General features: G+C 48.1%; 1 protein-coding gene and 1 long non-coding RNA gene across 2 annotated transcripts; one reads left to right on the top strand and one right to left on the bottom strand.

Moving 5' to 3' along the window:
* The first annotated feature begins 19614 nt into the window (after nt 1-19614).
* LOC309866882 lies at nt 19615-39557 on the top strand. The gene is made up of 4 exons (XR_014312857.1): nt 19615-19694; nt 20535-20619; nt 31863-31984; nt 38493-39557. It is a non-coding gene; the product is annotated as an uncharacterized lncRNA (long non-coding RNA).
* LARP6 (La ribonucleoprotein 6, translational regulator) lies at nt 39307-59649 on the bottom strand. The gene is made up of 3 exons (XM_082734929.1): nt 59381-59649; nt 44671-44881; nt 39307-40830 (listed from the first exon to the last, which is right to left on the bottom strand). Exons 1-3 carry the CDS (start codon nt 59578-59580, stop codon nt 39763-39765), a joined length of 1479 nt encoding a protein of 492 aa, XP_082591055.1. The 5' UTR covers nt 59581-59649; the 3' UTR covers nt 39307-39762.
* Nucleotides 59650-60948: the final 1299 nt, after the last annotated feature.

Below are 60948 nucleotides of genomic sequence, written 5' to 3'. Positions count from 1 at the left end.
GGTTTCAGTTCGAAGAACATGAATAGTCGCAAAAGTGAAGCATTTACAAAGTCATGGTGATTTCATGTGAACTTTCAGAATTATGTCTTTCCCATTTCGTTTCTGATTCAAGTCGGAAAAAGCATGGTTTAGAGAGCCAGGTGGAATGAAGACTCTAAGGTAGAATCAAGGTTTCAGACATGATCCCTATAGGGGTTTGGTTTTGTTTCGTTTCGGTTTTTTGTTTTCGATGTCCATATTCCTAGTATTGTAGGAGCACTGCATTCTAAATCAAAAACCAAAACACTCAAAAGTCTAGTCAATGCCATCCATGGGGCATCTGAGTGGCTCAGTGGGTTAAGCCTCTGCCTTCAGTTCGGGTCATAATCTCAGGGTTCCTGGGATCGAGCCCCGCATCAGGCTCTCTGCTCGGCAGGGAGCCTGCTTCCCCCTCTCTCTCTGCCTCCTGCTCTGGCTACTTGTGATCTCTCTCTGTCAAATAAATAAATAAAATCTTTTAAAAAAAAAAAAAAGTCTGGCCAATGCTGTCCAAAATTGAGATTTAGATAAACATGTCCTATAACCAGTGAAGTGGTAAAGAGCTTCACTGAAAACAGGGAGAATCAAGCAACACGACGAGATCTTGTGATTAAGAACATTCATTGTTCATTCACTAGATATTTACTGGGTGCCTCCTAAGTGCCAGGCACAGTTCGGACTCCTTGAAACTGATGATTGTTCCTAAAGGACAAAGATTCAGAAGTGAAAAATGCCGGTGTGGCTGGAACAGAATGGAATAAAGGACGACGGATAGAGATGGCCTGAAGGATGGAAGGTATAGCGGGGATCTCGATCAGGTAGTGCCTGTTGGATATTGTGAGGGCTTACAGCTCTTCGGAGGGATATGGGAAATCATACCACGGTTTTGCTGTAGTCTGGGCAAGAGACAATGGTGACCAGACCAGGGTAGTAGCAGCAGAGAAGTGATGCGATTCTGAATATACCTTTTTTTTTCTTTAAGATTTTATTTATTTGTCAAAGGGGCAGAGAGCACAAGCAGGGGGAGAAGCAGGCTCCCCACTGAGCAAGGATCCCCACCTGGGACTCGATTTTAGCGCCCTAGGATCATGACCTGAGTCAAAGGCAGATGCCCAGCCAACTGAGTCCCCACCCAGGCATCCCCAATTCTGGATATATTTTGAAGGTTGAACCAATAAAAATGCCCAATGGATTGAGATGACCTGTGAGAGAGTCAGTTATAATCTTCTCACCTGGAAGTTGTATATGGAGACGAGGGAGGCTGTGGGTGAAGCAGGTTATGAGGGTGGGGGATTAGGGAAGATTGAGAGTCCATGTTGGCCATGTTTAATATGAGATGTCTATTACATATCCAAGTGGCGATGGCAGGTAGGAGGCTGGTTAAGTCTGGAATCCAGGAGAAGCTCTGGAGAGGTAAACTTGATGGTCATCAGCACGTACTGTGAGACTATACCATGAGAAGGAAATGAAGATAAAGAAAAGAAGGCCAAGGACATGTCAATGCGAATACATTGGAGGAAGACAAGGAAGAAAGGAGACAGGTACAGGGAAGTGACATCCAGTGAAGAAGGAGAAAAATCAAAATGGCCCAGAATGGGGCATGATGCTAGAGCATCCAGGAAGAGGGCATGGTTCACCATGGCAATGCTTTTGACCAGTCACACCAGTAGGGACTGAACACTATCATTGGATTTAGCAAGTAGTGGATGGGGTGGTGGGTACAGAGGCCTGACTGCAGTGAATTTAGAAGGTAACAGGAGAAGAATTGGAAGCTATAATAATAGATAATCCCTGCAAGGGGGTTCAGTGCAGGGAGGAGTAAAGAAATAGGGAGTAGCTTGTGGAGCAAATAAGGTGAAGAGAAGTTTCTCTGAAATTGGAGAGATTAACAGGAAGTTTCCAAATAAATTTTAGATATATGGCTCCATGTACACAAATCAGGCTTACCACTTTTATAATTCTGTTCACATGTTTCTCTCCCACAATAAATTGTAAGTTTCTTAAAGATAGGGACTTGGGTGCCTGGGTGGCTCAGTTGGTTAGGCTCAGCTCATGATCCTGGAGTCCCAGGACAGAGTCCCGCATGGGATGGGGGGGGGGGTCCCCACTCAGCGGGGAGTCTACTTCTCTCTCTGACCCTCTCCCCTCTCACGTTCTCTCTCTCTCTCCTATTCTCTCTCAAAAAATAAATAAATAAAATCTTAAAAAAAAAAAAAAAGAAAAGATAGGGATCTTGTTTTAGTCAACTCTATGTGCCCATAGGCTAACCCAGTTTATTGGTTCACTATTGCTGTGAAAACAAATGACCACAAATTTAGTGGCTTAAAATAATATAGTTCTGGGGCGGGGGAGGTAATATAGCTCCGTAAATTTGAGGTCTGACACAGGTCTCACTGGACTAAAATCAAGGTGTCTGCAGTGTGTTCATTTCTTTGCTTTTCCCAGCTCTTGGAGGCTGCCCTCCTTCCTTGGCTGGTGGCCCATTCCTCCTTCTCCAAACCAACGTCGCTGCAACTCTCAGACCATTCTTCCACAGCCACATCTCCCTCTCACTCTGAAATCAACTGGGACATACTCTCTGATTTTAAGGAGACTTGTAACCACAATACACCCCCCAATTTCCCTCCCCCGCCAACTACCCAGGATAACATTTCCATCTGAAGACTCTTGATTTAATCACATCTGCAAAGGCCTTTAGCTATACAACGTACCATATTTATAGGTTCTGGGGATTAAGACATGATCATCCCTGGAAGTCATTATTCTGCCTATCAACATCAAGTGACTGACACATAGAATAGAAACCTTACACAGGGTTCCTTTTGACCTTTTTTCATACTGCATTAGAAAGGCCTACATTTCTCAAAAGCCTACCATCTCTTCAAGAACAGAAACTGTAGCACTTTGGCCCCTCACTTCCCAACAGTTAACACAGGCCAAAGAGTGGGTGCTTAATTAATATTTGGTGAATGAATGAATGAGATACCTATTCTTTCATGGGAGCTGCTATAGGGAAAGTCTCTTCTTTGGGCTTAGCAGATGATATCTGAACCTTTCCAGAGAAATAAGGCTCTGCTCTGGGAACAGGGTATTTATTTCCTCATCCTCTGTTACATCTGATCTAACAGGTTATGCGTGATCTAGCTCTGCAGAGACAACTTTTCTATATAAAATGGAAGATTCCCAAGACAAACTTTTCTGCACCTTGCTTTTTTATTGGACGAGGTCAGTCTTTTGGACAGCTGCTTAGGATGCCATAAAATAGAAATGCAAGGACTTAGGGTAGGCTTTTATAAATAGGGCCATAAGGAGGGGGACTCGAATGTGGTAGAATTTAAGGCACCTGAGGCAGAGAGAATATGACTGGTCCTGGGTGGGAAGGGACATGGAGGGAGCTGGAGAACAGGTGGGGCATTTGGAAGGCAGGTGTGTGTCACAGGTAAATCTTAAGGAACGCGATTTGGAGTGGGTTGCGACAACCACAAGGCAGCCAAAGAAATCTGAGAAGAGGGGAGGCCAGGAGAGCAGCAGGAATGGGCATCCAGGGCTCTTTCCAGCCTCGCCACCCACTCATACAGGTGCACCTTCCTCTGCTCCCTAAATACCTCCACCCCTTGGAGTAGACACGCCTCCTCTCCCTGTTCCCATCCTTCAGCGTGCACATTCCTGTACCTTTGCTCACAGTCTCCTGCTTCCTGGAATGCCCTGGAAACGATGGAGCACACCCTCCTGCCTGAGCCCTCACCTATCCAGGTTTCTGGGTCACCTCGCCTGACGGGTATCCCTGTCACCTCTCTGGACTTTCTCCAGTCATTGTCCAAATCCCCTTTTGTATTCGTTCCCTAGGACTGCTGTAACGAGGACCGCAAGCTTTGTGGCTAGAAACAAGAGAAATGTACCAGTTCTAGAGGCTGGAAGTTCAAAATCAAGGCGTCAGCAGGGCCAGGCTCCCTCTGAAACCTGTAAGGGAGGTTCCTTCCTTGCTTCTCTAGCTTCCAGCATTTGCTGGCCATTCTTAGCTCATCGATGCATCACTCCAGCCTCCGCTTTCCTTATCTCATGGCCATCTCCCTGGGACTCTCTACATTGTCTTCTCCTCATTTAAGGATACCGACCATATCAGATCAAGTGCCCACCTGCTCCAGTGTGACCTCCGGTGTGACCTCATCATGATTTATCTGACTGTACCTGCTGTGGATCTCTTTCCAAACATGGTCACAGTCACAAGCGCAGGGGTTGGGACTCGAACATATTTTGGGAAGTGGGGAGGCGGAGAGGCGTACAACATCCTCCTAGAAAACAATGGTCTGCGGAGACCCCCTCAGAGTGCACGAGATCATCCTTTGAGGAAAGAGAAGAAAATATTCCAATTCAATTTCTATGTGATTTTTCCTTAAAAAAGGAAGTAGGCGTTACTGATATTTAATATGTGGACTGATACTGGTGATTTCTCCTATATTCTATTTGTCAGAGTCCCAGGCCCTGAGGGAGTAGCAGACTCTCCCAAGGGCAGGAAGGCTGAGGGAAGTGCCCCTGCTTCTTGTGCGATTTCGGTATATCGCTACTTACCATCATTTATGTGATTCAAGATAACATCAGTGGGACTACTCTTACAAAACAGCATCTTTAGGTAGTAGAATCCTTACAATACTTGGTACTGACATATATGTGACCATGCTGTCACTCTAAAGTCCAACCAGGTGATGGAGTTGCACTTTATTTGACAAAATTAAAGATTTTCCAATTTTGCTAACCTTTTCTGTGATGACAGATAACAATGCATGGTATCTTACCCAGCAAATATTGTTGGGAAAAAATGCAAGTCTGGGAGTTGTAACTAGAAAACCATCGTAAAACTGGGTCTTGTGTGGAAGCATGTACCAGAGAGAGCCTCTCACCAGCTGATGGCCAAAGATGCATGGAGAAAGCTGACTCAGCCGGTTGTCAGGTGAAGAAAGTAGTTCCGATAAGGATCTTTACTTCATGCCTGACCCAGCGCCATTTGGGGGTTTGAAACCATATTGGTCACATGAACCAGGCACCCTGAAGCCAAGAAACTGGCATGAAAAGTGTTCTGAAGCCACTTTCTACCCCAGGCAGAAGCAAATTAAAACCATCTCAGAGGGGTGCTCCCTCCATGTAGATCTGGCCTGATTCTTTCTAATATAGTTTTTTAATTAGTAAAAAATTCGCATGGTTAAAAATTAGTCAAGAAGTTGTGGGAGTCCAAGCTAGAGGTTCTGGCCCATGGACTGGAGCATGGTGCAAGCTAGGAGGTGGATTTAAGGATTTGGGGACGATCAGCAATACCTTTTTTTTTTTTTTTAAGATTTTCTTTATTTATTCATTTGTCAGAAAGAAAGAGAGAGAGAGAGAGAGCACAAGCAGGCAGAAAGGCAGAGAGAGAAGCAGGCTCCCTGCTGAGCAAGGAGCCGGATGTGGGACTCGATTCCAAGACCCTGGGATCATGACCCAAGCTGAAGGCAGGGGCTTAACTCACTAAGCCATCCAGGCGCCCCATCAATACCTTTTGATGACTGGTGTGGATGTTTGTTGAGGAAAGGAAGAACGGAAAGATTCAGATGACTTCCTGGTTTTAACTTGCACACCTGGGTGAAATAAGGTTGCCTTTTAGTAAAGAGCAGACAGGAGTGGCAACAGCTCTGTGGGACAAGAAAGTGTGGTCAGCTTGGGATATGTTGAGCTAGAATTGCCTATTACGCATCCACATCCAGCAGCAAGAAGGATACTCCGGTCTGGAACTGAAGGGATAAATTCGGATATTGTCAGCAGGTGTAAATCGTGATCTGAGCCATCGGAATGGACAGGAAGGTCCAGGAAGTGTGTGGAGTGAGTCAAGCCTAGCAAGAACCTGGGGAGTGGCTGCTTTTTAGGGGATGAGTGGAGAAACACTGACCAGCCAAGAGAGTTAGAAGGAAAGTCAGCCAACTCTCGGGTCACAGAGGCCAAATGTCGGTAAATATTAAATGCAAGCGATAGTGACAGATGTCAACAGCCACTTTCCTTCTGCCGTCCTCGCAGAGAACACGGCTTGTCCAAACACTCAGATCACTTCTAAGCCACACCTCTGTCCAATTTGCGCTCATGAGAGAGCAAATAGACCCGAAGCACCCAGCGCAACAAGGCTGTGTTTGCACAGTTGATCGCAATTATTTGGGGCATTTATTTGCTCTCCTTTTTTGGTATTTCAATATTTCAATTAAACCATATGCAGAGCAAAAGTGATTTCACAGCAGTGAATCCTCTATCCTAGCAGAAGCTCACTCAACCCCTTGATATGAGAACCCTGGGTTTCTCTAAATTATGGGGAAGGTCTGTATAATGATGTTTCCTCCAGCGAGGCTATATGGGGTCCAGAGACCCGGAGGTCCCACAGGCCGATCTCCCTGGCATCAGTCTGTGTGTGATATTTGCTGATAACTGGTTGGTTCAGTTCAGACATTAGCAAATTTGGGGGCAGGGGACTTGTGGCCATATCTCGGCCTATTCCCTTTGCACTTCTGGGCAAATTTCGCCCATTGTGTGACCTTCTTCTTGAATCAGGATGCTATCACAGATCTTTCCTTGACATTTCCCTCCTGTGGATGTTTCTCCTTCCTATGACCTCTTATCTCATTTTGTCATCCACCTGGTTCTTCATGGCATTGGGCTTGAGACTAACTTCACTCTTGATCTTAATTCTTCTCTGAGTTTTTGGCTGTCATTTGTAAGAATATTGAATGGATCCCTGACAATTTGGACCCATTCCCTTGAAAGCTCTGATGTCCCTATCCTAGGCATAGTTATCACTAATACCTAATCACAACTTATACAATTGTATATAACACACAGACATATTTATAACCATATATAAACATATTTATGGCATGCTTAAAGTTTTAAGGTCAAAGGTCTTCCTACCCAGGACTGGTATTGTTGGGGTTTCTTTTTAAGATTTTTATTTATTTATTTGACAGAGAGAGAGAGAGATCACAAGCAGGCAAAGAGGCAGGCAGAGAGCGGGAGAAGACTCACATTCACTCACTCACTCTCTGAGCAGAGAGCCCCATGCAGGGCTCAATTCCAGAACCCTGAGATCATGACCAGAGATGAAGGCAGAGGCTTAACCCAGGCACAGCCCCCCCACCCCCAGGACTGGTTTTGGTTTTGGTTTTCCGAAGCAACCTGTTCATTATTGAGGAATGGGATGAGGATAGTATAGAATGGGTTAAGATCACGTCTAGGCTAGGTACAACACAAATGATTTACTTGTTTCATACATTTTAACACTAAAATGGAATGAATCCAAGAATCGTATATTATAGAATGATAATGTGCCAGTGATGGATTTGTTACTTTTCTTCTGCAAATCTGCCCTTCCTCACACAGCCTGTGCTACTGGAGCTGGACCCTGAAGCTATTTCTCTGACGGCATGATGTTACCCTTTGTCAGTAGAAGGTTCTGGAGGGACACCACCAGAGAGCAAGAGAAAGGGACTTCTCTCCTTGGTTCTGATGTGCCTTCTTCTCTTCTTACTCCTGTGGCTCTCCCGAGGCAGGGGGCAAAAGGTGGGGCACGTCCACCTCAAGCATGTTTCAGGCAGCCCCACAGGAAGCTTCCATGCAGTTCCACAAGCACCCTCGCTGGCCTCCCAGCAGGACCGACAGCACTCCCAGAGGCAGTTTCTCAACAGGTTCCTCCAGTGCCCCAGTGGGTGATGATTCCTGGCCTGCCCACCCAGCCCGGAACGCCTCAGAGAATTTCCATGCAAGTCACTGGATTAGGAAGCTACCTGGTCAGCCTCAGGGGTGGGGATGCTCCTGTTTGTCCCCTCCTCAGGGTCAGCCCCAGGCCGCTCCTTCTGTATGCTATTCCAATACTCTTCAGAGTTCACTTAAATCCCTCGGGAATTCATTCGTTCTGTGTTGTAAGTTAATAATTCTTTATATAGCACTTCCTCTGTTCCAGCTACTCTGTGGTTTGTCTCCTGACTGGATCCTGATAGAAGAAAGGGAACCATTGCGTAAGACCAAACCCCACCCCCCACCCCCACTTTATAGGTGATGAGATAGGGTCAGAGGTACAAAGAGGTGGACCAGAAAAGTCAGCGTCTTGCCCAAGTCACATAGCTAGCGAGCAACAGAATCAGAGGTGGGAGTCACACAGCGGTCAGTGCAGGTAGTGACCACACTATACCCACCCCACCCAATGGATGTGCGCTTAGTGAACCAAGTAATGAATTAATCGGCTGTGAGGGCAAGGCTTTGTTGGGGAAGGTCAGGGAAGAGAGCACCAAAGCCTAGAAGTCTTTGATAGTGATGAAAAGAATTATGAGTGAGATAAGAAAAGTACACAAGAGAGGCCAAGACCTCTTAGCAAAGAATTTGCCGGTTGCTTCACATCCGAGCAAGTTCAAGTGATAGCTTGACTTCAGTCCACAGATGGTCAGGGAGTTGGGGGATAATTTCTTCAGAGCATTTGCCCTCCAGATCCTGGAGTCTTAAACCTCCTTGGCCAGAAGGCATGTATGTCTGTCTATCCCAGTGCCCACCCACCGACTTTTGAGACCACCCACGGTGCCTAAATATTCACCAGATGGTGGCAGGTCCCCTGGCGAGGTCCTCACCTGATTGTTCTGTGGTATCCTGGGGGAGGCAGCTTTCTGTTGTGGGTGAAAGTTAATGGCAGTGAAGAGGGGCCCTCCAGAGCTCCCCCGTCTCCCACCCAGGCTCACGAGATCCCGACAATCCACAAAGCAATGGTTTAGGTTCTGTAATTAACTGTCTGTCTTTTACAAGGATGGTTTTGGCTTGGTGGGTGCCAATACACAGTCTCTTTGAAGCCTTGCCCTGGGCCCAGGAGTTGCTTCTGATTTCTAATTAGGACATGTTTAGAAAGCAAGAGAACAAGGGCCAGTCTAGCGTTGTGATTAGAATAAGGTGGTGGGAAGGGTAAACCTCAGACACACTTACCTTTGACAAGTTTGTTTGTTTTAAAGATTTTATTTATTTGTTGGACAGAGAGACAGAGAAAGAGCATAAGCAGAGGGAGAGGGAGAAGCTGGCTATTTGCTGGGCAGGGAGCCCGACACAGAGCTTGATCCCAAGATCCTGGGATCATGACCTGAGCCGAAGGCAGACACTTAACTGACTGAGCCACCCAGGTGCCCCTAGACACGTAGCTTTGACAAATGCAGTAAAAGGAAGGGAATTTGAGGGGTAGCAAGATAGAGTGGAAAGGACACTAACCTTGAAGTCCCGCTCCCAGAGGTCAAGTCTCATTTACGGTAGCAATTGGTTGTATGATCCTAGGCAGGTCACTTTGCTGTTGAAGCCTCAGTACTCTTGCTTATAAAAGGTTGACCTAAATGATTTATGGATCCCAGCAGTAACATTCTAAGCGATTATGGGATTCAGGGACTCCCAAAAGGAACTAGGAAAATTACCTCTCTTCTTCATCCACCGCCCCCTTTAAGAAATTGACTCCTGTGTGTTCAGAGTAAATGTGATTTTTTTTTTTTAAATGAGGGTTTCACCTTGTACCTCTGTAGGAAAAAAATAACCCAAACTACTTTTCTTCTGCAGAAATTCATTCAGTTCTCTGAGCACCTTCCAGGGCTGACGGAGGCAGCCAAGTCCTGGCTGTCTTTCACTTCCCACTCAAAGCTCTCCTCTACAGAGCTGTCCCGCTCACTGGCACACACCGACTCCTTCTCTTCTGTCTTCATTGCACTTAGTGTCTGTACAACTCCGAGCATAATTAATCCCATAACCTGTACAGATCAGCCATGAAAGCGCTACTTGCTCCCAGAGCCTTCATTCATTAATTCGTTAATCCATTTACAAAGACGTTTGCCATGTCTTTATAACTAGACTGTCAGATCTCAAGGCGAAGAAGTGGATCTTACACTTTGCATCTCCTAGAGTCAAGTCTAGTGTCCTGCATGTGGTTTGTGCTCAGTTAATGATGCCTGATTGATTGGTCTATTAGCATTATGGACGTACAAAGGCAGGTAAGAGGATATTCTTGTCCTCCAGAAGGATTCAGTCCAACTATGGGCTCTAGTCTAACCCGAAGACTTAAGTGACAATCATTCCTTGGTCTACGATTCTCTGTATGTAAATGAAATAAGCCATTGGTTCCCAAACTTTGGACCTTGGTTCCCTCATCATCTATGGGTTATTCTAAACATCATAAATCCTTGTATCTGTAAGATGATTCAGACACAACTCAGAAGGTGCGTACACTTATTTTTTAAATGTGTTTTTTTAAAGATTTTATTTATTTATTTGACAGACAGAGCTCACAAGTAGGCAGAGAGGCAGGCAGAGAGAGAGAGGAGGAAGCAGGCTCCCTGCTAAGCAGAGAGCCCTATGTAGGGCTCGATCCCAGAACCCTGGGATCATGACCTGAGCTGAAGGCAGAGGCTTTAACCCACTGAGCCACGCAGGCGCCCCTTATGTGTATTTTGACTGCAGGACTGCTGAGTGGCTCAGTCAGTTAAGTGTCTGCCTTCAGCTCAGGTCATGATCCCAGGGATCGAGTCCGGCATCGGGGTCCTTGCTTAGCGGGGAGACTGCTTCTCCCTCTGCTACTATCCCTGTTTGTGCTCTCTCTTGCTCTCTCTCTGACAAATCATTCTTTTTAAAAAAATGTGTATTGTGATTGCAAAATGCAGAGCTGCTTAAAAAGCTAGGATTTCATGCTATCCTTTGGTCTTCATGACCTTTTAAAATAAGTGTTCAGGGGCGCCTGGGTGGCTCAGTTGATAACCATCTGCCTTCGGCTGAGGTCATGATCCTGGGATTGAGCCCTGCATCAGGCTCCCTGCTCAGCAGGAAGCCTGCTTCTCATTCTCCAACTTGCTTGGGTTCCCTCTCTCACTGTGTCTCTCTGTCAAATACATAAATAAAATCTTTTTTAAAAAAAATAAATAAATAAAATAGGTGTTCAAAGAACAACTATTGTCATGTGGGTGTGTAAATATTTTTTTTGAAGTTAAAAAGGAGAGATTATCATATCCAAGTAGGTTGTTCAAACCACTGGCATAGGTAGCCAAAATTTAGAAGAGAAAGTGAACACTTTAGCAGAGGTGGGTCAAAGGATTTCTTTTCCCCCTGAAAGAAATAGGATTGGAGGGGCGCCTGGGTGGCTCAGTGGGTTAAAGCCTCTGCCTTCTGCTCAGGTCATGATCTCAGGGTCCTGGGATCAAGCCCCACATCAGGCTCTCTGCCCAGCAGGGAGCCTGCTTCCTCCTCTCTCTCTGCCTACTTGTGATCTCTGTCTGTCAAGTAAATAAATAAAATCTTAAAAAAAAAAAAAGAAAAGAAATAGGATTGGATTTCAGCCTTGAATAATGACTAAGGTTTTTACAGCAAGCTCATATCTAAGGTCAAGCCTATTTCAGGTATCCCGATGTGTATGAAAGGAGAAAGGCCAGGAGACTCATACCCGCATGCTTTAATTCTCTCTGTAGCTGGGCATGCTACTTCAAGAGCGGAAGGTATGCGGATGAACCAGAGTACAGGTGGAAGCACACCTCCCATTAATTAACTTACTTTAAGCGCATCCAGAAAATTAGCCAAGACTCGAAAAACCATTCACCCTCGTAATGAATACCAAACAGTCAGGAAACTCTGAAACTTAGGTTATTAGAATTTTTTAAAAGTGCACCTTCCAAGCTCTATAGGCACCTGTTCAACGTCAGCCACCGTCAAAACTTAGGAGGGAAGCAGATGTACCGGGAATCATGTACATAAGTAAGGGTTGTGCTGAAGGACGGTGGTTTCTGTCTGCCAGCAAAGGTGGATGGAGATATGGGTGTTAATCCAAGATGTGCCAACAAGTGAGCCGTGAATCACTTCTGGGGCAAGTGAGGCTTCGATCTGATAAACTGAGAGCTGGACCCGAGAATCTTTAAGATATCTTCCTATTGGATAGTGGCTAGGGTTGGTGGGCAGAGCAGAGCCATCTGCCCCCAGGGAAGCTGGTCACTGCCACTGCTGAGCTCTTCATCCTAGGAGAAATGGACCAGGAAATCGCCCAGGGAGGTGAGAAGAGGAAAAGCAGATGGTGGCTTCCCAGATTAATCTGGAATAAGTCCCCATAGGCTTTCCTTCCTACAACCTTTTGGTTAAAGTTGTTCTGTCTACAAGAGGGGACAGTTCTCTCTTTCCTTTTCTGACCTTTTGCTTTGGGCTAAAATTTGCCAGTGAATCCGATTTCTTTCTTCTTTCCCTCCCTCCCTCCCTTTCCTTTTTTCTTCCTTCCTTCCTTCCTTCCTCTCTCGCTCTCTCTCTTTCTTTGTTCCTCTCTCTGTTGCTTTCGCTCACTCCCTTCCTTTGTTTCCTTCTTTGAATTTGGTTTCACGTACATCAAAATGCGTAGTCAGTCCTCTGCACGGCTGGAAGGAGATCACGTAAGACAGAAAACATTTCAGCATGAAAGAGCACAATGCTTAAAAATATTCATAGCCTTTGACCTTATAATCCTACTTCTAGAAATTGATGTTAAGGAAGTAATTCTAAATGTCATTAAAGATTCAGGCATAACAACATTCTTCATCAAGTTGTATAATTCATAATTGCAAAAAAGTAGAAGCGCCCTCAGAATAAGGGAATCATCATAGTTTATTGAAACCATAAAATACTGTGTGAACAAATGGTCATTAAAAATAGAACATAGAGGGGCGCCTGGGTGGCTCAGTGGGTTAAAACCTCTGCCTTCGGCTCAGGTCTTGATCTCAGGGTCCTGGGATGGAGCCCCACGTAGGGCTCTTTGCTCAGTGGGGAGCCTGCTTCCCTCTCTCCGCCTGCCTTTCTGCCTACTTGTGATCTCTGTCTGTCAAATAAACAAAATCTTTTTTTTTTTTAAGATTTTATTTATTTATTTGACAGAGAGAAATCACAAGTAGTTGGAGAGGCAGGCAGAGAGAGAGAGGGAAGCAGGCTCCCTGCCGAGCAGAGAGCCTGATGCGGAAATCGATTCCAGGACCCTGAGATCATGACCTGAGCCGAAGGCAGTGGCTTAGCCCACTGAGCCACCCAGGCGCCCCAAATAAACAAAATCTTTAAAAAAAAAAAAAAAAGTAGAACATAGAAAGTTGAAAACTGCAGAATGGTAAGTGGAGAAATGAGATACAAAATTGTTTGGGTGGTGTGATTTCAACTCTGCAAGCAAAAAATGAATTGGAAAATATTGAAAAGTTTATATGATTATCAGAATAAAAATATTCAGATCTAGAGAGATAAGACTGAGCAAAATATAACAAGGAAACCTCTTGGTGATGGAAATACAAATGCTATTTATTATCTTTTTCATATTTTTCTGCATTTTCCAAATTAGATATTATTTACATAAGCTAAGAAACACTTTTTTAAAATACTTTATTTATTTGACAGAGAGAGAATGAGAGACAGACGGGCAGCAGGGAGCAGGAGAAGGAGCAGACTCCCTGTGGAGTAAGGAGAGCCTGAGGTGGGGCTCGATCCCAGGACCCCGGGATCATGACGTGAGCTGAAGGCAGCCGCCCAACCGATGGAGCCGTCCAGGCACCCCAAGCTAAGAAACAATTTTAAGGAAGCCCACCAAGCAGAAGTGCGTCTCCCACACCACCCCAACTCTCCACCCCCAGGGTGGCCCCATGCTCATTAGCTGCTGGGCAGAGGCTGAGGGTGTTCTCCTGTACTCGGCACTAAATTTAGACTACAGGTGGCAGGAAGGACACAGGAGGAAAGATAAAGATCTAAGGGGGTGGCTGCTTAGGATATTTCAGGAACCTAAATCCGGGTTGTGCTGTGCTGTTGAGTGGAAACACCACGTCCCACATCTCGGCCAGCCACGGCTGCGCGTAGCCATCGTGGATCATCGTGAGAAGTGGAGGTGGCCTCACTTATCCCCACAAATGCCCAGCCCGTGTGTCACCAGCGGGAGTCAGTCGAGAGCAGGAGCCAACTGGACAGAGGACCCCACTAGAGACTTGGGGATATGCTCTGCTGCTTCCCTCGGCTGCTCTGAAAGCTGCCAGGTCAGATTCCCAGCCCATTCCAAGCTGGACGAAACCCAGGGAATGTGTAGGAGGTCTTCCCTCCATCTCGAACATCTGGCGAGGAGGTGAAGAGTGAGGGCAGCAAGTTCTCTTTGCCCTCCAGCTCTTCCACTGACCACTAGGGGACCTGGGATAAGCTGCTTGGTCCGTGACTCAGTTTCCCCATAGTTTTGAACATAGGACCTGGCATATAGTTGGTGCTTGATGAAGGGTGTTGAACAAACGACAAAGAGTAAGATAGGGTGGGCCCCGGGGGAGGCTCACGGGGGCTTGTCCCTGTTCAGAAGAGACCTACAGTGTGGTGCTGCTAGCAGGACCATACCCAGACCCCACTTACGACAGGTGAATCCCCTTCTGCCCGTTAGGGCAACTTTTTTGGCTTCCCTCCTGCCAGGCAGGCACAAATTGACTATCCAGCCCACCATGAGGGATAATTACTCTGTCTTGTCTCCTGTATCACCATTTCGACTTCATTCAATACCTGTTTGAACGCGTGTTAAGGAAATACGTACCAAGTGGAGCTGGAAACATAATAGATAGAAAAGACCCAGTCCTCATCTTTACCAAAGCTCCTTGCTCAGCCAGGGAATCCAGCGCTCCCTGGGGGCCTCAGGTGGTGGTTGAGGGGGGCTGATGGGAAGGGAGAGGCAAGCCTTCACCTTGGCACAGAGGCAGAGGCATGGGAGTAGTGGCTAATCTGATGACTGAATGAGAGCGTGAGCTTAAGGGGGAGGAATGAGGGCCCCGCTGCAGAGGACGGGGTGAGAAAGGGAGAATTTGCCTGTTCTGGGGACAGAGTGAAGAGATGTAGGGGCAGAGAGAGGAGACACTTAATGTGGGTAAAAGAGTGGGGGGAAGGGCGCCTGGGTGGCTCAGTGGTTAAGCCGCTACCTTCGGCTCAGGTCATGATCTCAGGGTCCTGGGATCGAGTCCCGCATCGGGCTCTCTGCTCAGCAGGGAGCCTGCTTCCTCCTCTCTCTCTCTCTGCCTGCCTCTCTGCCTACTTGTGATTTCTCTCTGTCAAATAAATAAATATAATCTTAAAAAAAAAAAAAAAAGAGTGGGGGAAGGGGGACTGGAGCCCTCGCAGGGGAGGCTGGCAAGGGGGGTTCTGAGTTCAAGGTTCAGAGGTGCTGCTTGCAAACCAGCAGAGGGCTGAGGTTAGCCTCTGAGCTGTCCCAGGCTTAAACAGAGACATGACAAGGCCGACTGCAGGTACAGGGAGCAGAGGGCCTCTCTGTGAAGGAAGTCCAGGGCTCTTAAGAACTCCCTGCGAGAGTTTTGTTGTCACAGACACAGGGGTGGTCAAGAGCTAGGCTGGGGGGAGCCCGCCTGGTGGCAGCTGGAGGTTGGTGGGGTAGTGGGAGCTGCTGTTGTCTGTCTGTCCCACAACCTCGCTTCCTCTGGCATAGCTGCATCTCCGTCTCAACCGTGATGTTGTTGTATTATCTTTAAAAACGTGGAAAAGCCCCCCACCCCCATTTCCCACCACCCTACCCTGCGGCACTGCCTCTGGTCACACACAGTGGAGTCCAGACTTAGCCAAGTGTAACCAGCCCACAGGGTCAAGGGGGCCTCAGGGGACCTTAACCATTAAAGGAAAAATAACAGCACATCAAGGGGTGAGCCAGGAGATGCTGAGACCCACGCAAACTTCTCCAAGGGTCAAGAGAGGTGGGAGAGCTTCCCTTGAGTGGGCCTGAGGGGAAGGATAAACAAAAAAGGAAAAGCAGCAAAAACAACAATGAAAAATAGATTGTAAAGAATGTGGTAGGAGGAAGACTACTTAAGAAATTATTTAGGAAAAAAAAAAGGAGAGTGCAGAGGCCACCCCCAAATGGGGCCAAATGTCTGAGCGGCCTGTGAGATAGGACAGTTCAGCCAGAGCTCTGGGTCATACTGAGTCTCTCCACTGCCTCCGACACCCGCACTGCCTGTGGTACCCCAGTGGTTTCCTCTCAGCCCCTGAAGTCGGGGCCGGGCCACAGGAGGAGTGCGGCATCCGTTGGGCCCGGTGACCAGTCCACACTGGGAATTCAAGCAGAGGAGGGCACACATAGTTGGTTCAATGCCTGGCGAGGCTTTGTGGGTGTAGGGGCCAGTGTGCCTGTGTGAGTATGTGTGTGTGCATGCCTGTGTGTGTGTGCATGCTTGTGTGTGTATATGTGTGCCTGTGTGTGTACGATGGAGCTTGCCTGCCGTTGGATCAGGCCCACCAGCAACAACCGTGCAGGCAGCTGGGTATTAGGGGGGCCTCCGGCGAGGCCAGTGAAGCTAATTTAACTCCTCTGTCTCCTGAAGCTTGGTAAAAATGAAGTTTTTGGAGGATTCTTCATGTGGCGCTGTGGTTAAACAGAAATTCCTTTGCAATGATGTCTGGAGAGTGAGTTAAAATAAGGCCGAAAGCTAGGGATGAGTAACGGCAGGACGGAGCCCTAGCTGGCTGGAGAGGCCCAAGTGGAGGGAGATGCTTGGCTTCCCGAGCTCCCAAGCCAGGGCGTGGCCCCCGCTCCCTCCTCTCCCCACTCTTTCCTGCCCCCCCCCCAGAATTCTGGAGCTGGACTGAATCTCAGGAATCATAGCCAAGCCCCCCACCCCACCAGAATAAGTTTCTTTCATTGTTTTTTCTTTTTAAAAAAGCACCATTGCTCATGATAGAAAATTGGAAACTACAGACAAGCAAAAGGGGGGAAAATGGTAAAATATCCATAATCTCACTTACTTTAGACAATCACCGATAACACTATGATGGGTAATTAAAACAGCCCTCCAGGTAAAGACCATAAACTCTTAATGTTCTCTTTGGATACATTCCCAGAAGTCAAATTGGGATTCTAAAATTTGGATAGTATTTTGCACTATTAACATGTTAGATTATTAGAATACTCTCCTGGGGAAAAATATATATCTGTGCTAATAAACGTAACATAATACAGAATATAAAATATGCATCATACAGTATGTATAATAAATGTTATACTATATATAATAAAATACATGTAACATACATTTATAGACATATACAAATGTACCTTTTTTATTTTATTTTACTTTTTTAAGATTTTGTTTATTTGACAAACAATGTCAAATTGTCTGTCATTGGGGGGAGGGACAGAGCAAGAGGGAGAAAGTCTCAAGAAGACTCCCCGCTGACAAATGTACCTTTTAAAGCAAAAATGAATTCATCCTGTGGATACTATTTTTGCGATCTCCCCCCTCTTTTACCTAACATTTTCTGTGAGGTAGATACATTTATCAACATCATTTTAATGCCGGTGTGTTATCCTGTTTCCTGAGCCACTAAGCATATGTAACCCGTCCCCTGCAGCTGGACACTTGGCTTATTCCAACTTTTTTCTATTAATAAGAGTGCTGTAATGAACGTTCGTGCCGCTAAATATTTGCATAAATTCTTAATGCCTTTTTTGAACACAGTCCCAGAAATCAAATTGCTTGCAGCTTCTTGATTTCCATATGTTAGGAAAATGAAACCCAGGGATGGGACTAAAGAACTAGAAGCACGAGGAAAGGTGGTGGGGTTGGGGAGTGGGCAGCCCATGAGCCAGAACCCAGACCTATTGGTTCCAGATGCAGCGCTATTTGCACTATCTGAGATCAGAAAGGAACTCTCCAGATTGCCCAGACGGTGGAAAACACCAACCAACCATGAGAATGGGGGCAGCCGCGGTTAAGATACGATTACTTGTAAAAGCAAAGGGGCTCTGAATTCAAAGTCACCCATGGGCGTTACTAAGCTTCTAGAACATCAGGTCTGGATGCTCTTGAAATATGTGCTCCTCCATCAGACCTGTTGGCATCGCCTGCCCTTAGCGTGTTTTGACAGTCTGTCTCTCTACCTTCCCTCTCTCCAGCCGGCTGCAGCTGAATGGGGCTGTGTTTCTTTAAATTTTGCAGGAATTTCTTGGCCCGTTATGACGCAGCGCCTACTTCTTACTTAACATCTATGCCCTGAGATCTGGAGAACAATCCAAGGGCCTCAGCACAGAAGCACAAATCATCCTGTTTATTAGAAAGTAGGGCAAGATTCCTCTCACCCCAGGTCTCCCACCACACTTTAGCCCTACCGCTTAAATTGGGCCCCCTAGTGGCTAAATTCGAGAACTGGTCATCCTCCAGGGAGGGAGGAGGATGTGGCCGGGTGGGAGAGGGCCTGGAGCAGGTTTATAGAGCGCTGCGAGTGGGCGTGTCCAAGAACGGAGAGATCGTGCCATGAGGTCCAAAGAGTGTTGGGCTTCGAGTGAGACTCCTGGGCTCCAGTTCGGCCAGCGCAAAAAGCTGTGTGGCTTTAAGGAAGTGGCTTTCCTATTCTGGTCCTCTTGATTCATCCCTTCACCAGGGCACCAGACCAGCTCATCTGGTACATCGGTTTAATAACGCAGCGGAGCATTTCTTGTGTGACTCTTGACAGTCTTTTGTGTCTTCTGACTCTTACGGATGAACTACCAGGAATGGACCCTTCTGTTAAGGCCATGGAAAAAACTCCAGAAACTGTTTGGAAGACAGTGTCAAAGCCCTCAAGGCACCTTTCCCGTGGCAACAAGCTCTTTTTTAGCACTGACCACGCCCCTTGTACTCAAAGCCTAGCACAGGGGCTCCAGGAGCTCGAAGGAAATGTTTGTCCACCGCACCGTCACCTCCATAATTCCCACTTCTGCCTCCTCCTTTCAAGGCTTTTGGGTCACTGGGGACTCCAGAGTTGGTAGAGAGAGTATCCATCATGCAAGCCTAAAAGAGCGGTGGTGGCGTCCTCAAGGGTCACACTGTGCCGGACTCTAACCTTCCCTTCTCAATTAGGGAGACGATTGTGTCCCCCACGCTCAAGGAATGCAGGGAAGCAGTGGTGTACTTAGTTTTCACTTTTCCTGACCTATAACCTGAAGATCAGGATATTTCTCTAGTCCCAGCTTCCCAAAAGGTTCCTATGCTCCAGAGTGGAGATAAAAAAAAGTCAGCTCGGGGCGCCTGGGTGGCTCAGTGGATTAAGCTGCTGCCTTCGGCTCAGGTCATGATCTCAGGGACCTCGGATCAAGCCCCGCATCAGGCTCTCTGCTCAGCAGGGAGCCAGCTTCCCCCTCTGTCTCTGCCTGCCTCTCTGCCTACTTGTGATCTCTCTCTCTGTCAAATAAAATAAATAAAATCTTAAAAAAAAAAAAAAAAACGTCAGTTCTCCCAAAGAAGATGAGCTTAGGGGGAAAGGAGGTGACTGGTGCCATCACAGCAGGCCTGTTTCTCACCCCAACCTTCTAGCGTCAGGGGGCAAGAGAGCAAGGGGGCAAGGGGGCACCTATCAGGTGCACACCAAGCTTCCTTCGATGGCATTCCCCTCTCCAAGCCTCTTCTTGATGTTCATTTGAATTTCTTCTGGATCCTATTTTGTTTTGAAGAGGTAGGGTGAGTGGTCACAGAGAAATTGGCTCTGGGCCTCTGGTTTCCATCAGGAGGACGCTGGCTGGATCATTTATGGGCTGGAAGTTGGAACTTCAAAGAGAATGCTCTATCCATTCCTGGCAACAAAAGATCCAGAATCCAGGCCCCACCCCTCCCCACCCCTGGGGTGGGGGGGAAGTGTTTGATGTTTTCCCCTCATTCCTTCTTTGTGAATGCAAGGTAAAGCAAGTTTAAAATGGGGATTAGTAAGTAAGGGAGGGGGTGGAAAACTCCAGAAGGGTTTTTAGGGCAGACTTGCCAGGGCTGAGGAGAGCAGGCAGCTCTGTGTACCTCGGTATGATCCGAGGAACAAGCCAAGACCTGGAATGGGAAACTGGGGTTCCTCTTCCAGCCTTGTTATTTACAGGGAAAGTCACTTCCCCCTCTCTGGGCCTCAGTTTCCCCTTCTGTTATCCGCCCCGCCTACCTCAAAGGGTTTGGGAACCGATCTGTTGAGGGAAAAGACACGAATGTGCTTTGAAGTGAAGGCTCAAGAGCGATGCAAATGGGAAGGCTGACTGTTTATTTTCACAAGTGGAGCTGTCTCTTTGCCATCGCCCCTGGAGAGGCTCTTGGGCCGTAAGTATTTGGCCTCTGAACTTTGCTCAGACGGGAGCAGCAGTGGGTGGCAGGAATGCGGAGAGGGAGGAAATATCCGAGTCAGCAAGCACAAGTCTCAGTCTCAGAATTGGCCACGCTTCCGGGGGGGAAAAAAAATCTCAAGTAGCCGTTTGTGGTCATAAAGTATACACTTATATAATTGTTTTAAATATTTCAGAGTCTTTAAAAAAAGGTGGAAGTGAACAACGAGAGAGCTACTCATTTAACCTAGGCAGCACAAATCCACATGAAAGGGAGAATAAAGGAAATTATCTAAATAATTCGATGCCCCGCTAATGTCCAGCTGGCACGCACATACGCAAGCACGCACACACACGCACGCACACACGCACGCACACACGGATCATTACCCCACAGTGATTGAGATCGTGGTTTTAATTCCTCCCTCTTTGCATCTAGCAAGAACCTTTCCAGTCTTCAAAACGCTTCCCAGTCCTTCGTCACCTGACCTTTGTCCATTCCTGACTCCTATAGTCCGCACTTGGTGAGTTTCTGATCCAAGAAATGCCACCTGATCGGGAATAGACTGTTACAGAAATGGCTCCCGGTGAACCCTGCCTCTCTGAATCTGGTCTCTGCGGCTCCCTTTCCACACTGGCTCTGGGCTTGATGTGCCTGGCTGGTGAGACCTTAGTAAAGGTGATACAGACGGAACGTTGAAAATCACTCTGGAACACGCACACCTCGTGAAACCGGGACCAGCCAGCTTGCTGGGGACAGGTGGCCCGGTCCACAAGCCAGCTTCAGTTACGCATCACGGGAGTAAGGCTGTTTGGACTCTCCAGTCCCCATATAGCTACCCAAGGATGACAGCCAGACGAAGTCAGGAGGACCCAGTTGAGCTCAGTTCAAGCTCTGATCCATAGTGAGCTTTGGGCTTGTGTATCATGCAGTCATAAATCCTTGAGATACTAGTTCTTTAAAAAGTGCATAGACGGGGCGTCTGGGTGGCTCAGTGGGTTAAAGCCTCTGCCTTTGGCTCAGGTCATGATCCCAGGGTCCTGGGATCGAGCCCCACATCGGGCTCTATGCTCAGCGGGGAGCCTGCTTCCTCCTCTCTCTCTCTGCCTGCCTCTCTGCCTACTTGTGATCTCTGTCTGTCAAAAAAAAAAAAAAAAAAAAGTGCATAGATGCCTTTAGACCAGGAATGATAAATAAGTAACATCTTATCTAACAATTTGAATGGATTGGTCATGTCTTCCTGGAAGGCCATGTTGAATAGAACCTGAAGTCCAAGTTACTAGAACGGAAAGTGGTAATTCATTAGTAATGTGCGCAAAGGGCGTGAGTGGGAGGAGTGGCAATATGTATGCCTTAGACTTGCCATGTTTTCTATTTTTTGAGCCAGGGGTCAGTGAACAAGGAAAGAAGAATTATCAAAGTTAAATGCCCAGAGGGCCAGCTGGTAAGGGGATTTTCCAATGAGTTAAGTCACATTTCCCTGGAACCGTGACAGTGAAGATAGGATTCTTGAGTGGACTCAAGCAGACATTATTTATGTCACTGGAGAACACAGTTCTGGGGCTGCAGACACCCACAATTTGAGACTCTGGGTGGCTCCCCAGGTTTGCCCGGGACAGTGTATGAGTGTCGTTACTCTGCTGGCAGATCCGGTCATCAGCTTCATCGGTACAGAAACTCATTGTTATTGATGTGTCCAGAGCTGATTGGGCTCTTGGGACCAGCTGTATGGGAATCACATTCATGAGATATTGTTAGCAAAATAAATTACAAGGACTTTCCAAGGATACAGCCATTCTTATCGTCTCCCCAGACTGAATTAGTCCTCAGAAAAGCTCCATCCGGCAAAGAGGATGGAATGAGAAGAAAGGAAGTGGGAAGGTTCAGAGGGAATATTTCACTCAAGTCAGGAAAAGCAGATAAAATATCTCCATCTGATGGGACGCCTGGGTGGCTCAGTGGGTTAAGCCTCTGCCTTCGGCTCAGATCATGATCTCAGGGTCCTGGGATCAAGCCCCTCATCGGGCTCCCTGCTCATCGGGGAGCCTGCTACCCCCCCCCCCGCCCCTGCCTGCTGCTCTGCCTACTTGTGATCTCTCTTTCTGTCAAATAAATAAAATCTTAAAAAATAAAATCTCCATCTGACAGCAGTGCTCTTTCTCTAGCAGTGGGAAACCCTGAGCCTCAGGTCCAGTGTGTCTCTCCCTTGAGAATAAGAGGATACTGGTCAATGGTAGACATTGATGTATCTTCTGACAGATCCTTCGGGGAGATACACTTCCTCAGAAGCATTAATATAATTGATGAAGCCACTGCTATTTTTTGGTTCAGAAGCACCTTCTGGGGGATCCCACCTTCTTTACAGTTTGCCTGCCCAAGTTCCTGACTATCCATGACCACCTTGACTGGTAAGGCATCTTTCCCATCCAAGGATTTCTATGTAATGCACTGATTTTGTCCACCTATGCATCCGTCATCCATGCATCATTTCGTCTCTTTATGCTATAACTCATATGCCCTCCATTGGTGCTGAGGGATCCAAAAAGAAACAGAGCATGGACCCTGCCTTTGAGAAACCTCAAAGGTGGGAAAGGAGACGAAGTGTAGGTAAAGGTCAGTCCTAGGCAAGTCCAGGGATGACATGAGGATATTGTAAGTAGAGTGAGCAGAGGTGATGGGGAAGAAGGGGCAGATATCTGAGAAAGGAAGTGTTACTGAGAGACAATGGACTGTAACTATCTGGTGGGCAGGCAGTGAGAGAGAGGGAAGAGACTAGAATAATAAAAATTTTTTTAGAAAGCTAAGTATTTGTTAGTATCATCATTATTATCATTAATAGCTGCCATTTATTGGGCACTTCCACCATGCCAGGGGCCCATCTAAGCCCTTTATATGCACGAATTCATGTAATCCTCACTTAGGTACCATCATTATGCCCATATTTCAGAGAGGTAAGTAACTTGTCCCAGCTAGTGCGACACGCACAGGATGACCCTCAGGCATCCACTTTGGTGTCTTTCTGGATGCCTCCCACAAACACAGGAACTATAGGAGGAAGATCCACAGAACAGTTCTAGAGATGTGTGACTCGGGATGTCTGGGACCATCCCAGCGGAGAGCTCCTGCGAGGTTGCAGGCCAACAAGAGCATCTGTGCTGCAAACATCGACTTGGGTACTGCCCGTGTCTATGTGCGGTGGTGTGAGCCACAGATCGGGTATGGCAGGTCAAGGACAGGGCCAAGGTCAGGACCTGGAGTAGGACCCAAGTCCCCCCCCCCCCCCCCCCCCCCGCGGGGAGGCATTTGGAGGAAGAGGAGCTGGGTAGGGAGTGTGGAAATGAATGATTAAAAAATTAGGATTTGAGGGACGCCTGGGTGGCTCAGTTGGTTGAGCGGCTGCCTGCGGCTCAGGTCATGATCCCAGCGTCCTGGGATCGAGTCCCGCATCGGGCTCCTTGCTTGGTAGGGAGCCTGCTTCTCCCTCTGCCTCTGCCTGCCTCTCTGTCTGCCTGTGCTTGCTCTTGCTTCTCTCTCTATGACAAATAAATAAATAAAATCTTAAAAAAAAAAAATTAGGATTTGAACCAGAAACAAGAGGCATCACAGCAAGTGAGTGAGTCTGAAGTTTCAAAAAGGAGGCGATGTTCTATCATATGATCTCCCTGATATGAGAAAGTGGAGATGCAACTGGGGGGGGGGTAGTTGGGGGGTAGGAAAAGAATAAATGTAACAAGATGGGATCGGGAGGGAGACAAATCAAAAGAGACTCTTAATGTCACAAAACAAACTGAGGGTTGAGGGGGGCGGGGAGCAGGGTAGGGTAGGGAGAGGGTGGTGGGGTTATGGACATTGGGGAGGGTATGTGCTATGGTGAGTGCTGTGAAGTGTGTAAACCTGACGACTCAAAGACCTGTACCCTGGGGCTAATAATACATTATATGTTTACAAAAAAATTTAAAAATTAAAAAAAAAAAAAAAAAAGGAGGCAACATTCCAGTGACTGAAACACCACTGAAGATAGTAGACAAACGTCATCTGAAAACAGCCACTAAATTAGACACGCAGGCAGTATGACATAGAGAGACCTTGACAAGCCCAGTTTTAGAGGCCTTGACACTTGGGATGGACCAGTGGTTCTCAAACACTGGCACAGAAGAATCTTCTGGTAGTTTATTAAAATTCAGATTCCTGGATTCTTAAGTCAAGGTCCAGGAACCTACATTTTTTTTTTTTTAAGATTTTATTTATTTGACAGAGAGATCACAAGTAGGCAGAGAGGCAGGCAGAGAGAGAGGAAGAAGCAGGCTCCCTGTGGAGGCCGGATGCGGGGCTGGATCCTGAAACCTTGGGATCATGACCTGAACTGAAGGCGGAGGCTTTAATCCACTGAGCCACCCAGGCACCCCAGGAACCTACATTTTTAAAAAGCCTCCCCCTCCCCGCAAAAGGTGATTCTCATCCTGTTGTTTCCAAAACTCTATTTGGATAAGTACCGCCCTGAAGACACAGGCATCCCTCCCCCACCTGCCCCAGGTTCTGGTTTCCCGTTAAATGATCCATGAGCTTGCTGTGGGAGATCAACACTGTGAGTGCCCGACCTTTGCAGTGCGTGCCTTCCCACAGAGGCCTTGCTTCACCACCCTAGTGATGGAATTCTCTCTCAGCGTTACAGCAAAGTGTTCTTACGTGCCACAGACCCACATGCACACCCTGAGCTCACACAGGATGGGAGAGAAAGCCACTGATCCCAGAGATAAACCCTTAGAAGCCAATAGATCTAAACAGGAGTGACTGACCCAGGGAGAAAGAAGAGGAGACGAGAATACAAAGAATACAAAAGGAGGCAATATGTAAGTGAGGCAAATACCACCAAAGAGAGTCTATCAATGAGGTTCTCAATGATTAAGTATGTTGCCTTTACCCTAAGGGATAAAGCGCAAAAGGAACACAGGAAGGAGGAACAAATTCCACCTGGAGAAGCTGGCGAGGGCATCCCTGCGGAGGGGGCATTCGAGTCCTTCCCCAGTAAGAGTTAATAGAGCAGAGAAAGGGAAAGGGAGGCAGAAAGAAGCAGGGTGTTTCCAGGAAAGTTAGAAAGTCTGGCTGAGGCTGGAAGGGAGGAAGTAGGGCGGAAGGGAGGGAGAAGCAGATCGAGGTTGAGATGCTGCAGCCGGGGCACCTCTTTGGAAAGTGTGAAGCATTCTAAGGGATTTGGAGAGCTCCTGTGATTTTTAAGTGGGGGTGAGTCTTTTGTTTTGGGGAGCTAAGGATGCCCCAGTGAGAGGCTGGCAGACCCCTTCCCTTCCGCCCACAAGGGCATCAAGTAGGAGGGAAATCTCTGGTACAGCCAGAATCCTGAATTCACACGGTCCTCGCTTTTTGAGTCTGTTTCTTCTTCACTGTGGGACCTGAAGACTCTCATTTGGGAAATAAACCACAGGGAATGAGGAGGGAGAGAAAGCCAAGGGAGAAATAACATTCAGCTTCAATTCCTCAAATGGAAAAAAATAAGGGGGAACGTCTTCCTGTCTAAACATGGATTTAAAATAATCACAATAAAACGAAGTTTGGTTTTGCAGGGTGGGCCAGGGGAGGAGAACCAAAAATGACCAAAGAACAACAAAGTAGAAAAAACAAGCAGAGGAGGAAAGAGTATAAAAACAGGAAGTCAGCAGGCAGCCGTTCCCCATGAGGTCATGGGCAAAGGCCCCAGGGGCCGTCTCGGCTGGTCGTGGGCTGGGGAAGGGAAACCTTGGGGAACAGGCATCTTCTGGTGCCTTGGGCACTAGAACAGACCAGAACATGGGGTCAATGCCAGACGCATCAGGAAAATTTCAGAAACTGTTTCTGTATAGGATAAGGGCGGGGTAGTCTCAAGGCTGCCAACTGGGCCGTGGGGGTGAAGCAGGAGGCAGTCACTAAATTCAAGTCAGAAATTGTGGGTCTGTGTGGGTCTGTGTGATTTGGGGCATCAGCCTCTACCTCTCTGGGCCTGTTTCCTCATCCAGAATAGTGTGGTTGGCCAGGCCCCTGTGCATGGGTGGCCAAGGACGACATTAAAATCCAGCTGTGCACTCTGGCAAGGGCTGTGACCAGGAAGAAAGAGGGTTTTATTTTCTAATTTATACAGAAACATGGTTCTGGCAGCCAAAACCAGAGCCCACAGGACTGTGACCTCTTAGGTACCCTTTTTTCTCCTATCTGGGAGCTTCCTGGGCTGATGGGGGCTCCGAAGCAGGGTGTATAAGTGCAGGTTGGGAAAGTCTGCTGAGGCCCCACTCCCTTGCCTGCCAGGGAGAGTGTTGCATGTCCTGTGAAGGAACGTGGACTTGAGTGTGAAAGAAATGGAAAGCCATGTCTGCTGGAGTCCACTTCTCCTCCCCCCCTGCCCCCTCTTCTCCTGTCCTGCTCAATGGAGGGTCCCTGCTGCCACGGTCACCCACCTCCCAACACAGCAAGCTGTCTCAGCCACCCTGGGGATGAGCCCCGGGTTTGGCCATGACCTTTACTATACCCCACTGTGATAGGAGGAGCTGAAACAGCTCCAGGACCCACTGAGGCAGGCTGCAGAGATGCCCAGGGGGCCCAGGTACCCAACCTGGAAGGATGAGGGAGTGAGTTAGTGCCCCACAGGGTGGATTTTGATCAGCAAGAGACTGAGGCAAGGAGGAAGCCACAGTGAGACTCCTGACTCTTCTCCCCAGCCCAGGCTAGGGGCTTTCATGTGGTCGCCCCAGGGATCTCTAACATGGTAGAGTGGTCCTTTCTTACTTGTGGGGCCACAACCGGCTCAGAATAGACCATTTTGTGTTTGCTTTTCCTCTGCCTCAATTCCCCTTTCTCTCCATGTCTCTGCCCTGGGATTTCCTCCCCCTCCCGGCAAAACCTCAACGCATAAGCTTTGCCTCTGACTGTTTAGGGAAAAGGGGCTGAGGCTGGGGGCTCCTGGGGGCTCCCACTGACCACTTTTTTTTTTTTTTTTAAGATTTTATTTATTTTTTTGATAGAGTGAGAGGAGAGGGAGAAGAAGGCTCCCTGCTGAGCAGGGAGACCAATATAGGGCTCGATCCCAGGACTCCCGATCATGACCTGAGCTGAAAGCAGACGCTTAAGGACAGAGCCACCCACGTGCCCCTGACATTGGCCAGCTTGCAGACCCTGACTAGTGAGGGCTTGCCGCATTAGCAGTGAGATTTTTCTCACTTCTGAGTGTGTTGGAATGAATTCCCATTTGTTGCACACATTTGGGCCACGGAATCCAGAGGGCCTGGGGTCAGTCAAATGGGGCCTGAAATCCTGGCTCTGTCACACACCAGCTACAAGCCCAGACTGGGACGATGGACGGCCTGGTTTTGCCAAGCCTGGGTTTCCCCTCCTGCAAAGCTTTTGGAGGAGATCGGCATCACTTCACGGAGTTGGTGCCGATTAAATGACGACACGATGCTCGTGAAAGAGTCAGCCAACTGCTGGACACCAGGATGAGCTCAGACAATGCTGTTTTGTTGTCATGATGGGGAAAATTGAAGAGTAGGCATCCCAGACACCTTTGAGTCAGCCCTGCGACAGCAACTGCAGCCGGGGACAGACGCGGCCTGCCGGAGGGGCGTGGCCGGGGCAGCCAAGGCTGGTCTGGAAGATGGCCCAGACTAGATTTGGAGCGTGGGGGTTCTCTGTTGTTTGGCCGCTAATCCAGGTCCTCCGGTCACCGGCTCATCCACAGCTTTCTCGTGCCCGTCGGCCACCCACTTGGACCTTGACCTGGAGTGCGTCCGCCACCCCCCCAACCCCCCCCCCCCGGCCCTGAGCGCTATTTCCGCGGCTGCTCCTGCCCCCCCCCCCCCCCCCCCCGTTCACCCTCAGGAAGGACAGGCTCCTTGCCTGGCACGTTTCCACTCTGGCCTTGGTCTTGGAGATGGGAGGCGGGATTTGGCGGGAGGTGAGGTCCAGGGCAGCCTAGGACAGAGGCTGTCCCCGCCCACAGCCTCAGCAGTCTCCGGAAGCCTCTGAGGCCGGCTCCGAGGTCAGCGACCGCGCCTCAGGGACATCGCCACCTGCCCCGGCAGTGCTATCGCTGGGGTCCCGTCTTCACTTTCGCTGATCCATTCCGTTCGTTAACAGACCAAGGGGCTTCTATGCCCTCCACGTCCCCCTGAGTCTCTGCACCTGGCCCAGGTCTGAAGCTGAGCACCTAGGTTTGAGGAAACTGAGGCAGGTTTGGGAACGTGCTACTCTACACAGGCTTACGGGAGGGGTTTGTTGTGTTCCGGTTCACTTTTTGATGATGGGCGAGCATGCACATGGACAAAGCCCGAAAGAGCAGTGAAAGTTGGTGGAGTGCTGACCCTGGCCTCCCCTCCCTGGATGCCGTTTGCACGCAGATGTCCAAACCAAGTGGCTTGGCCTCCGAGGAGTCTCAAAAAAAAAAAAAAAAAAAAAAAAAAAATCCCTTTAAATTATGTTGACCCACTTCTATAAAAGGATAAAGGGCCAAAGCCAAAGGAACGCCCCTCCCCCCACCCCCTCCCACCCCGGCACCTGTGCTGCATCTTTTACCTCCATGCCCAGAGATTTTTCCCTTTCATTTTAGCATCATGGAGACTCGGCTCCACCATGGTGTTTGTTTTGTCGCCATCTGGTGGTGGTAGGGCGTAACGGCCTCCGCTTCGGCTCTGGGGTGGTAGTCTTTTTTTCCCCCAAGTTCTGAATTTGGTGAGACTCCGCTCAGTCCCAGGCACTGAGTGGTACTTGCGGTCATCTCTTTACATTAAAAGTACGTAGTAGGATCCCGACCTTAGGATTGCTGGTAACTGCCATTCCACCACCTTCCACAGTAGCTGCATCAGAGACCCTCCCACCGCCCTCCCCACTCTATTGGAGATTTCATTGGGAATCCTGGAGGCTGAAAGGAGTCTAGCCAAAGGAGGAGGGGGGGGGCAGAATTCATTTCAGATGCAAAGAAATGGGACCTTTTCCCGCTGTGGTATTGTCTCATGCCTACACCCAGTGGTGCTCAGCCCTGGCTGCATATTAGAATCACCTATAGGCTTTTTTTTTTTTTTAATTTATTAATTTGACAGAAAGAGACACAGCAAGCGAGGGAACACAAGCAAGGAGAGCAGGAGAGGGAGAAACAGGCTTCCCATCGAGTAGGGAGCCCAAATGCAAGGTTCGATCCCAGAACCCTGAGATCATGACCTGAGCTGAAGGCCAACGCTTATCCGCTGAGTCACCCAGACGCCCCTCACCTACAGGGTTTAAAAAAGAGCTATGGGGGCACCTGAGTTGCTCAGTGGGCTAAGCCTCTGCCTTCAGCTCAGGTCATGATCTCGGGGTCCTGGGATTAGGCCCCGCATCAGGCTCCCCGCTCAGCCGGGAGGCTGTTTCCTCTTCTCTCTCTGCCTGCCTCTCTGCCTACTTGTGATCTTTGTCTGTCAAATAAATAAATAAAATCTTAAACAAACAAACAAACAAAACAGCTATGCCCAGACCCTCATCCCCCAGAGATTCTGATTTAATAGTTCAGAGGTAAGGTATTGGGGTTTGGGGGGGTTTTTTGTTTGTTTGTTTGTTTGTTTTTAACTCAACTGAGTAGATTTGAAGATCTAATTGACTTTTTTAAAAAAATTTTATTTATTAGGGGCACCTGGGTGGCTCAATGGGTTAAAGCTTCTGCCTTCGGCTCAGGTCATGATCCCAGGACCCTGGGATCCAGCCTTGCATCGGGCTCTCTGCTCAGCAGGGATCCTGTTTCCTCCTCTCTCTCTGTCTGCCTCTCTGCCTACTTGTGATCTCTGTCTGTCAAATAAATAAATAAAATATTTTTTTTAAAAAATTTTTTAAATTAAAAATTAATAAATAAATAAATCTTTATTTATTTGTCAGAGAGAGAGAGTACACACAAGCAGGCAGAGGCAGAGAGAGAAGGAAGCTCCCTGCTGAGCAAGGACCCTGATGTGGGACTCGATTCCAGGACCCTGGGATCATAACCTGAGCCAAAGGCAGCAGCTTAACCAACTGAGCTGCCCAGGCATCCTGAGGTATTGGTATTTTTAAAGCTCTCCAGATGGTTCTAATGTGCAGCCGGGATTGAGAAATGTTGCACAATGGGTCAGCATTGGTCAGACCCTTTTTATTATCGTTGTAACTGGGAAAATTATTCCCTCACATTTGCATAATGCTCCCCACTCCCCACATTCAGACAGAGCTTGGGAGCAGCCTGGTCCCGTCATCTAAGAATTTCGTCTGCCTCTCACGTTACAAGGAATGTCTTCCAAGTTTCCTGGGGAACCTTAGAGAAGATCCACAGCTACTATCAAAAGGTGTATGACCCATAGGACACTTTTCTTATTCTTGGCCAGACTAGGGGAGTGCTATTTGAAAGTTGCATGGCTAGGGGAGAGTTGAACTTAGAAGAGTATTCTGGTCACCAAAAGATGTAAGTAAAACCCCAAAGTCTTGCAAAGGACAAGGTTTGTTTTGTTTTCTCCATAAGGGTCTAAAGTTAGTCTGTGCTCTCTGGGGAGTGTCATGGAAAGGGGGCATGTGTGCCGCTGTTCGCGCATGGATATTTGGAAGATTCAAGAGGCCCATATTTCAATTCACATCGGTGAGACACCTGCAAGATGACCAGATAGGGCTCCCCCACACCTCTCCACAGTTTATCTGGCTTGGGGAAGGACTTGGGGAACCCAAGGTCATCTTGGACTATCTTGCTGATCCATCTGGACAGAGTAACTAAGACTTAGCTAAGAACTTCTGGGGAGTTGATGGGGCTGGGAGATCTTTGTGTGACAGGCCAGTCCCTAGAGATGGGAGGTGGGGTTTCCCAAGCACAGGAGGGATGCCCGCCCGAGTGGGGAGGTTTGAGGGGGAAGCCTGTCTCTCTCTAGAAGGAAGGCACAGAATAAGGTCATGGCAACAAGATTGGTTCCGGAGAACATCTACCTAAAGAGTTTCCTCCTATGAAATATTTAATTTCTTGGATGTTTTTTCATGTGGTATTAGTGGCCGTTGACAATTCTCCCTCTTATACAACGTCACTTTAATTTTTCCAACCTTTACTAAAGTCTGATACATTTATTCACATTTGTGAAGAGAGCCAAGGATGTAATGAGTCTGTCTTCGCCTGCCCAGAAGCTATTATTCAGGAAGGAGCAAGATGGACGTCGGGGGAGGCCTAGCCCCATGTTGACCTGAGTCATTCCACACAGAACCCAGAGCCATCAGGAAGAGAGCAGGACTCAGAGGGACAGAGGCCAGGGAAACTCAGATGTGGGAGAAGGGAGACAACCCCTGTTTCTCTCCCAGATATAGAGGGGGGTGACCCTTAAGATAGACGGGAAAGCCGTCCTTTAGGTCACACCTTAAATTCCTTCATTATTGAGGTAAAGCGGGAAGAGGAGCTTGACTGAGAGGGCTGATCTAGAATATGATTGTAACTGAATTAGTTTGGGGTGGCACCAGGATCTTCACGCAGAGACTTCCTATAGATATGAGGACATATATGGTAGAGAGAAGTGGGAAATTTAAGAACAGAGGTAAAAATTGGAGAATCTAAGCAGTATGAAAACCCTCCAGGCTTGACAGCTTTTGGAGACATGGGCCAAGTCCTAGCCTTCTATCTTCCACTTGAAGAAATTAAGACTCTGACAGGGGCAAGGGTCACTGATGTCCCCAGGGCTGTAGCCCGGTTTGGCCTAAGATCTATGACTTAATCCCACCTCTCCTGATTCCCAGTTTGGGTCTTATTTTTGTCTTTTTTCCCAGGTGTCATCCTGATCCTGATAATTTCAACATTGACCATTCTGAACCCATGAAAGACTATGTGTGGGGTCTGGGGAACTCACCAACTAATACCTTTTCATTGGGTTTTCTGGTGCTGATTAAAGGTGAGTTTTATCTTCCATTTTTCAAGAATCTATTTGTTTTGTTTTTAGTAGCAGAATGACCAATGTTTGTGTAGACAGAGTTAAATCTGAGTCAGGACTCTCCCCTTTATTTTCAGTGTACTCCAAGATTTTAGGACAGCACAGGTGAAGTGTGTTGAATGGTTTTCATTTTTTTTTTTAAGATTTTATTTATTTATTTGACAGACAGAGATTACAAGTAGGCAGAGAGGCAGGCAGAGAGAGAGAGGAGGAAGCAGGCTCCCCACTGAGCAGAGAGCCTGACTCGGGGCTCAATCCCAGGACCCTGGGATCATGACCTGAGCCGAAGGCAGAGGCTTTAACCCACTGAGCCACCCAGGCACCCCGAATGGTTTTCATTTAAAAGGGAACTTGAAATTGAGCCATGAGCTTGACCGTGGTCCTCAATCTAAGTGATCCTAACGGAGGCCAGCCTAACCTATTCATGGAGGAGACATTTGCCCATGCCTAAGGTGACCAGGGTTGAGAAGAGGAGAAAAAAGCAGGGAAGAGGTACAGAGACATCCGGGAAACAAATGGAATGCCCCCTTTGAATGGGAATTGGCTAACCAGGGACAGCGAAAGGGAGGAAGTCAAGGGTTCTTAGAGCTGGGACTTCAGTCTCTCCCCTTCTCCCTGCCTGTCTCCTGCAAGCTGCCATCTGCACAGCCATTTTGTTGGCCTGGACTTGGGGGGTTGGGTTGGCAGTTTTGCCGCCCACCAGAAGGTCCAGCAAACAGACACCCCTGCTGGTGCTGGAGAATCACCTCCTTTCTGCATTAAATGAGAAGCCACCTAAAGTGGTGACTCACAGGCCTTCCCACAACATTGACCACACTCATTTTCCGGTGTTTTCTGAGGTCAGAGCTGCCAGCCCTTCCCAGGGTGGGTAAGACTTGCTTGTCCGTGAGAGGTTGGGACAGCAAAGAAATGAGCTCCAGGGAGGTGCTCGGACTTGCCTGGGCCTCCTGGGCGGTGTGTTTATAGCAACGGGGCCCAAGCTCTGAGCCGGGGGTAGACTGGCAATAAACCTTCTGTGGTCTGGGTCAGGTCACCCTGGATAGGTGACCCTCTGAAGGCCTGCAGACACGACAAGTTGCTTGTTCTGAGACAGAAGGCACATTGGAAGAAGCCCAGTCCTGTATCACCAGAGTTAGCCAGCCAAGGAAATTCTGTTCAGCCACAAGACAGAGCAGCATTTTTAGAGATTTTATTTATTTATTTATTTATCTGAGAGAGAGAGAGCATGAACTGGGGGGTGGGGGTCAGAGGGAAGAGAGCAGCAGAGGGAGAGGGAGAAGCAGACTCCTCTCACTCTTATACGTCCATTCTCCACACAGCAGCAAGGACGATCTTTAAGCAACACAGATCGTGTCCGAATGTTTCTACAGCTCTCCCTGGGCTTGCCCATCGGACCTTGCTGACCCTACTGTGTTTGCTATGCACTACCCTGGATCTTTGAGCTCCAGCCACAATGGTCCTCGGTTCATTCCCCAAGCCCTTTCAGGTTGGGCGAAGAGGTGTGTGGAATCATCTGCGTTCACACCTGAAACCACCCATCAATCATTTTTAGTGCTTAAAAAAATTCACATACACTAAACTCGGCTTTTGTTGTACAGCTCTATAAAGTTTTACACAAGTATAGATTCTTGTAATCACTACCACAAATAGGATAAAACAATTCCAACCCCCAGAAGAATTCCCTCGTGCTATCCCTTTGTACTCAGTTTCTATCTCCACTCCCCGGGGCGACCGCTGATCTGGTCCTATAGCTCAGCCTCGTCCACACTGTCATATGAAGGTGATCATACAACATATAATCTTTTCTCTTAAGATTTTATTTATTTATTTGAGAGAGAGTGAGAGAGAGAGACAGTGCCCAAGCGGGGGCAGGGTCAGAGGGAGAAGCAGGCTCCTCGCTGAGCAGGGAGCCCGATGTGGGGCTCCATCCCAGAACCCTGAGATCATGCCCGAGCCAGAGGCAGATGCTCAACCGACTGAGCCGCCCAGATGCCCCCCAACATATAATCTTTAGCGACTGGCTTCTTTCACTTAGCATAATGCATTTGTGATTACTCCGCATTGTTGTGCAGCAATAGCTTGAGCTTGTCCCTAATTTGTGCTGAGTGGTATTGCATTGTGTGCACGTGTCACAGGACTTTTTGTTTGGTTTTGGTTTGGTTTGGTTTGGTTTCTTACTCATTGAAGAATATTTGAGTAGTTTCCAGTTTGGGGTGATTATGACTGATACTAAGTATAAACATTTGTGCACAGGTGTTTGTGTGAATATGTTTTCACTTCTCTAGAGTAAATACCTGCAGAGGAGATGGCTGGCTCACATGGTGAAGTGTATGATTGACATCATACGGCAATGTCAAACTGTTCTCCAGAACACCTGTCCTACACCATACTCACCATACTGAGTTCTGCCAACCCCGCGTGAGAATCGCTCCACACCTTTGCCAGCACTTTGTATGATCAGAGTGTTTGCCTTAGCCTTTCCTGTATATATGTAATCACAAAGTATTGTGGTCTTTATTTTTTTTAAGATTTTATTTATTTATTTGACAGAGCAGGAGAGCGATCACAAGTAGGCAGAGCAGCAGGCAGAGGGAGAGGGAGAAACAGGCTCTCCGATGAGCAGGGAGCCTGAGGTGGGGCTCGATCCCAGGACCCTGGGATCATAACCTGACCTGAAGGCAGACAGTCAACCGACTGAGCCACCCAGGTGCCCAAAATAGGGTCATTCTGATCCCCTGACAAGGGGAGCGTGAGCTGGACTCTATGCGGGGCGCCAGGTTCTGGGGGCTATGCTCAGTGTACACACCAGGGGGCGATGAGAGAGAGCAAAGTAGTGGAAAGAATTTGCCTCTGGGGCCACCTCTGAACAGTCTTAACAAATTGACCTTCTCAAACTCATTTTATTTCTGTTTTGCTTTGTTTCTCAGAGAGGGAGAGAGCATGCATGTGTATGTAGGGGGAGAGGGAGAATCCCAAGCAGGCTCCATGTCCAGCGTGGAGCCTGTCACGGGGCTCAGTCTCAAGACCCTGAGATCACGACCTGAGCCAAAATCAAGAGTCAGACACTTAACCAGTGAAAGCCACGCAGATGCCCCTCAAATTCACCTTTGGAGATGCATTAACTACAAGCGCAGTGCTGAGAAGGCAGGTTGGAACCTATGGCACATTCCAGTAACCGACAAGAGCCAGGATCACTTGGGATTCATCTTTTGCTTCAAGCACGTTGGCTCACTGCTTCTTTTGCCCATAGTATGGAATGTTTGTGGAATTTAATGGGATGTTTGCGTACAGTTACAAGACACACATCTCGATTGCTTCCGCTCAGCCCATTGCTGATTCCAAATCAGGGGTGTTGTGCAAACAGCTGCTCAAGCAGAAATTGCTCCGAGTGAAAGCATCTTACTTCGCCCAGGGGCTGGATACACACTCCAGGCACGTGCCACACCACCACATTTATTCCAGTCCCCAGAGCAAGGCGCGGCAGCATCCCGAAGGACAGACCCACCAAAAGGATCCTCATCCTTTGGGCTGCTTTGTGAGGACCAAATACTCAGGCTGTTCCTTTTCCATTAAGGGAATGAGCACACATCAGGGTTGCGGTCAGGGTTGGGAATAAGGAGTTGACATTCCCTGGGTCAGCCCTGTTACTAGTTTCTTTCTCGGAAGCTTTTTCATTCTGTTTACAGCTCGCAAGGAGGAGAACATGCAGCTGAAAACTACTGGAAAAAGCTTGTCCATTTTAAGGAAAGTCTTTAAAAATAATCAATGACCAATGTGTCTTCAGAGAGAACTTTTTTGTCTGTTTCAGTCCCGTGTGGCTGGAACCAAACAGAGCCTTTTTCAACCCGGCCACACCCTGGAGTGACGCAATATTCCCTCAGACCCAGACACAGGCAGGGTCATCTCTCCGGATGTGAAGCTGGCCGGCCCGCTCTGAGATTTCCTTACAGCCCCACAGCTGGTGGGTCTACCGAGCTAATGTTCCGAGAGCCTCACCCCCAAGATGCACAGCACGGTGGCGGGGCGTGAGGCAGTCTGGCCCTTACTCTGTGTTTGGAAAGAGGCAGCCAGCATTTTTTTTTTTTTTTTTTTTTTTAAGTAGGGAAGTCATGCAAACAGAACTCTAGTTAAGAAAGATGGGTTTGGGGGGCATCTGGGTGGCTCAGTGAGTTAAAGCCTCTGCCTTCAGCCCAGGTCATAATCCCAAGGTCCTGGGATGGAGCCCCACATCAGGCTCTCTGCACAGCAGGGTGCTTGCTTCCTCCTCTCTCTCTGCCTGCCTCTCTGCCGGCTTGTGATCTCTGTCTGCCATATAAATAAATAAAATCTTTAAAAAAAAAAAAAAAAGAAAGAAAGATGGGTTTGGGGGTGCCTGGGTGGCTCAGTGGGTTAAGGCCTCTGCCTTCGGCTCGGGTCGTGGTCCCGGGATTAAGCCCTGTACCAGGCTCTCTGATTGGCGGGGAACCTGCTTCCTCCTCTCTCTCTCTCTGCCTGCCTTTCTGCCTACTTGTGCTCTCTGTCTGTCAAATAAATAAAATCTTTAAAAAGAAAGAAAGATGGATTTAAAAAAAAAAAGGAAAGAAAGAAAGATGGGTTTGGTGGCATTCTGGGATAGGTTAAAGAGGCTGACTGGAGACAGGGAGACCTCGAGAGGAGGGCAGATGAATGTAAATAAGCATCTGGGAACACAGGGAGCTCGTAGGAAACATTCCAGGGCTCCAACTAACAGCTCCGAGCTGCTGATTGAATGTGTGTGGTAGGACGTGAAGAAGCTATAAATACCACAGCCTCACATTCTCCCAGTGTTTACCATGTGCAAGTTACTAAGCATTTTACAGGGATTAACTCAATAATTTGGACAAGTCATATGAGGTAGGAATGATTATCATCCACCTTTTATGGGAGAAGAAATTGATATTCAGAGAGGCTAGGTCATTTGCAGAGAGTCACTCGGATTTGAACCCAGGGTGTTGAACTCCAGAACCTGCATGCTTCATATCGACCACCCAGCCTCTTCCCCAGTCTGGGGGACATGAAAGATGGTAACGTCACTGGCTGAGAGGGCAACTCAGTGCGGGACGGGGTTGGCGATGGTAGGATGGTGTTGGGACGTGTGTAGTGTTTGGATGTTCGCCTGCAACATCAGTGAGAAATATCCAGCAGGCTTTGGGTTCCAGTGTGGAGAAGGAGCTGGTTCTCATTAAAAATAACCAAACATCTGTAAAAATACTGTTGGCTGGGTTTTCTAGTCAAGCTGTTCAAGAGAGGCCTGCTGTGCTAACAAACAGGAAGCCCGGGCCCTGGCTGAAGGTTTGGCCAGAGACTTAAGAGAGGTCAGGTTCATCAGCAGGTGCTCAGGGACTCAGGACCACTGTGAGCGGGGAGGGGTGAAGTGTGCCTGTAAGGTTCTGCCGAAGACAGCGAGCTTAAGCTTGAAAAAGGAGGAGAGGTTGGATGTCTCTAAGCCTTCCTCAGTTTACCCCATGGCCCCGCATCATTCAAACAGACCAGAGCTTCTCAAGGCTGTTTGCCCATTAGACTCACCCAGGGAGTTTCAAAAACTACTCATCCCCAGGCCTCACCCCAGGACCAGTGACATCAGACTCTCTCAGTGTGGAAACACAGGCAGTTCTGAAAACTCTCTAGGTGGTTCTAATGTGAGGCCGGGCTTAAGAACCAGAGCGGTGGAAGAAAGGTTTGTCCTTGGGGATGACCAGAGAGCAGGGTAATGACTAACACCTACAAAGTACTGTTTCATGCATCCATCACGAAAGGCCTTAGATAAGGAGCGGTTTAATGCCATCCACTGGTTGGATGGGAATCTGCGAATCCGAGAGAGAAGTGACTAGCTCAAGGTCAAAGTGTTATTTACTGGAAAAGTCAGGCCTACAACCCAGATCTGTCGGCCCCCAATTCAGGGTTCTTTCCAAAGGCCACACCGGGTAATACCGCAGATAGAAGGCCAAGTTCTTCTGTATTCTCAGAAAAAGATGAGGGTGCAGCCTTTTTACAAAAAGCAATTATGATCCACAGGCATGAATCTAAAAATAGAGTTGCAGCTGGTGTGCTGGAGGGTCAAGGGCCGGAACAGCGTGAAGGTAGCCAGGCCAAGAGGTGGTGGGGCCCAGATGGCCCCACGGCCGACGGGCACGCACGGCGGGGAGGCTGTGGGAAGGAACGGGGAGAAGGTGAGTGGGGCCCAGTGAGGAGCGGGCATGGGGAGAGGCCTGGAGCTGGGCTGGGGCACAGCCCCCGGGGTGAGTGGGGTCCAGACGCAGGCCTTTGGGCCATCTACAGTGGATGGTGATGGAAACAGCAAATCCAAATAATTCCCGGAGGCGCTTACCAGTTAACAGGAATCCCAGGACTTAAGGGATACACTGTCTTACTAACCAGATAATAATCACCCGCCGATTTTTATAGAACTGTGTAATTAAACACACTCTCTTTTTTCCCATTTTCACGACAGCCTGTAGTATTACCCTGCCCCAGCAGCTTCACGTGTAACGCCGCTGTAGCTTCTCACAGAAAGACTGGCAGAACAAATGGACGAATGTGTCTAGCAAAATGCCTAGCACATAGGAGGTGCCGAATAAATACTAGCACCTTCTGTGGTTGTTTCTTTTTTGAATGTGGATGGTGAGGTTCAGAGAGGCTGCGTCCCATCTGCTGCTTGGGAGTCTGGGCTCTGGAGCCGGACTGCCAGGTTCAAGCCAGCCCTCCGCATCTAGCCGTCAGGCCCGGACAAGTGAGTTAACCCGCTGGTTTCTTCCGCTGTACAACGGAGAGAATATCTGGACCTTTCTCGGGCGGTTCTGGGGGAACTTACATGAGATGATGTCTGGAAAACTCCAAGCATGTCTGTGGCCTCTAAGCAACGTTCAATAATGGTTCACGAATTTCACTCAACAGGACTGGTCGAAACCCCCCCGGACAGCAGGTGCATGAGCCAGCAGGAGCACATAAGCCGCTGCTCTTTCCAATATACCGGGCAGCTTCCCGGGACAAGGGACATTAACCAATGAAAAGGAAGCAGTCGGGGGACCACATCCGGACAGCTTGGTCTCTACTAAGCCACCCTGGCCCGGGTAGGATTCTAACTGTGCTGACCTCTTGGGCTGCTGGAGCCCCACAAGGAGAGCCCCATGGTTGCCCTGGCTACATTCAAGACATGCGTCTCTGTTGGGCTCCTCAGGGCCTCCTGACTTAACACCCATAGCCTTATGAGACGGCACAGACCTTCATCAGGCCCTACCTGTGACTTGAAGAGCTAGCACTCCCAGTCAGTGTTTTATTATTTATTTACTTGACAGGAAACACACATTTGGTCCTGTGAGATACCATGCTACTGGCTGAACGAATGGCCATTACAGAAAAGAACTCCCATGGGCTCTCTGGAAGGCCCCGTGTGGCCTGCCGAGCACAGCTCGGTTGCTGCGGGGAAGAACTCTGCCGTGAAGAAGAGACCGGCGGCCCGACTGGCCCCGGGGAGCCTCCGTCCCGCAGCCCTGCAGGGCCGTGACATTCAGACACATTGGGCATCAGCAAAATAATGGTCATGCTGGCTGTTTTGAACTAGAAGATGTTCTTAAACCCACAGCATACCAGACAACTTATATACATTACAAATGTATAAATTAAGAGGTCTACATGTATACAAAATCTTCCGATGGGGACCTAATTGCATTCTATGCCATGCCAGGTATTTTGAGGGAGCCGATACGAAAAATAGAAGGTATTTATACACAGGCCCTGCCTCTCTCGTGTCCACCATGGAATCCCCGGGTGTTGTCAGGGCCCCTGGGCAGTCTCAGCACCCCCACGGGTAACCCGTCTGCCGTCTGCATCTTCCGAGACAGCAGAGGGCTCACGCCGGGGCTCCTCTCTGGGGTCCCCATCTCAGCTAGGCGGCGCCTCCGGACCCAGGGGCTGCCCGAGGGAGTGACGCTGCTGTCAGAGGAGTAGTCCATGCACTTGCGGAAGATCTCGGGGCTGGTGCCGCAGTTCAGCCGCCCCTCCTCGGCCAGCGGGGATTTTCTGGAAACGCCTTTGCGTTGAGCCAAGGGGCTGCTCCAGGGACTCGAGCACGGTGAGGCGTTCGGGCTCAGAAAGAGATTCTGGTGGCCGGAAGGGCTGAGCTTGTTGGCGGCCGCGTGCCGCCGGCCGGCCATGGGCGACGTGGGGTTGCTCTCAGGGTCGGAGGAGCTGTTGGCGGAAGACTCGTCCCCCATGTACTGCAGCTCCTCCACTCTCTTGTTCAGGGACCTGTTCGGGTGGCTGCTCGCGGCGGGCTCCTCGTCCTGGTTCTTGTCTTTGAGAGGTTTCTTTTTGGGTGGCTTCATGCCAATCAGGACGGCCTTCATGTTCTCCCTGCCCTGGGACTCTGTGCTCATGAACTCATGGGCTTTGATGGCCGCGTCCACCTCCTCAAACTCCACAATGGCACACTCCTGGGTCCCCACCTGGCTGTACCGGCTGCTGATCCTCCGGATATCGGGGGGCAGCTCCCTCCCAGGTTTGAGGATCCGCACCGACGAGATGACCCCGAAGGTCCCGAAGAGCTTGAGCAGGTGCTCCATGACCTTCTCCTGCACCCTCCCATTCTTTGGCGGGGCGGCCGGGGCCCACGGCTTGGGGGACAGGTGGAGATCGTAGACCAGGAGCATCTTGCTCGGGAGGTTCTCGTTGGGGAAGAGGGGTACGGGGGTGGTCCGCCTCACCTTCCGCTGGTCCTCATTCAGCTCCAGGCTCACCGAGTACTTCAAGGCGTGTGCCGTGGTTCTCCAGTCCCGGGTCAGGTGTTTCACCTGAAGAAGACAAAGCACATCTGGAATGGTACCCACCTGTCCTCGCCCACCTCCTGGGCTCTGTCATCTCTCTCCCTCTTTTCCTCACCCCCTGGAACGCTGGTGGCCAGCATCCTAGCTGGTGGGCTCGGGCATTCAAACATCTAGGGTGCGAACGCACACCCTTTCATGACGTCAAGCCAGGCAACGGTTTAGAGCAGTGCCGTCCGAGAGAACTTTCTGTGGGGATGGAGACAGTCCAGTGCACACACATTAAGTGGTTGAGGCCCTGCGACAAGGCTGTTAGACACCCAAGTCCAAGGCCCAACTCCGGCTGGCAGTAAGACTTGACATTTCCCAGGGTCTCAGGGTCTCAACAACCACATCTGTCAAACGGAGACGCTAATCGTGTCCCCCTCACAGGCTGTCATGAGGATCAAATGACTAAATCAACAGATACGTATCTACACGCAGACATACATGATACATCCACATACAAAACTCAGAACAGTGTCTAGCTCACAGCAAGTGCTCAGTAAGTATCATGTACTATCATTACTTCAAGGATTACGTGCCACCATTTAGACAGGATTCAGAGATTTTAAATATCCGAACACGTCTCTGAAGTCGTGTTTCTCTGTTTACGCATTTGATACACAGAAAGTTCTAAAAGATCTTTCATGTTCCACTGCAAAATCTCCTGAAAGTGATGTGGGCCGTTTTGACCTGGAATAAAATCCAAGTAGGGCCTCATGGAGAATGATGCAACAGTCCCTCCCTCCGTCCTCCTCCCTGGGTGGAAACTGCACTATATGAAGGCTATGTTTATATTGTAAAACAGTAATTTTCAAGAGGCCCACTTCCGCTGGAGGGAACGCTGGGGGAATGAGTCATCCCATTCCAAGGAAACAGTGGAGGTGGGTGGGGTGGGTAACCTGAGCCAGGAACAGCACGATCACTCTGAGTCCTCTGAGGCCAGGTCAACGCAGGCGCTGTGCAGAGGACCCCTGAGACCCAACAGAAGCTTCCCAGAACTCAAGATCGAAGGCTGGCTAACACTGGGCAGCCCAGGGCGGGGCGGGGCAGAGGGGGAAACCCCTTGCAGATCTCTCGGCAGAGGCAGAGGGGATACTGTCCGCTCTAGCCCTGGTCTTGGGGTGGGAACCACAAGTTGCCTACACCCAGGACCAATGGGTTGATCTCCGTGACACACACCAAGGACAGAGGGTCAGCAAAGGTCCACGCAAAGGGTCAGACTACAGGTGAATGGAGTCCATCAGGGATCCAGCAAAGGGAGAGAAAGATGCTGACCAAAGATACCAGTGAGGAAGGGAGCATTCCGGAGAGGAAAGACAAAGTGAGTGCCAAAGCCTGAAGCCTGAACAAGGAGTGCTCAGGGGCAGGCTGGTGCTGCCTTACTCCAAGGGCTAGAGAAGCTCATGGAAGGCCACATGCAAGGGAGAGGAATGCGGGCACTGGCAAGAACCAGCACCCCTCCAGAGCCAGGAGCAGAGTCCGCTGGGAAATGCCGGTTAAGCCCGAGCGTCCTTGGGCACCATCTCAGACAAGGAACCCGGAGGTGCTCTCCTAGTGCAATTAACTGGAAGAACTTCCTAAGATTCTCAGAAACTGCCATTTCACTGTTTGTCATATGTGTCTCCTATTATGATCAGCGGGAAAGCCTTAAGAATGGAAAGGGCCTTAGTTGTCATTTTGGAGGTGTTGGGGAGTCTGTGTGTAGTGCCATAGCGGCAGCTTCAACAGAAAAAAAAGTCAGGCTGACTCTTAGGGCCCCTAGGGAAGAAATAAAGGGATGCCCACTGGCTTCTTTGTTTTGGGGTCCCCCACAAACACTTCCATGTGAGGGTGTGCTCACCGTTCCCTGGACACGTGTGATATTGCGATGTACTATTTTGATAGGACTCAGGGATTTTAACATTCAAATACTTCTCTGAAGCAGCATTTCTGCATTTCTGCATTTGACACAAAAGATCTTCTGAAAGATCTTTCGTATTTCAACACAGCAGCTCCTGAAACTGGTGTCGACGGTTTCAGCTTGGAATCAAACCCAACTTGAGGCCTCACGGAGAATGATGGAACAGTCCCTCTCTAGCATATATATCCACTGTTCTGTGTCCCCCTTCCCGGCACGGAGCTGCTGGAACCCTGGCAGTTCCTCCAGGACAACAGCACTAGGAGAAGCTTTTATTCTAATGAGGCAATTCTGGGCCGGCTGCCTGGTGGCTCCTGGTTGAGGGCCTGTCACCAGAAAGACCAAGCCATGGTTAGAAGCTTGGAATTTTCAGGGAAGGGAGAGGGGCAGGAAACTGAGTTAATGTTTGATTGTGCCTCCATGAGGAAGCCTCCATAAAAATCCCAATACCACAGGCTTCAGAGCATTTCCAGATTGATGACTGCATCCACGTACAGGGAGGGCGACACACCCCAACTCTGAAGGGACAGGAGCTCCCGCACCAGGGCCTCGTTCTGCAGATCTCTTCAGCTGGCTGTTGGTCTATATCCTTTATCACAGCCTTTATTAAACTGGCCAACCTAAGCAAGGGTTTCCCTGAGTTCTGTGATCTCTTTCGGCAAACAATCAAATCCAAGGGGGAGGAAGTGATGGGAACCCATGACTTTTTTTGGACAGGAGCTGTGGGTGACCTGGGGGCCTCCTGTTGGCCACTGGCTCCTGAACTGGGGCGGTCCTGTGGGACTAACCCTTAACCTATAGGATCAGATGCTAGCTCCCGGTAGATGCAGAACATGAAGAGCCCCTTCCCTTCTCCTGTACCCTGAAAACTCCTACTCGTCCTCCAAGATCCTATTTCAATGTCACTACTTCTAGAAAGACTTCTCCATCATCCAGGCAGGGTAACTGGCTCTGATGAACACGACTTTGCACTTTCAGTGCCCGAGGTCATCATTCAGCCCTGCACTGAGCTCTTCCCTTCACTGGACTTTGCAAGGGCAGGGGAAATACCACCTTTGTGCCATCTATCCTGTGCCCACCGCAGCAGTCAGGGTGCAGGATGGATAGGTTTGGTGACTGGATAAAAGGACAGAGCCCACGAGGAGAGGACAGACCATACCAGCAGGTGAGGCAGGGAACAGCCCCAGGGAGAAAGCTCTCCTCCAGGGCTCTCTGGCAGAACACACAGGCAGCCTGGCCGGGACCCAGCTGTTACATATCCCGTTATGCAACAGGCCATGCCGTGCTTTTCCATTCTAGTAAATACACGTCCCCCACAGGAGACATGGAGTTCTTACTCCAGCTCGTCTGTCCACGCTCTGAGACGGAGGAAATTCACACAATAGGCCAGCTGCGGGGTCTGCTGCCTACATGGTTGCAATCGGGCGCCCCACGTCGCCACACTGATGAGAGGTTGGTCTTACACGGCAATGGCTGCCGGAGTCTGGAAGGCGGTCATCCCTCTAAGTCCAAGGTGCTCCTCCTTCTTCTTATTTATTCAACTGGGCAAGGGAAGAGCCTGTGTATTGCACAGTTGCAAGGCCAGGAGGTGTCTCTAAAGGCCACTGAGTCCTTATGTCCTGGCACAGCGTTCTCTTGGCCACCCACTCGCCTGGCAAGAGTGCCTGAACTTTGCTCAGAACAAGCACTATTATTTCCTAAACGCCACCCGCAGACATCTGTCCCAGCACCCAGGCCTCTTTCGATACTGTGGGAAGATGGTCTTCGTAGCGATCCTAAACCCGTTCTGGATCACTTTTCTCTATTTCAGGCCCCACAGCGGGGGAGCGGTGGGGGGGATCGCTAATCACCAGCTATCAAAAAATATTTACAACTGCAACCCCCACCCCCCGAAATCCTCGAGTCAGCTCGTGAGAAGGAAGCCTTACCTTTTTGAAGGACGTGAGAAGCTTGACGCTCACGTACCCCAGCTTGTTCCTCCGCACATGCTTGAGCAGGAAGGCATCCTTCTCTAAGTTTTCATCAGAAAAGTAGAATTCGATCTGGTCCACCAGCTTCCTGATTAACTCCTGGTCCGGGGGCTTCCACTCCTGCTCGCCGTCCTCACGCTCGTTCTCGCCCCCACTCGTCGTGGCGCCACTGGGACCAGAAGGAGACGCCGGGGGTTACAAGCTGAGTTGTTGTCCTCCTCACCCCTTTACCCCAAATTTCGTACGTTGACATTCCAAAGCCCTGTATGTCAGAATGTGACCTTCCTGGCAATAGGGCTTTGCAGATGTAACCAGTAAAAGACAAGGTCACACCAGGGTGGGGTGGGGGGGGGTCCCTAGTCCAGTGTGGCTGGTGTCTTATAAACAGGGAAATCTGGAGGCACGAACACACCGGGAGAATGCCATGTGAAGGTGAAGGCAGAGATCAGGGTGAGGCAGCAGAACCCAGGAACATCAAGAATTGCCAGCAAACCACCAGAAGCCAGGGGAGTGGCCGGGACCCACCTGTTCCCAGACCCTGGGAAGGGAGAGCTCTTCAGACACCTTGATGTCTGACTTGTGGTCTCCGGAACCATGAGGCAATCAGTTCTGGGGTTCTAAGCCAGCCAGTTCGTGGTAGTTTGTTTCTGCCGCCCTAGGAAACGGCACTGGAACACACGTGAACTGGGCTCCTCAGAGGTCATGATCACCTGGCCCCACGGGGCTGGCTTTTGCCCAGTGGGCAAAGAAATCAAGCTTCTGTTTTTAACATGGGCAGAGGGTCATTCAAGTAACAACACCTTCTACTAACATTCGTGTGCTGCTGTGCCACAGATAGGATGCTTCCCACATTCCCTTCTTATTCTTCCCTCCCTCACCCCACCCTGATTTCTAGAAGATAATTTAGCAGAGTAATTAAGAGTCCCAATCCCAGAGGTAGCCCACGTAGGTTCGAATCCTGCCGCTAACATTTAGTAACTGAGTCAGCTCAGGCGAGGAGCTGCCCTGCTATACCTCAGTCCTGTCATCTGTATATTGGAATGATGAGAGTCACTCTCCTGACAGGGTGGTCAGAAGATTAAATGAACTAATACATAGAAATGCCCACCCAGGTGCCTGGCACGCTCTTGGAACCCGGGAGGTGGCAGGTAGGTGCGTTTATCCCACAGATCTAGGATTGACTAAAACTCAAATTTTCTGTCTCCAAAGCCAGCACACATAATACTTTCCACATTTTGTTGGGACCCTGCCCCGGAATCTGGAAAATATCCCACTCAGCAGGGCCTTCTAAATGAAACCCATACCCACCAGCCGCTCCGGCTAAACAGACTGCCTCCCCCTCTCCCTGAGAATATTAGGATATGAGAACAAGCCAAAGAATTTCTGAGCGAAGCTTCTTTAGGAAGGCAAATATTTCACCAAGGGTTGACAAAAACTTCAAAATCATAAACATTCAGGGACTCTGTGAAGATCTGCATCAGAGTTGACACTACTAATTAGAATCTCTTGAAGGTAAGTTCTCTCTGGCATATTTAATGACCAAATTAAATTAAGTATTATACAATATCAAAAATATCTTATTCCAGAAAAAGGGTTGGCTAAAAATTACTTTCAGAAGAAAACATTACTGCTTTCCTACATGGCAGCTTATAACACGATGATCAGACCCAGAGTCTCCATGAACATGTGCTGAGTAGAGAGAGTATTTCCGGAGATAGATGCAGACACCTAGTCCATCTGAAGCATTCTGGGCACTTCTACTCTGTTGGGAAAACCTGCCTGGCTCCCCAGAGGGCGGCTCATTCAGTTGGGCTTCTGCCTTCGGCTCAGGTCATGATCTCAGGGTCTTGGGATCGAGCCCCGCATCGGGCTCCCACAGGGAGTCTGCTTCTCCCTCTTTCTCTCCCTCAGCCCCTCACCTCTACTCGTGTTCTCTCTCTTGCTCTTCTCTCTCTCTCTCTAATAAATAAATAAATAATCTTTAAAAAAAATAAAAAGAAGCAAGCAGTTAACATTTCCCTTGGACTGGCATTAAGCCCTTAAATAAAATAATCGAAAAAGGTGTAAGGGGGCTCAGAATGTAAAAGTCAACTATTACTGAGATAGTTTAAAGCTGGAAAAGGTACGTACATGTAGGTCCTTCAACTCCAGCAAAATTTTCACTGACTCTTAACCAACCTCCCACCAAAAAACAAACAAACAACAACAAAAAAACCCAACTGTGGAAGAGTCAAGATGAGAATAAAAATGGAATATTTTGGCAGGAGAGAAAATACTAAATAAATCTGTCTCCCGATTTTTCAAATACAGAAATTATAATTTTAGCATAAAAGTAGGCGTTGGTTGATTTTAAAATGAAGAGTTTAGTTATTTGCCTACAGACAGTCTGGAAATGTTTTTGAAATACCACACCAATGTCCCAAGACAAATGTATACCGATTGGGGGGAAAAAATGGTATGAGAGACTAACTTTAAAGTATGTTTTTTCAAAAGTCTTTTAAAAATGAGGTGGCAAACCAAGGAAATATATGGGGGTAGCCTATAAGATAAAACAGGTCAAAAGCAACTTAAACATTAGACAAACTGAATATTTTAGAAGTTTCTAGAAGATAGCTGTGATAGCCATTAGTCAGATTCACCCAACATCTAATAGCAAACTCTTTGTCACTTGCCTCCCTTTATTATGGAGGCTATAAAAACAACAAAACAACAACAAAAACAAAGCAAAAAACCAACCTAAATATATACTTTCTCAGCCTCGGTTACAGGTAATAGCTATTTGTCATGGCATGGCCAATAAAACACAAGTGAAAATCTTTTGGCCCTCCTCTTTCCTTTTTATGTTTTGAGTGTGGATGTGATGGTTGGAGCTGTAGCAGCTATTTTACCACCATAAGAAAAAGGCCAGGAGAATTAGGTTGGTCTGATTTATTGATATTATTGGCTCTGATATTATTTAGTTGCTGAACCAATTCCTCTACCTACGTACCTGCAGATTTCTGATTACATGAGAAAGATAAAATCCATTTGGTTAATTTACTTAATGGCTGGGTCTTGTTACTTACAAACAAATACTATACAGTAATACTGCATTGAGAAAAGTGGTCCTTTGGGGCAGCTGGGTGGCTCAGTGGGTTAAGCCTCTGCCTTCGACTCAGGTCATGATCCCAGAGTCCTGGGATAGAGCCCATTGGGCTCTCTGCTCAGCCCCGCCTGCCCCTCTGCTACTTGGGATCTCTCTTTCTGTCAAATAAATAAATAAAATCTTAAAAAAGAAAGAAAGAAAAGCGGTCCTTAAAACAAAGGAAAAGTGGAATAAATCAATGGAATGATTCAATGGAATGAAAAAGGAGAATCAAGATGGACAACACAGATTTTCTCTTTATTAGAGAAAGCTTATCCCCTAACTAGTAGTTAAAATGGACAGGTTGGATACATCAGATAAACTAACCTCAAATGCATGGGGAGATCTAAGCCCCACTGACAAGGATGAGAATAAACAGGAGGAGCTGCAATTAAGTGTGGGGTAATGACCAGTAAAAAGTTTTGAGTGGACTCAGGTTTGGCAAAATATGTCTAACTTAGTACAACTAGTACTAAGTATCACAGAGGCGACCAGACCGTCAAAGGGACCCACAGCCTAGTAAGTCTTACTCCCCAACTAAAGTCACTGTTGGAAGAAGTGAATGCACAAACGAAACACAGTAGAAGGATGGGGATGTAACTTCTCAATTTCTCCAGTGCCCATTCCAGAGTGTCCCGTTCTTCCCAAGGTCTGCCATGGGAAGCCCTTCCTCCCTGCAGATGACTTTATCTCCAACTTGACTGAGAAAAGCAACCAGATTTGCCTAGAGCTCCCTTGGGCATACCCTCCCTCCCCGCAAACTCGTTCTGTATGTCTGGGCCTCTGCCAAAGCCTCCATTGGCCGTATCCAGGTGCCTTTGCTCCACCTTGGCCCTCTGGTCCCCGCTGCAGGATGGGGCAATGGACCACTTCCTTCTCAGTACTCCTCCCGCTAGGCCTTGCTCTTTTCTGATTTTTCTCCCCCATTTAACTGTCCTTCTAGTCTACTCACTCTGCTCCCATTTCTCCAAAGATCTATCCTTGATTCTTTGTCCCCGGGTGGCCTCCCACTTTGGCCCCTGGATAGCTCATCCAAGTCAGATTTGCCTCCTCCCACCCCTCCACCCTCCTCTTCCTCCTGGGCCCCCATCCTAAATTCCTAAGTGCCTGCCCGATGCTTGCTTAGAAAGTCCTAGCACTCCAAATCCAGTATGCCCAGAACTGAACATCACCTTCTGCAGAGCTGGAAAGTACTGAAGAAGCCTAGGTCTGCTGAGGGACATTCCATCTGGGAAACCCCTCTTCTTTTCATAGTCTTGCAGTAAGCAATCCACCCTGTGTTGGGGGAAGGGGGAGGGGGAGGGGGGTGGGGCGCACAACTCTGCACCAGTTCTTTGCACCCAGTGAGCAGACAGGCAGGTAGCCAGATTCCAGAGCAGGTGGGCGGTCCTGGGAGGTGAAATAATCCCCTATATAGTGTAGGGGTGAGCTTCCTGTCCCCTAGGACCCTCTCTCTGCATGGGTGCTGTCAGCAGCAACTGTGCATCTCCAAAGAGGGGGATCTTGGAAGATAGGCAAGGCCCTTTTGCATGTCTGTAAGCACTCTGCCTTGTCTCCTGGTTCCTGCAACAGCCTTTGAATGAAAAAGACCCTGTATCCTTTACGAACATCAAAGAAGTTTATACCCCTTAAATATGAACGTTGGTAACTGTTGGTAACTGTCCTGTAAAGACTATGTATCTTTCCTCTCAAACTGCCCCACTAACTACTTTCCCTATTCACTCTTCTTTGCATTTAGACTCAAAACCCCAGATGCGTCTTTTAGCCCTCTCTTTTGCCCCCACACCGAGCCAGTTATCAAGTGCTGATTTTATTCTGCAGTGTCTCCCATCTGTTCTCTTTTCCATTCCAACTGTCCTCATTACTTCTCCCTTGGACACTATTAATAGTTCATCAAAAATGAATCTTAAACATTAAAATAATACATACACGGAGCAAAAAAATAAAACAAAATACACTTAACTTAAAAAGAAAGTAATGAGGGGCACCCAAGTGGCTCAGTTGTTAAGCATCTGGCTTCAGTTCAGGTCATGATCCCAGGGTCCTGGGATCAAGCCCTGCTTCTGGCTCCCTGCTCGGCAGGAAGCTTGCTTCTCCCTCTCCCACTCCCTCTCTGCTTGTGTTCCCTCTCTCACTGTGTCTCTCTCTGTCAAATAAGCAAATAAAATCTTAAAAAAAAAAAAAAAAAAAGCAATGATTCCCCGTTCTACCTCTCCTCCCTAGAGACAACCTCTATTCAATCCTTTCATTCTTAGGAGAGTTGCCTGTGGTTCTATAAAAATGTTCATGATTCTATTTCTCACTTGCCAATTTTCAACGTTCTCTATTCATTTCCTATTATATAAGGTGAGGACTTGGGTCACTCATCTCCCAAAGCCTCTTCTTCTAATTTTTTAATATTTTATGTTATTTTTATTAGTCTTCTAATTGTTTTTAAAATAATACAGTTAAAATTCTCTCTTATTCCATCAATATTAGATGATATGTCTCGCTTCCTCCCTACCTTGATGTGCGTGTTATAACCCTACCTTCTTCCCCCTCCTTCCACTTCTAATCTTTCAAATTCTATCAGATGTACCTTCATTTTACTTTGTCATGGTTCATTATGCTTACATTCTATTCTGTAACTAATAGTCCATGTTTTGTTTTTAGATACTGAAAGTTGAAAGCCAATCCATTGTCTTTTATTTATTTTTTAATCTTATTTTTTTTTAAGATTTTTTATTTATCTATTTGTCAGAGAGAGAGAAAGAGCGAGAGCGCACAAGCAGGGAGAGCAGCAGGAGAGGGAGAAGCAGGCTCCCTGCTGAACAGGGAGCCCGATGTGGGGCTGGATCCCAGGACCAGCCTGGGATCATGACCTGAATTGAAGGCAGACACTTAACCGACTGAGCCACCCACGTGTCCCTACTGTCTTCAACTTTTATGACTACAAACATCACTCTGTGCAGGGCTAAGTCATTTGCTAAGATTACATTTCTTTCTTAGGGTCTTATTAGTTGACTGACCACTTGGATTGATCTGTCTCCTATCCTCTCTTTCATATTGTCTGTCTTTGCCCTTGTCTTTGATGTACATGGCAAGAGATTTCTTGACATTATCTTCTCATCTTTGTTGATGAGTTGCTCAATTTCAGAATTATGTACTCTGTAAGAACTCTTTTATGTCTTCAGAATATTTCTTTTTTTTTTTAAAGATTTTATTTATTTATTTGTCAGAGAGAGAGAGAGAGAGAGAAAGCACAGGCAGAGTGGTAGGCAGAGTCAGAGGGAGAGGCAGGCTCCCTGCGGGGCAAGGAGCCCGATGTGGGACTCGATCCCAGGACGCTGAGATCATGACCTGAGCCGAAGGCAGCTGCTTAACCGAGCCACCCAGGCGTCCCCAGAATATTTCTTTTAAAAAACATTCTATTCTTGTTTTGTGGATGCAATATAGTAAATTCTCTCTCGGATACTAACCAGAGTGTGTGTGTGTATAGACATATAAGTATACATAAATACATATCTTTGTTTCCAACAGCATCACCTCTATATCCTCTGGGATCAGTTTTCCACCTAATTTCATGTAATTGGTTTTCTTCATGTAACTGAGAATTCATCTTTTTCTTTATTAAAAAATTTTTAAACAAACTTACTTTAGAATAATTTCAGACTTACAGAAAAATTGTGAAAGTAGTACAGAGTTCCCATATATCCTACATCAGACTTCTGTATTTCATATTTTACATTAGTATGGTACATTTAATGAATTGTTATCAATACATTATTATGGCACGCCTGGGTGGCTCAGTTGGTTAAGTGGCTGCCTTCGGCTCAGGTCATGATCCCAGCGTCCTGGGATCGAGTCCCACATCGGGCTCCTTGCTCCGCAGGGAGCCTGCTTCTCCTTCTCCCTCTGCCTGCCTCTCTGTCTGCCTGTGCTTGCTCGCTCTCTCTCCCTCTATCACTGACAAATAAATAAATAAATAATCTTAAAAAAAAGAAAAATTAAAAAAAAATACATTATTATTAGCTAAAATCCAGATTTCCAGACTATTAACTGAAGCCCAGATTATTCAGATTTCCTTAGTTTTTTTGTTTGTTTGTTTGTTTTGTTTTGTTTTACCTACTGGCCTTTTTCTCTTTCAGGATCCCAGTTAGGATTCTATATTAGATGTAGTCATCATGTTTCCCCAGGCTCCTCTTGGTGGAACAGTTTCTCAGGTTTTCTTTATTTTTAATGACCTTGACTGTGTTGAGCAGTCCTGGTCAGATATGTTGTAGAACGTCCTTCATTTGGGATTTATCTGCTATTTTTTATGACTGATTAGATGGTGTGTCTGGGTTTTAGGGAAGAGGACGACAGAGGTAAATTTACATTCTCATCACGTCATATCAAGGGGACTCTCAACATACCTAATCATTGTAATGTTGACCCAGGAGTGTTATCTGGTGTCTTCACTGTGAAGTTACTGCCTTTCCCCCCACCTTTCCTACTGTGCACTTTGGAAGGGAGTACACGGTCTACACTTAACAAGTAGGGAGTTGTGCTCCATGGCTATTCTTTGTGAAAAGTGAAGGTAGGTCTGGGTTGCTTTTCCTTGGTGGGTCGAGTAGGTTCCCTCCGCAGTAGTATACTGCCATTGCTTTTCTTCCTAGGTGGTTCTGCAGACCTGGGGGTGGGGTGGGGAGGCTTCACTTGCAGGCAGACAGGCAGGTAACTACTAAATAGGGGCTTTATATGGAGGAGGATTTCCTCTGCAGGTACTAGCTCTACCTTAGCTGCCTGAGCTCATTGGTTAGTTCATTCAATTCCTTTAGAAAATAATTCTATTTCTTCTTTTTCTCCTTGAAAGTGAATAATATGTTGGTTGCTACTTTTCACGATCTGGCAATTGTTCTAAAGGCAGAACTTAAATCACCTCTCAGATAGCAGCATCCCTTTTAATCCCCGCATCCTTCACACATTTCCTAACCAGAATCTTTCTAGGGTTCTGTCTTCCCACCTCCTCCCACCTCCCCCCATTCCACTCCTGTTGTATTTTGGCTTAAGCCTCTTCCACTCTGTGCCTTATTACACATTTTGAAGAACAGCTATGTCGTTCCTCTACTTTAATTCTAATACTAATGTTTTCTATTTTATTAAATAAAATCCAAAGTCCTTAGCTCTTCTTTCAGATTCATTTCCAATCTGGCAGTCACCAGCTTCTGAACACATTTCTGTCTATTTTCTTTCAGATCCTTTGTTCTAAAACAAAAGCAAGTGAAAGACGAATAGGTCCCTGTACGTGTTGCAAGGTTTCTGGACTCTATCTCTTGGTGCACGCTGTTTCATCTCCTTGAACGTCTGGCCTCCGTCTTTCAGGTCCAAATCCTAGCCATATACCAAGCTTCAACTCAAATGCAACACTCCCTGGAAGGAAATAACTTCAACCTCTCCTAACACTTGTCCGTACTTGTATCATAGCTACTATGTGCATATCTAGTTAATGCCCTGGACCCTCATCCCCTGGAGGGAAGGATTCACGTTGGTTTCTTTCATTCTGGCAACAACCCAGAGCCTCGCACATAGTAGGACTTTACAAAGCATCGCCAAGGTAAAGTGAATAGCTTCTGTAAGGGCAAATCCCACCTATCAGGATTCTCTGAGACAGGAAGTATGGTTACTGACAAATATGTCATGTGTGGCCTTTCAAGAGAGCTTTGAAAAAAAAATGTACATTTAAGTTTTATGTTTATATTATTGTTTCCTTTTAAATACATCATTGTAAATTGGGGATACTAATGTGTTTTTTTTTTTAATAGCTGTAAACCTGCTAGAAATGAAAACAAAAGGTAGAAATAAGGAGGTAACCTTTCAAAACGGAGGACTGAGCTCCATGGGTCAGAGTTGAAATATTTATCATATTTGTAAATGATCTAGAGAAAGAAGTATAGCATAAAATCTCCCGGATTGACTTTCTCATGAAATATCAAGATAATCTGGAGATATTAACTGAATGGTCAATCAAATGTCATCGTATGAATAAAAATACCCAAAATAAAATGGTTGAATAATGAGCTCCTCATTGTCGTTTTCAACACAGAAAAGATTTCATGGCCTCATCATCTATCCTTGCGGATGGTCTACTATGGTACTTTGGCTGCCAATACCAGGAAAATGGTGGACAGCAACCAGGTGGATATTGAACAGAAAAGAGAAAGCACCATTTATGAAAAACACCAGGGTTCAGTACAATCTGCGTATAATCCCATTTGACTTGATTCTAGAAAAAGATAATGAATCTGAAAAGGTTCTAAAGGCAACCAAATTGATAATGCAATATAAGAACACAAGGACAGATTCAAAAGATAACGGTTTTTCAGAGAGACAACTTGGAAACATATATAAATATATGTAAATATATTTATATAAATATATAAATGTTGGAGATGTGCCCAACTTTGGAAAGGCATTATGGGAATAATTATATTTTGGATGCTACTAGCGGAGGTCCATGCTATGTCTGGGTGGCCCATGGGTTTTTATAGACTTATTACAGACATCATGACGCTCTTATCTTACCTGCTGTTCTAACATGCTATTCTGGCATAATTTCTAGGGCCTGGGAAAGGATCAAAAGCAGTGGGTGTCTTTACAGGTCTAAATAACGGTTTGTGGTGTAAAGCAGAGATTATGTATGTGAAGTCCTTAGTTCCTCATCCAGTACATAACTGGTATTAATAAACGGAGCCTTTCACTATGGTCACCCAAAACAGAGAAAAGATAGCTTGTGCAATGTCCCTGAAACATCATGGGGAGAAAGGAACCTATATGTTTCTGTTTGTTAAATGAAGGTATGCTTCCATGATTTTATTATTCATGCTGACCTTTAGTATTATAATTTTAAGTCATTTTTACACATTGTAAGACAAAATGAGTAAATATGTTAATGCTGTTAAGAATCAAGACTGTCAGTGCAAAAGAATAAAAGAAGTACAACCAAAACCCTATAAGGTCAAATATGAATTAGAATCATCAATATAAACTTATTTTTTTTTAATGTATTTCCTAGCACTATTGAAAGGGCCTAAAACCAATGTTGCCCCAGTGGAGATTAGCACTCTTAATTCTAGGTCTTGGTTTCTAAATACCTTTCCACTAGTATTTGAAAAATACTAGCCACAGGGATTCCTGTGGAAATGGCTGGATCCCATGACCCAGGTAGGAAAACTACAAAGTAAGCCCAGAATATCTAGCATCACAAAGCAAGAAAGTGCTCAAAAGACTCAAGGGCATGTTCTAAAAGGCTATATACTGAAGCCAATCTGAAAGGCTTTCACTACTGAATCAGGGACATTGTAAACATCAAAAATAATGATTGTAACCAATTTTTTAAAAATGAATAACAAAAGTCCATGAATCGAGGAGGGCCGAAAGGAGGGCTCTAATTTAAATTATTTGATGTGACAATTACACCCACTCCTCTCTTTGAAAACTGGTCATTAAGCATTTATGTTGCCTCCTTAGAAGGGATTCTTGTTCAGACCCAGATGATGAGGCAAAGCTCTCTTACATACAGGAATGCCAGCTAATCAATGTACAAAGGATAATGAAATTAGAAAATCACCAATCTGTAATTCCCGAAGAACTGACTCAGGCAAGGATCACCAGTGGATGCTAAAACCATTAGGTAAAACGCCTCAGTGAAAGAATATTCGCAGGACACCCACATATCACTTGTTAATTGTAAGGGGGAGAGACATACCCTCACAATGGCGAGATCATCTTAGTCAAGTGGTCAAATTAGAGCACCACTTTGGTGAAAGCCACCTGCGGTGATGCAGCAAAAAGTCTGTGGCATTGCCCTGAGGTGTTCTTGCCAAAATGTTGAATCCGAATTGAATCAAGCCCTTAGTCTACCTTCTGACTGACAGGAAACACAGGGTACAAAGGAGCAAGTTAAACTAGACGATCAGAACAAAATCAGACCAATTCCAACTGGGAAACATTCAACAAGACATCTGGCCTCTTCTTTCAAAATAGCAACGCATTTAAAGAAAAAAAAGTGTGAATGTTCTAGATTAAAAGATTCTGAAGAGACATAACAGGCAAACAGCACCACCTGGACTGGATTCTGGTTGGAGGGGGAGAAAGAAACATGTATAAAATACAATGTGGGATGCTTGGGGCATGGGGAGACCCAAATATGGATCATTTTAGGGATTAAACTACAGAATCATTGTTAATTCTCTTAATTGCAATAATAGTATATGGTTTTACAGGAAGTGGTCATTAGTAAGAGCTCTCAAAGTGCTGAGGGTACAGTAAGTCTTGTGTGTATTTTCAGTAGGTTCAGAGAAAACCGCCCATAAGTCTATCAAACAAATAGGGCAAAATACTAACAACTGTTAAATCCAGGCAGTAGATATACCAATGCTCACAATACTACCCTTACACATTTTATGTTTGAAATTTTTATTTCGAAAAGGTGAGAATAAAAAGAAAGTCACCTTTTTGGTGAGAGAGGTGTGGGAAGAAGACTAAAGAACATTTTTCTTATTTCCACGTGTTGCTGGGACCCCAGGTTAAGGCCAAGTAGTGGGCTGAGTACAGGTGGTAGAGTGAGGACCAAGGTGAGGTCACAGGCTTCAAGGATCTCACTATCTTGTTGCGTGAAAACTACGCAAATACTTCAACCCAATGGCACGATGCAATGGCAGAGACATGCATTCGTTCAACAAATACTCAGGAGCACCCACTCTATACCAGGTGCTGGGGATACAATGAAAGCAAGGCAAGCATGGCCCCCAAATCCATGGTGCTCACATTCTTGTGAGGGAGACAGAACTACACGATTACAGCCGAGGTTAATGCTGGGTGTAAATCGTGCAGAGCACTATGGCAACTCCAAGGACGGGAAACAAACAGCTTTGGGGTGGGGACTGGGGTTTGGGGGGACAAAGAAGTGAAGTGTTTTTGTTGTTTTAGTTTCAGGGGTAGAATTTAATGATTTATCAGGTGCTTAGAACATCCAGTGCTCATTCCATCATGTGCCCACTCAGCCGGCACCCAGTTCCCCCATCTCCCACCACCTCCCCTCCAGCAACCTTCCATTTGTTTCCTAGAGTTCAGCATCTCTTATGGTTTGTCTCCCTCTCAATTATCATCTTATTTTACTTTTCCTTCCCTTCCCCAAGTTCATAGGTTTTGTTTCTTAAAATTCCACCTAGGACTGGAATCATAGGGTATTTGTCTTTGTCTGACTGACCAATTTCACTGAGCATATCCTCTTGTTCCATCCACCTCATTGCAAATGGCCAAAATTTCATTCTTTCTGATGGCTGAGTAATATGCCACAGCATATATACACACCACATCTTCCTTATCCATTCCTCTGTCAACAGACATCTGGGCTCTTGCCGTAGTTTGGCTATAGTGGACACTACAGGTATAAACATTGGGGTGCACGTGCCCCCTCGAATCATTAGGTTTGTATCCTTTGGAGAAATACCTAGTAGGCACAGTGAAGTTTTAAGGCTGACTAGAGATTGATCAGGCAATCAGAGAGACCCGGAGGAGGGAGAGTAAGGGCGTGCAGACTGCAGACACAAAACTGTACCCTATTTTCTGGAATCTAGAGGGGTTAGTGCTGAGGGAGCACGAATTACTGAGACAGCCATAGGCCAAGGGGATGAGGTGGGTGGGTGCCACATTTCAACAAACAGGAACTTGGGCTTTCTCCTGAAGGCTCTGGAAACTGAGAAATGGCCCCATGGGGCAGGGGCAGTTGCTGTGCCAGGCCGGCCCAAACAGGGGGACAGCACGGATCTTGTCCTCGGCTGCATTCTCCTGCTCTGGATGTCTGCCTACTGGGCTCTGTCAGCTCCACAACCCAGAAGAGCTTCCAGGGATTTTCTGGGGTCAGCTCTCTGCCAGTGGGCAGCAGGAAATGCTTCAACTCGAAAGCTCCATGAGACTCCAGTCCCTGGAGTTGGGAAGGAAGGGTGGCTCTGGAGAGAGAGTATGGGGGGTGGGGGCAAGAAGCCCACCCAAATGAGGATCATGTTCTCCTACTCTCCACAGGGGGCTCTTTCCAGGCTCAAGAAATAAGTAGGGCTTTAATGCTTGCTAATGGTGCGATCCCAAAACTTAGTCCCAGTATAGGGGGGAGCTCTTCGCCACAGTCACAGGCAAATGAAATCAGAAACATCAGGCACTCTGAGCTCCTTTACATAACTTCTGAAATTTTTTGTCCAGGTGGCCGCCTTCTCCTGGAGATTGAGATGTCAGTAACTATGGACCAATTATTTTTATTCTCAGCATGGAGCTGAACCAATGCGTGAGTGAATGAATCAGGTTTTACAGTATATAGAGGGCTGACGAATTTACTGTAGCTTCTGTATCATCTGCTCATAATTTGGTGTTTCTGCTTTCAACTCTGGTGCTGGACTTTCCTCCTTGGATCCCTCTGTCTTCACTGAGCTGTTCTGAATCTCTGGGTACCTACCTCCAGACCTCTTCCACTGGGGAAGGGTCAGCCAAGGATGGGGAAGGGCTCCCATCCCAGTATCCTCACGCCCTTCAGTTGAGCATTCTGCCAATGAAGTAAACATCCGCCTGCCAGGGAATGACCCTGCAGAGCCCTGACAACTGAAAACATGTGCCCAGAAACCCTGAAGAAAGAGGGTTCATAGGAAGTTCCTGTGGGCACTTCTGGGAATTCGCAAGTTCTGCCATTGCTCTACTCTGCGAGCTAGGGATACTCCATACTCTTATGACCTTTCAACCACAGGAAGGAAACCACAGACCCCAAAGGTGCTGGCGTTGGTGGACACAAGTCCAAGGTCTCCGGCTGATGAAAGACTCAGGGCCCAAAGGCACGGTTAGACAGGTGGCTTCCTGTGCCCTAACAGCTCCACACTGCCCATCACTCAGGAACCCAACTAGCAAGGCAGCAAGATGATGATGCAAGCATAGAAGTCAGGTGGGGGAAGCTGCGTGAAAATGGGAATCCCCGGCCCGCGAGGATGCAAGCAACAAGACTTGAGCTGATTCCAAATCAGAGCAGGAGAGCTCTCCGCACCACGAAATCGCTCCTCGGATGCCCCAGCAGCAAGTGTCAGCTGGGCCTGGGCTGCCTCCACCCATTTGGGCTGACAAGGGGACAGGAGGAAGGAGGCAGTGAAGGCTCGGTGGGGCCCGTCTCAAGGGGAGGTGGGCCGGTCTCGGAGCGGAGGACCCGGCCGGGATCGGCTTTGGGGAAGGTCCCGGGGGAGCGCGCGCCCGGAGAGCCTCCTCCCGGGGGAATAAGATGGCCAGGATGGCCCAGGAAGGAATTCCTCCCGGGTCCCAGGGCATGTCCCCGTCCAGGCCCCTCAGAGCCCCGCTGCCAGCCCCGGGAGCTCCGCTCGGGCGACACCAGCCACCGCCGAAAGCAGGTTCTGCCCCCGGTAGGACGCCCGGAGCAGCGGCCCCGAGCCGGGGCTGCCCCGAGCGGCTCCGCCCGCGGAGTTGTCCCCGCGCTCCCGCTCGGCCGGGACCCGGGGCGGGCTCCCCTCGGCCGGGCCGCGCCGCCGCGCCTACCTGTGCCCGCGGCTCGGCTCCTCCTCGCTGGCGCTGCCCCACCCGGGGCTCAGGTACCGGGCCGGGTCCCCCGCGCCGCGCGCCTCCGCCCCCTCCTCGTCGTCCTCCGGCTCCTCCACGTCTTCGGCCTCCTGGATGGCGACGCGGATCTGCACCGCGGTCTCGGGCCCGGGCAGCGCCTCCTCGCCGGCCTGGGCCATGGCTCGCGGGCCGGCCGGGAACGCGGCGCCGCGGATGCCCGCGCCCCGAGGCCCAGCCAGCCGGGCGGCGGCGACTGCGACGAGGGGGCGGGGGCGCGGCGAGCGCGCCCGGGAGGGGACGGGGGTCGCGGTGCCCCGCCCCGCGCCGCCGCCGCCAGCGCTGCCACCGCCCGGGCAGCCAGCCGCCAGTCGCGCGCCAGAGCGGGCGGGGCCGCGGCGGGGGAGGGCTACTTCCTCCGCGGGCCCCGCGCACCCCGCGTCCCGCAGAGATGCGTCCGACCCCCCGCGCCTCCCGGGCTGTTCGCGGTTCGCTCCTCCTACCCGCCCGGCTCCACACGGCCCCTGGGAGCGGAGAGGGGAGGGCGCCCCATCTCTAACTTATCAGTGTGCGAAGGCCTGGGCGGGTGACAGGCACGGACAGCACCTTAAGGGGCTTCTGTGCCTCCCGGTGTGTCCCCTACGGACCTGCCAAGACGACCTCAATCTCCACCGTTAGTGTCCTTGGTACAACCAAACTGAGAGTGTGCGCCCTGTGACGGACTTGGTTCCTGCCATGCCCTAAACCCGTGGTTCTCAAAAGTGTGGTCCCCAGACCAGCAACCCCAGCCCTACCTGGAAACTTGTAAGAAACGCGCATTCTCAGGGCCCAACCAGATCTCCCGAATCAAGATCTAGGATTCTGAACTTCGTGTTTTAACAAGTCTTCCAAGTGATTCCGAAGTTCACTGAAGTTTGAAAGCTTCTGCCTTGTAATGCCCCTTTCATTTGCTTCTTAGAATATGCCCTGCACACAGTTAAGCACTCAAACATTGTTGAATGAATAAAGGGAGCTACTGAAATGCCAGTATGTTGGAAAACCCTGTTCATATTTAGCTTTAACTGAGTTCCATAGCAACCTGGAACAAGCAACCCAGAAACCAGAGGCATAAGCAGAGACATAAATAAAACCTGAATGTGCTTTCATGAAGCTCTTCATCTACCTCATTAAGTATCATTTACAATATTAATTTGCCAACCTCTAGAGGGCTCTAAAAGAACAGACCCCTGGACCAATACATTTTGATAGAGGGGAGCAAATCAGAGAAGCTCAAGAAGTGGGGTCTCTTAGAAATCACTGTCCTTGTTTAAACAAACAAACAAACAAAACCACACCATCATGGGACTCTGGGGGGTCTGGGCTGTGGCCAGAAGAGGCCCAGGAGTGCAGCAAGGGCAGCCCCTCTTTTTAAGATTTGACTGGAAGCCCTGTCCCTTTCTTTGTCAGATCTCTCTCTCTTTTTTTTTTTTGTTTGTTTAAGATTTTATTTATTTATTTGATAGACAGAGATCACAAGTAGGCAGAGAGACAGGCAGGGAGGAGGAAGCAGG

Source organism: Mustela nivalis, assembly GCF_964662115.1.
Source record: "Mustela nivalis genome assembly, chromosome: 6".
NCBI classification, from domain to species: domain Eukaryota; kingdom Metazoa; phylum Chordata; class Mammalia; order Carnivora; family Mustelidae; genus Mustela; species Mustela nivalis.
Note: the sequence above shows the minus strand (reverse complement) of the source record. Positions and strands in the feature narration are given on the sequence as shown.

Bases quoted from the DNA above. Each gene is read 5' to 3' on its own strand.
- LARP6 (XM_082734929.1), bottom strand. From the start codon at position 59,580: ATGGCCCAGGCCGGCGAGGAGGCGCTGCCCGGGCCCGAGACCGCGGTG. The intron at 44,882-59,380 runs GTAGGCGCGGCG...TTCTGGTCCCAG, and splicing joins GAGCCGAGCCGCGGGCACAG to TGGCGCCACGACGAGTGGGG. The intron at 40,831-44,670 runs GTAAGGCTTCCT...TGTCTTCTTCAG, and splicing joins TTCTCACGTCCTTCAAAAAG to GTGAAACACCTGACCCGGGA.